Below are 72,089 nucleotides of genomic sequence, written 5' to 3'. Positions count from 1 at the left end.
GAATAGTAACCCATGCAACTTATGAAAATTTAAATGAGATTTCAAGGATTTTACATATCTGGCACTTCAATTGTTTTTTATATGGGCTAAATATACTTGCTTATAAAATGTGTGTCTGTGTGTATGTATAATAATTGAGTGTGAGAATTTACAATGAGAAAAATATTAATTGGTTTACATGATATAAATTTAATATCCACATGGTATTCCTAATTCACTCTTATAGCTACTACTATGGTTCACAATATGATCATAAAAGAGCATATGCACACGGAATTAATCATAATTCCTGAAAACATCTAGGAGATGAATTGCTATTATCAAACTTTAAATGACCTAAAGAGGTGGCATTTTCAGGATGAGTTTTTCTGGACTTCCTGTTGTTTAGCCCTGTAGGAATTCCTGCCGGTCACTCAACAGACACTCGGTCAATACCACTGTTGTTACCATGTTGTTACCATGCCAAAGTGTTCTTTGTTATTGATTCAGGAATTTAAAATTTTAACCATAGAGTTTTCAAATATAGAAATTATTTAATCCAAACACCAAATGTAATATGAAAGACAAGAAATCCCAAACAGCAAGGAAAAATATATCGTTTTTAAAAAGAACAATATGTAGGTCAGAAAAATGTGAATATTCCTAGTATAGATAATATATAACTTATTAACAAAAATAGACACAAAAATAAACATGTAAAAATAGGCAAGTCATGAGAAAGGAATGCATATGTTTCATTAACATATGAAGCGGTGTTCAATTTTGGTAGTTTTCAGATAACTGTAAGCTAAAGCAAAAATGACAGACTAGTTTTCATCCATCTGATTGCCAAACATTTAAGCACCATCCAAACCTTACAGAAATGCAACAAAATAGAAACTCTCACTCATTACTAGTTGGAACGTGAGATGCTGAACATAACTTTTTGAAAGCAATCTGGCGTCATAAAAATAAACACTATTTTAAAAAATATTCTCTTGGTTATTCAATTCATATATTCACATAAAAACACAATTATAAAATAGTGAATGCTGAGAAATTCATTTTCACATGTCTATAGTGGCAAAAACCAGAAACAATCTAAATGTTCAGGAACAAGGAAATAGATCACTCATTTCAGTATGTGCATGTCATATGACATTTTGCAGGTATGGAAAACATTGAGTTTAATATGTATCTATTGAGTTGAACTGTTGCCTAGGATATATTTTTAGGAGACAAAGCAAAGTAGAGAATAAACGTTGTTGTACGATCCCACTGTTTTTTTTGAAAGAAACAAATAGAAAAGACTATAAAGCATAAATGATTTCACGTTTGTAGACATTCAAATTAGAATGAAATACGATGGGTGAATGTGCATGTATGAGAAGAATAAACACATTTTCTTTTTAAAAATTGTATATGAGAAATCATCTCAAAGAACAATTGACTCAAGAGAGTAGAGGTTCTACTTCAGTTATGACATGTTATGAGTTGGGTCAAATTATTTTACATCCTCTTCCCACAAAAACCCTGGAAATGCTAGCCAATAGATAATTAGCATAGGGCATAGCTGAGCACCCCAAAAACAAAAGAATGCCACCAAGGAAGAGGGAGATGAAAGGTCAACATGAGATGTGAGCTTACACTCCCCACCACTGACCTGAGTGAGAGGATTGCATATTAATCGCCACATGGGGACCAGAGGAATAATATTGGAATTGAAATCATCACACAAAGCTTTAACCATGAAAGGTGCACATTGGGTGAAAAGTAGGACTGGAAACAAATCTGCCCACCAATACAGGGACGTGTAAAGAACTATGTTTGTCTCGGCCAGGCTCTTCGGGGTATTCATACCACCGTACTGTGCTAATGCAGGTTTGAAATCAGAATCTGAATGATGTGTATTTCCAATCCAGGAAATTAATGCGAAAATAGTTTCCCTAGTAATACCTTTTGTCAACTCAGCTAAAGCCAATGTATATTTGAATTTCCATATCTAAAGACGACGATTCTATTCTTCCTGTTCTTGTTCTGATAATAGCAGAAATTAATTTATCAAAAACCAGGAAATTTTTCAGATGTATTTGGAGGATGAGCAAATTCCTGTTTGAATATTAAGAAATACAAAAATAAGATAAAAAGAAGTAATTAAGGAGCGGAAAATCTATTTCTCATTCTAAATGCCAGGAAAAGGGCAAATTAAAGAAAAAGGATTCAAGAAGAAAGGTTTCAAAGGAGAAGTTAAAATAGATAGTTTTAAAGAAACCCATTTATGTTTAAAATGTATACTGATTTTTATAAAATATTTATGGGAGAACCTCAATTTAAAAAAATTAAAATTAAGTAGATTGGAATAAAAATAATTTCTTTTAAATGTGAAAATAGGACAAAGATGAAGAACAAATGAAGCCATGACTTTTACATTCTATTCAAATTTCCTACAAAATCCCTACCTTTCATTCAGGGCACCTGATTCTTCCATGACTTAATCCGGGCAGAAGAGAACATTGGGCATGAATCCTCTCAATGTTGTCTCCCTCCTCTTGCTGTTGTATTTCCTTAACTCTGACTTCAGAGGAAGAGCTATCCTTTCTCTTGAAGAAGGAGAACCACCTGCACTATTGGCACTTTGCTCTTGATATTTCTACACATTGTGTTCTTTATTACATCTGCCCCCAACAGTTAGCAACATGCACAACTCCGAGCTTGCTCTCAACAAGTTGCTATTGAACTAGGCTTATTCGGTTTTCAGAAATAGAAAGTTATACCAGTGAAGACGATGGCAGATTTAAAGCTAGAGTTTGAAAATTGGAAAGGATAAATCAGCAAAATATTAGTTGGGAGATAAAGAAAATTAAAGGAATTCTCTCCTTGAAGCTGATAAACTTTAGTCATTTAAACATTTAACACAAATATTTAGTCATTTAAAATATCTTGAAGTTGTATGAAATACACTGTGTCAAGGGGAATATATTGCACAAAACACTATTCTGTCATTCATAACTCATAGCAGATTCATGTAATATAATGCACATTAATAGAAGAGAACAAATCAGAGGTAAAACAATAACAAATATATTGGTATAACATTTATATACAACGTCAAAGGAAACTGTTTTTTTGGTTTCATGTTAGAAATGAAACAGTAGTTGCTAACATATAGCAAAATTTTCTGATTTAAAATTGTGTCCAATGTGCCCATGGAGGATCGCCTAATATGCACCTCCCCACTCCCATCACTGACTTTCACCTTCCTCTTCTGCAAATAATATACCTTTGGGTTCAGGCATATGAGTGGTGGGCCTCACCGAAGGTAATAAATCTCCACTCTTAGTTCTCCTGGCCGCCAGTATTTGGGGAGCTGTATGGATAGAGGGGCTCCTGTGATGAATGAACCACACATAGAAATATGGAGTGTGGGTTTCATCCACAATCCAACTGGGCTACACTCCTGAGTCCTCGCTTCTGCTGAAATGCTGTGTTTCTGGAGGATTGTCCTAAGCATGGCATGTATCATTTATTTTCCCAGGTGTGTAAGGCCGGTTATGTTATTCAGGAAAATTTATTTTGAAGACCAGTGATGGTGCAGTTTCTAATACAGCAAATGCAGTTATGAACAAGGAAATAATAGGACGGCAGGTATCATCATGAATTCCATCAGTGATGTTTTACAGGCTCTAGTGATGAAGATTGTCCCACCATTGAAAATGGTGATCTTCTTTTAGGGTTTAAGACAAAAGAAGGGGGCATTTATAATTCTTTTAAATTTTTTTACTGTCAGTTATGTAACCGTGACAATTCCTAAAACAGTAGTTTTAAATAAACCTTTCTTGTTGCTTCTTCTATACATTTGGTGAAACGTGCTTTTGCTGAATGCAGAAACACGGCTTTGGAATACTTTCAAATGTGTACTTTTGCATCAATTATGGTGAAATATTTATCTTGGTTTACTCTATCTACCTGTACAAAAATTACGTCACGTTTATTTGAATACCCTGCTTTCATGCAGTGTAGGAGGCCTATGGAGCAATAGAACTATTATGCAATAGATGCCTATAGTGCAATAGAATTGTTCATAGTGTAATTAAATTTATTCGAATTAATGTTAGAATATAATTTTAATACATTATAAATTATTTATAAAGATATTAATATTCGCTTGTATCTTTAAAAAGTACTGTTTTATACTCTGTCCGCCCATATACCATCAGTCATTAAAATACCATGTTAATTTCTGCCTATGTAGTATTTGTTACAGGTTCAGTAGATTGTCCCTGCACATGACGAACTTATGATTTATTACTGTATTCCCGAGCTTGTTCTGGTATAAATTTCTCCCAATTTTGAAAACATTTTAAAAATATTTTGACAAGTCATTAACATTTTCCATGAGTATTTCTTATAATGTAAAATACGTCTTAAGCGTCTATTACATATGTTATGCTGGCAAATCTTTCATTATGTGAATATCTTCTATAACAACCTCCTTGGCTTTCTTTCTAATTCTTTGAAGACCAAATTAGATAACGTATATAAATGTGGTTGGAAAAATGTAAATTTTCATAAATATTTTATTAGAAAATAAGAAAAAATTATCAAGGATTATTTTTGAAACTAAAGCTCCTCCATCCAGAGAGAAACATTATAAATTCTGAGGAGAGGAAACAGTTGGCAGACTCTGGGTCATAGTGCACAGATTTAATGATACTGATGTGATTTATCAATTTCTATTCACGAGTGCTTAGTTTTTATGTAAATTACAAATTTACAAGCCTAATGACTTTCTCTTGTTTTTTATCACTACATTTTAAAAGTCATCATTTTCCAATATATGTGCTACATCCTTCTCTTGCAGATTGAAAATATCCACAGGCATATTAAAGGCTCTGAGGAATCCTATGAGATGCTTTGTTTGAATGAGAATTTTTCAATATTGTTTTCCTCATTTAAATGTTCCTCAAAATTTTGGAAAAAACATTCTCAGAGTATTGTAACACTAGAAAATAGGCTATGAAACATTAATGAGGTTGTGCTTGGTGTTTGGGTGTAGAAAATTTTAAAAACACAAGAGTCAATATCAGAAAGAAAATGATTCAAATCCTAGTTGCATCACTGACTGACCAGGGTAAATTAATTCAATCTTCAACTTTCACATTCATCAAATAGTGGTAGTAAGTCCTAGCAATAGAAGTGTTCAGAAGATTTAATGGATATCTGTTTAAGGCCCTTAGCACAGAACCTTACGTTATAGTGAATACTTAATACGTGGTAACTATTGTGGATTTTGATGGTGCAGTTTTCCTGTCTAACAGTTATCCCTAATTTCTTAATGACAAATTTATCTGTAAAAATCTGAAAAGCCTAGTATAAAAAGAGGAATCATACGAGAAGCAATCTGGCTATCGAAAGATTTCAAGGGTATTATTACCCATCAGAAATTTGCTGTCATCAAGCATTATAGACTCTGGAACACGACTGTTCCAGAGGAGCAAGAACAGATTCACCTATCAAAGGCAAGGGATGTTGTCCAAGCTCATGAGACCGGCGAATAAAACCAAAAACCCAACTCCAGTCAATTTACAAAAAGAAATATAACTAGAGTGTCATTGGAACATTCATGTTAGAACACATACTTTATTCCTGCCCTTAAATGGGTCTTATGGTAAACCAATGTATAAAAGCATGTTCAACAAATGAGCATAAAATCAGAACAGAAATTCATTGAATTCACTTAACTGATTACATGCCAGGGACTGTGCTAGGTGCTATTTCCATGATTCAAAACGCGGTCACTTTAGACTGGGATGATCTTCTATAGCCATTTCTAACAATGGAAATTTTCCTGCCAATTACTCCAAAATCCTTTTAGCCCATTGAACACAATTACCTCTCTAATTTAGGTGAACATTTCAAATATTTGTCTTTAACAGCCTCATTTTATCTTCCTAAAACTAACTCAATCCTCTCGTGACTGGTACATTCCAGATTTTTGTTTAGGTGTGTAATAGCTTCAGTCTAGTTCTGTACTGCCTTCATATCTCTGTAAGGTTGATATCATATTTTTGCTTTGACTTACCAAATGTTAAGTTCATAGGCCCAAGTTTATGGAAGATCTGACGTCCCTTTCCTAAAATAAGTGAGATTTCTCACTGTAACCTCATTACTGACATTTTCATTGTTGTAAAAAAGTAAAACAACTGAAGTCTTTCAAAAAAACTAGATAATGAAACACCATTTTTCCCTAAAGAAGCTTATATTTTAAAGATGATAGATGATAGATAGATAGATAGATAGATAGATAGATAGATAGATAGATAGAAATAAAGAAAGGAAGGAAGAAAGAAAAGAAAAAAGGAAGGAAGGAAAGAAGGAAGGAAGGAAAGAAAGAAGAAAGGAAGGAAGGAAGGGAAGAAGGGAGGGAGGGAAGAAGGAAGGAAGGAAAGAAGGAAGGAAGGAGAAGGAAGGAAGGAAAGGGAAGGGAGGAAGGAAAAAAATTATTTTTGCTAAATTAGGAAAGAAGATGCATGATGAGGTGATTATCTTAGAATGCACACAATTTATGTAACTTAAGTTCTATACACATAGTGCAAATGTATTTGGGATAGAGTAAACCAAAATGTGTGCAGTGGTGTTTACATATGTGGAGAATTGGGATTTTCTTATTTAGTTACCATTTATTATAGAAAAACTTCAAGTGGGATGTGGAATTCCAAAGGCCTACTATGTTTGATACGCCAACATTTCTAGTCTTATTTGAAACACAAATTATATAATCTCTGTCTTTGTGGTAACAGAAAAGTATATTGCTTATCTTTTAAACAACAATTCTGCTCCAATGTACCCATGTAAAATATACTCGCCTCAGCAAGAGTTCTATATAAAAGTTGTTGCACAGCTGATCACCCATCTCCCTCAGAGTCAATTATTTTTAAATTTCCAGTCTGGGCTTAGGCCTCGTCATTGTGCCAAAGGGATTTTCAATAGGGTTTGTAATGACTTGTTCCTTGTGCCGAGATTTCTCAGGCGACTTTGATTCTGCTTGATCTATTGTTGCATCTGATTGTATAGATCACTAAGGACTGCACAGCCACTTCTACCACCATGTGCAACTTTTGAATTCTAATCTAACATGCCTTTGCCCAACAATTATGTTGGACACATGCATTAAGAGAGCACTTGTTCCTCTTAGGGCTCCAAATGCCAATCCTCTTTAACATACAGAATGAAAACTACCTTGTCTAAATAAATATACTTAGAATGAGTTGGGTTAGTATTGTTTAGAGGATAGAATTACTGCTCTTTGCAGCTATAATCTCCTTGCCAAGTGTTGGACTACTGCCTACACTATGCTTCGTTGGTAAATAAATTGCTGTTGTTTTCATAGTAAAATCCTAGAGGTTGTGTTAGATCACACTTTTATGATGCACCTTAATGCAAAACATCTGTTTCATAATCTATTCTCAATCATCAAAGGTAGAAAGAATATTGTTAAGTTTCTGTTTCTTTCTGACTCATTAGCTTATTGATGAGAGTGGTTATGTATTATTGTAAGAAATGCCTTACAGTGAGAAATATAGTTCTGAAGGCAGTCAAGGTAATAAAAAGAACCAGCAAACAAGAAGCCCTGGTTTCACAATAGCCCTAATGTGTTTTGCTCAGTATCTTCTCTCTTGGCTCACTATTAAATACCTACAGCTCTGGACCGGCTGTCCTTTTCTTCATCTTCTCTTCTGTGTACCCCATGGAGTAGCACAGACATCTATCACTTTTTGCAAGATGATGCCTTTGGTAGTATAGACAAAATTATGGATCTCCTAGGCAAAGATGATGCTACACATTTTCACACTTTAATCCATCTCTATTGATATTTCCTAGCATTTATTTCACGACTTTCTCAGGCTAGAAACTCTCCTTGGTCAATCTAAAGTCAGACTTCAAAGCATGACTTATGAGGTTCCTTATAACCTAGTACCCACCTAATTCTCTAACTCCACCTTCTGTCGCTCCTCATTACTCACTGCCTGTCTGGGAAAACTAAAGCACCTGTAGTTTCAAGAATATAATGTGTTATTGCTCACCTTCATGCTTTTTCTTGGACTTTATCATTAATATGTAAGTCAATTTACAAGACCCTCAGATGAATTCTATAGTACCAGCACATATGGTACTTACTCCATTGAAATGACCAGTATATTTGTCTGTCTCTTCTGCTATACTGAGAACTCTTGAAAACAATGATGTCCTTCTGGTATCTGTAATTCCAACTCCTGGCTTCTAATAGAATGATCAATAAATGGCTGTGTTTTTTTTCCAGTTAAAACTTGCTCTTCTAATCTTGAAAGATGTTCATCTTTCAAGCAAAGTAAACAGATTGATAACTTTGTTTCAAATAAATTACATTTTTTAAATACAAATGTGTGACATTTATCCATCCCTTCATCCATTAATTCAATTTAAATGGTGTTTTAGATGTGGATGAAAAAAACAAAGACAAGATTTTTTGGACATTGAAATAATACTCAGAAGTCAATCACATCATTTACCTACACAGAATCCTGACTCTATCTGAAATTTCAACACCTCCACTTATATTTTGCATTTCATTTTCTCTTGCTTTATCAAGGACATAGCTTCTGAAATCATTCCTTCTTTCTCCAGAAACATTAATTTCTTCTTCTCAACTGAATTCTTCTCATAAATAAACATGTTCTAGTAATTCACATTAATTTTTTTAAAAATCCCTTGATTCTACATACCCTTTCATTTGTTGACTCATTTCTCTGCTCCTCTTCACAGGAAATTTATGCACATTATTTTTTCATTTCCATTAATACCAACTCTTCAAGTCACCACTATCCCTTGGCAAGGATCCTGCAATTACTTCATAATTTACATGTATGCATTCAGTCTTACAATTTCCACTCACCATTCATTGTGAACTTTTAGAAATGGAAACCAGTTCATGTCATTCCTTTGTTCAACACCTTTCAAGGGTTTCTACTGCTCTTTGAACAAGACCTAAATTATTTATCCTTAATTGAAGTTGTACATGATTTGCCTTTCCAATTTCCTCCGGAACACCTCCCACCATAATCAAAGCCGTAGTGTCCCACCCAGGTCCCTTTTCCCAAGTTGGTGCACTTATCCCCCAGCTGAGATGAGTGTTGATGGCTAAGGATTTACAGATCCACGCTCCTCCATACAATTACCCTCAGGTGACAGGAGCCATTTTGGCAAGAAAGTTAGGGCCTCCTGATTGATGTTTCCCCCAAACAATGACTAATTGACATTGGGCATAATTGACCAGCCCCATTGCTTCAAGAGGTGTGAGACTGCACCGTGAGTTCACCCGTCAGAACCCACAACCTTGCTCAGCTTTTCCCCCTTCCTTATCCTGCGTTACCTTCTCCCTTACAGGCTTTTTCCCCTGTAGAGTACTTCCTCAAAAAATCATGCGAAAAACTTCTTCCAGGAACCCAACTTAAGACAGTCTCCCTCGCTGCACTTCATCATGTGCCTTCTTTCTCCCTGATCCTTGTGGGTCATCGTCCTGTCTAACGACATTTGTACCAGCTGTGCTTTCAGCTGGATATGCTCTTTACTCACTGTTCTGCACAACATCACAATTTTGTATCTAAGTCACAGTTTGGGTTGTTACCTTTTATTTTGGGATGTTTTCTGTAAATGTGATTTTTTATTTATTGACAATCTTCCCTCATGAAACATAAGCTGCGTAAGAGCAGGGCTCTTTGTCTTTTTTTTTTTTGCCAGTTTATCCACAAAACTTAAACGTGTGCCTGGCACAATAAATGTTCAATCAATATTTGTTGTACCAATGGGTGCCTCTAAAGCAAGGACAGTGTATCCACAGACTCAATAGACGCAGCTGGTTGCCCTGACGTTTAGGACCTTCCCCACCGGCTTGGTGATATCACGCTCATGGTTCTCCCCTAACTCCTTGGTTACTGTTTTAAGACTCATTTAAGTAGTCAAATAAACCTAGGGCCATGGTGAAGAATTCATGTAACTGTTCCACACATTGCCTTTACTATTTTTCTCGTAACTCACTTCCCTACTTTTCCATCCCATTTCAGTTTGAAAAGATTTTGGGAGAGAGGTAACACGAGCCATACACGACGTATCTGATGGAAGAGACCTGCACACTGATTTTTCCCCTTGAAAACTTTTAAGAAAGGTGAACATTCTCCAACACCTCTTCCTGACAGAAGGGAGTCCATACTGATATTGCTGTTGTATACGGTATTAGACAGGTTCTCAGAGAAACAGAACCAACAGGATATATATACACATATACATCCAGAGAGAGAGATTGATTATAAGGAAATGAGTCACAAGATTATGGAGGCTGAGAATTCCCAAGATCCACAGTTGAGAAACTGGACACCAGGAGGGCCAATGATGTACTTCCAATCCGAATGCCAGCAGGCTTGATACCCAAGGAAAACCAATGATTCAATTTGAATCCAAAGGCAGGAAGAAGTTGATGTCCCAGTTCGAATGATCAGGTAGGAGGAATTCCCTTTCTCAGGAGAGGATGGGACGGTCAGCTTTTTTATTATATTCAGGCCTTCAACTGATTAGATGAGGGCCACCGCATTTTTAGAGATGGCAATCTGCTTTACTCAGTCTAGTGGTTCAACTGTTAATCTCAAGCAAAAACATCCTCAAAAACACACCCAGAATAACATTTGACCAAATATCTCTGTACCCTGTGGCCCAGTCAAGTTGACACATAAAATTAACCGTCTTATATACAAACACATTTTTCTTCATGAAGAAATTTTTGTTCTCATGTTTTCCAGATGACATTGATTTAAATATAGGCATGCAATTTTTATAATTATAAAGTAAACAAAATTATAGAGATGCATGTATATGTATATACACTTATGTTTATTTATTTATACACACACACACACACACACACACACACCCTGTTTCTTATACTTGTTCTATCTTCTGGATAGAACAAGAAGAATATCAACATTTGAATGATTTTTAAAACAAAGCTAAATAAGCAAAATTTGACTACAAAAGGCCTCTCTGTGTAAAAAATTTATGTATATTAGGATATGAATTGTGTGTTTATAGTATGTTAATTTTCCATCATTATTGAATTTTTATTCTATTTGTTGATTATTTTTGAAAGACTCTAAAGTTTGAGTGATATGTGTCTTTCATTCTGTCTAAATAGCAAAACGGTAGCCTAAAATCTGATGAGAATTTGAAATAACAAATATCATGTTGACTTGTTAATTTTAAAATAAATGAATCTTTCTTTTAATTTTCTGTAGGACTTATATGTCTTGTTCAGAGATATAAGGCAAATTGTTTATGGCATATTATAAATTTTTATGCATTTAGTATATTCTTACCATAATTTTATTGTACTCTTTTCCATAGAAAAGGCATTGACACTACAACTTATTTCTTACTGGAAGAAAGATGTTTTGATTTCAGTGTGATGCTATACATTCCATCAGCACAAACTTCAAGATACAAAACATGTTTACATTCTACATTCAAACACAATTTCACATAGAAAGTCACAGCACTGTTCTGCCCACACTATTGAAACATTATAACACAACATGCTATTTTTATACATCTAAAATTAGCATGCTATGAAGCATTTACATGAAAATGTAAAGTATAGATACCCACAAAATTATTCATATACAAAAGTACTTTATCACCTAATCATCACACTACTTTACTTTTCTTTTCTTGATGATCTGGGAAACTGAAGTGACATTCTCTTAAGTAGCTCTAATTTTCTGTCAAACTCATACCTTACACAAGCTAAAACACTCTCTTACATTTTCTGTGGAAATATTACCATTTCTACCTGATCTTTACTGAGACAATAAATCTTCTGAAGTTACAGAGCTAAGAGCAGTATGGAAATAGGCTTGCTGAAATAATGCCACACACCAACATGAAAAATTCTACTTTATGCGAAATACAACAATTTTTTCCTCAAAAGCAGACATATTTTAAATTACAGCTACCTATATTGATGAATATCTTGTGAAGTTTTGGGTGATTATACCAATTTAATGTTTCAAGTATTAATGAATTAATACCAATATATTAAATGGCATGATCGAGATAATTTGAATCATTAGTATTACTACTCACAGAGCGCTCTCTTGATACGAGATCATCAGTTTTATTCCAATTGTCTGACAAGTATGAATGATTTCCAGGCCAGAGTGACTAAAATGACTTTAATCCATTTTAAAATTAATGACTTCTATTCTATTATATTGGTACAAGAGATTTACACTCGGAACAGAACTAATGTAAGATGAAAAGATTTTATTAACATAAACCTAAGTAGCAGGAAAATCAAAAGAAAGACAAGGTCCACAGTCAGAAGATGACATCTCTGGCAGGGCCCAAAGAAGAACTCTAATTGCAGAATAATTATAATAATCATTATTTGGAAAAAGCTGGAAATATATTTTTAGTTGCCTGGATAAGCCAAGTGTTGGCTTGCAGTTGTCCCCATGTCCCCACTATGCTTTGAGTTGGAGCCATGTGAAAACTTAGAAGTTCTATCATTCAATAAACCCAGGAAGAGCATCACCTGGGAAACAAGGGGACCACATTCTATCCCTGACTGCTCTGGAGCCCTGGGCCGGTCACGTGACCTCTCTGGACCACATTAGTTTACACGTGGGCCAAAAGGAATGAGCTAACAAATTATGGTTACAGTATGGAGAAAACTCCAAGAAATGCTGGTAACGATGCAGTACATTCTTAGGATCCTTAAGGTTTGGGAAATGTTGGTTATTTTCACTCTCTTCTTTCAGTCAGGCTCTGCTAGTGTTTATCAACCCTTCAAGTCAGGAAAATTCTTATAATGACCCTTTGTGCTGCCTAAGCTTGAAGATGGAGAAAGCAGTGATGCCTTAAAAAGTAACAGTCTGACTCTACCAATAGCCAGAATCACAAGACTGACTTATACTTGAGCCAACATCACTTTGCCGCACAGAAAACTGTGCCATAAAAGCTCTGCAAAATGATTTGGCTATACACTGCAAAAAAAATATCACCTTATTTAATCATCCCAAAAAAAGGAAAAAAAGGTGAAAATGTGTCTATTCTAAAGCATTTCTTAACTAATCAATAATATTTTACAAACAACAAAAAGAAATCCCTTCAACTACCTGAAGAAAAGAGGGATTGTTAGTGAACTAATAGAGGGATTTTCTTGAGAACCCGTGGACACCCTGTATAGCAAGGCTGCCAAGACACTAAAGACCAGGACACTGAAACCAAGAAAGCAAGGAAATGGCGCAGAAACCTGGTGGTTTCTTACAAAGATAAACATACTCTTAGCCTACGATCCTGTGATCGCACTCCTTGGTATTTACCCAAAGGAGTTAAAACTTACATTCACACACAAACCTACACACTGATGTTTATAGCAGTGTTATTTATAATCGCCAAAACTTGGAAGCAACCAAGATTCCCTTCAGTAGGTGAATGAATAAATAAACTGTGGCACATCCAGACAATGGAATATTATTCAGTGCTAAACAGAAAGGAACTATAGAACCATGGAAAGAAATGGAGGAAACTTAAATGCTTATTGCTAAGTGAAAGAAGTCAATCTGAACAGTCCACATACTGTATGATTCCGACTGTATGATGTTCCGGAAAACGCAAAACTATGGAGACGGTAAAAATATCAGTGGTTGCCAGGGGATTGGTGGGGAGGGAGGGATGAATAGGCAGAACACAGAGGATTCTTAGGGGAGTGAAAACACTCTGTACATTTACTTACTATAATGAGGATGCAGACCTTATAAGGTTTAGGTTTTTCTAAGTTTTACGTACATCTGCAATTTATTTTGGTTTGAAGTGAACTCAAATTCTACTTTCTTTTTTCAAAATGGCTTCAATATCCAAGCAACTATTATTGAGTAATTTTTTCGTCCACTAATTTGTGACCCAGAATCACTAGGGGTTTAAAAATTGTCTTCAATGATTTGCCAAAGGCAATTTTGTTTTGCTTCCATATATACTATTTGTGGTTATTTTTATTATTAATAGTTATATATGTATGTACTCATACAAACATCCAGACACAGAAACGTTGCAATTGTGTGTGTTTCCATGTGCAGATCTTTGTTTGACCTTTAATTACACCTAATATTCACCTACATTATTTTCTTTCAAACCAAATCAGATTCCTGACTGGTACTCTCTTTCCAGATGGCCTCGTGCTTGGCAGATTTGATGTGCCATGTCACATAAAAAGCACATGAAACTGAAGTGGCATTGGCCCCATCAAATGCTTCTATTATTAGTGTACACACAGCACATGGCACAAAGCCTCTGCCAACAACTTACCACCTCATATTTCTACCATCCCAGTTCCGTTCAACAATTGAACTCTGCAATCCTCCATAATTTATGCTGCTGCTTTGACTCCACGTAGTTCATTTTACTGTATTAAAAAAAAGTACAAAAACAAAACAAAAAAAAGATTCACACAATTGATGTACAAATAAGCATCTAATAGGTACACATATGAGTTAGTATCTTAAACAAAATTAATGTACTTATTTTAAAAGTTACTAATTAGAAAAAACATATGTGGGATTTTAAAGGAGGTGAAATGTAGCTAACACACTTTGGCTGCTTATTTTAAAAGCTTTGGGGACATTTGTAAGATAGCTGCATTTTAGTAACCCATATCTTTTGTGAGATTACATCTGTCTGCTGGGAATATTCCTGCCTGGATAGAATAAAGAGTACTTGGTGAGGAACAAGCTATCTTTATTAAAGTATTTATCATTTTTACAGCTGGAATTGGTATTAATATTTCAACAAACAATACCAGTAAGCCTTATCTCCTCTTTGTTGACTTGAGTTAAGCACTGTCAGCAGTGGGCTGTTTAGAACAGCTTGGCCTGTTCAAGTAGAATAATGCATCTTAGGATTTTTTTGAAAAATAAGCTTACTTTTAATATGCAGTCGGAGCACGCCAAAGCAGAAACACAAACTAATTCTGAAGGACGTAAAACTCAAGAAATTTGATTGACAGTATTCTTTCCCAGTTTTGTGAAAGCATTCAAAACTGAGGAAGGAATATTAAACCTCTTGACACATTTTAAACAAACATAGCGACTGAACATACAGATTTCCTCTCAATCATCATGTAGGCCATTAAGAATGAATAAACCAGAATTTATATGCTAATATCTTCTTGAACATAATATAAGAGGAAAGAGATTAAAGAAACAGAGAGATCAATTCTTGGAATTCAGTAAATGCTACAGTTTCTCTTGATTTTTACCTAAATGCCATATGGACAAACCTAGAGGCCAAACTCCGTAGTTGAAAAATTCGAGTGATTCTAAGATAAAACGGATTTAAATGAACTATTCTATTTTAATTCCCGCATGTTAAGGCCTATTATAGAGCTGGATGAGTCATAATTAAAAATGTTTTGCTATATGTCTGATAGATTAGTTTATAGAGTTGAATGGATCATTCAGGTCAAAGTCATATCAAAGAAACAATGTTAAAATATTAATAAAGATCTAAAAATTACACTCAGTTCACTATTGACAGTGGAGACGGAAGATGAAAGAACGTCAGAATATTTTGTTTAACTAAACTCTGAAAGTACTAATTATTGCATATTTATGCAAATCAAGAAATGTTCTTATACTTCAAAAGACTCTGCATTGTTATTTTCTAATGAAAAGTGAACATTGTATAAAATGGTATGCTATTAGGATCTACAGCTTTCGGTAATTTTTCTAATGTTCTTTATGCTGCTTCAGTGTTTTGAGGATAATTCTTTAGTAGCATGGACACTAACTAATCCTACAAGATGTTCACAAGGGCAAAGCCCAGAGAACATCTGTTTTTTGGGTTGGTCCCATTCACTTCCATGATCTTGGGTCAATCACATGTCCTAAGTCACAGATCAGGGGTGAAGGCAAAAGATATTCCTTTTACTAAATGCAGGCTTAGATTAAGTGACTCTCAGAACTTTAAATACGTTTTTAAATTGATGTATGTATGACATGCTCACAGAAAAATTCACAATAATAACTGTATAACTCTGACTCCCCAAAAAGTGAATACATCAATGAAAATCACCAACGTTAAGAAATAGAATAGTGCCAACATCCCAGGGATCCCCCCTGTGCCCCTTAGTAATCACCCCTCCTGCCCTATTATAATCATTATCCTTATTTCTAATAACATCGCTGCTTTTTAACTTTATATAAAAGAAGATATACAGTATGCATTAATTTGTGTCTGGCTCATATTTATGAGAGCCATCCAATTTTTTTCCATGAGCAGTAATTTTTCACTTGAATTATTGTATAGCTTTCAAATTAATAGGCATGTGAACGTTTTTCCCTTGTTTCTGTCTAATATAAATTTTTTGTTTCTTTCAACACTTTAGGTATTTCATTGCACTCTCTTGCTTGCATGAGCTCTGATGAGTAGACTAATGTAGTTTTTATCCTTGTTCCTCTATGGATAAAGCATTTTTCTTTTTCTGTGGCTGATATCAAGATTTTCTCTTCATCCTTGGAATCGTGCGGTGTGAATATGATATGCTTACATGTAGATTTTTGCTTTTGTTTTTGTATTTTACCTGCTTGATGTTCTTTGAATTTTCCAGGTCTGAGATTTAGTGTCTGTGAATTTTGAAGACGTCTTGACCATTGTTACTTCAGATATTTCTGTACTCTCTCTCTTTCTTCTTCTGATATTCCAATAATGGAAATGTCACACTTTTTGAAATTGTCGCACAATTTTTTGGCATTCTGTTTTGTTAAATTCTTCTTCTCTTTGAATTTCAATTTGTGAAATTTCTATTGATAAATTCAAGCTCACTGATCCTTTGACACGTCCAGTCTATTAGTGAGTCCATCAGGGGCATTCTTCAATTCTATTACAAAGTTTTTGATTTATAGAATTTTCTTTTCATTTTCTCTTAGGGTTTTTTTTTTTTTTTACTTTCATTACTCCTCTTTTATTGCATATTGTCTAATTTTTCCAATAGCACTCTTAACATACTATTCAAAGTTTATTCAAATTCCTGGTCCTATAATTCTGAAAGCTCTGCCTTATCTGAGTCTGGTTTTGACCGTCGCTTGGTCTCCTCAAGCTGTGTTTTTACCTGCCCTTTAGCATGTCTTGCAATTTGTTTTTTTGAAAGGTGGATATGATGTATCAGCTTATAAGAACTGAGGTAAATAGGCTTTTAGTATGAGTTTTACTTTAATCTGGCTAGGAATTGATCTGTCTTTAGTGTTTGCTGTAACTGCAGGTGTCAGAGGCCTTCGATTTCTTTCAGTTTTTTTTTCCTCTGTCTTTTTGTCTGAATTTCTCTAAAAACCCCACCTTAAATAGAGTCTGAGCCTTAAAGTTTTTCAGCTATAATACATTGTTATCCTACTGGTGCCCTGTTGATGTGGGAGCTATTCTATAATCCTATGATTCAGTCTCAGTCCCTTATTGGGGCTGTGTCCTTCAGCTGTGACATTCACAAGTGTTTCTCAGCCTTTTTTCCTCCTTATTGAGACAGGAAAGGTAGAGTGTATGGAGTGGGACTATTTCCCTTTCCCACTGTAGGATAAGGATCTGGTAAACTCTTTCTCTTAGGAGGCCTCTGTGATGGAGAACACTCTGGACGTATTTCAAAATGATCACCTCTCCCCTCCCTGTGCTGGAAACATAAGGTTTCTCTGACTGGTGAGAAACTTGTGGGGTTCCTGAAGTCAAAACCCAGAGGAGTGTGGGAGCCCCCTATTACTGTGGCCGCCGAGGTTCACGCTCTCACAACTAATCTACATTTCGCCTCCAGCAGTCGACCAGTGTTCTCCATCACTTACACCAGGTTATGGCTCCAGCAGCTCCTTCTCCAGGTAATCTCTGCTGTGATTCTCTATCGTCACCTGTTTCTCTAGATTTCAGGGTGGCAGCATGCCTTGTGACTTCAATTCTCTGAAAAGTGCTAGAAAAGTTATTGATTTTCGGTTCTTTCAGCTTTTTCTTTATTCTAAGAACAGGAATGATGACTTCCAATTTCTTTATGTAGCAGAGGCAAAACCAGAAGTGACTAAAACCTCTTTTTAAAATTGGGTTGTTTTTCATTAAATTGTAGGTGTTTCTAAAATATTCAGAAAATAAGTTCCTTGTCAAGTACTTGCTTTTTGCAAATATTTTCTCTCATTCTGTGGCTTTCTTGCCTTTTCAAAAGATTTCTTTTTTGGGTCTTTTGAGAGAAGTTTTTAATTTTGATAAAGTTCAAGTTATCATTTTCATTACTTTTGTAGTTATTGATTTTGCCCTTTCAAATATTTCAAAGATATTTTCTTATGTTTCATTCTTTGAGATTCGTATTTTTAGATTTTACATTAGGTCTGTAATCAATCTCAACTTAATATCGTTATATGGTTTGATGTGTCGTTTCCTTACTTTTGCAAATAGTTCTCCAGTTTCTAGCACCATTTGTTGAAAACACATGAGTTTTCCCCATTGGATTGAATTGGCACACTTTAAATAATCATTTGTTTGGAAAGGAGAGGGTCTATTTCTGGATTCTGTTTTGTTCCACTGAATTATCTATTTTTAAAACAACAATGTATTTTCTTAATTATTAGAGGTTTGTAGTAATTTTTAAAATCATATAATGAAAGACCTCTAAGTTTGATCTTCTTTTTTAAGACTATTTTAGCTATTCTAGGTACTTTATATTTCTATATAAATTTTAAGATTAGCTTGACTATTTCTAAAAGTAAAGAAAAAAAACAAAAACCTTCTAGAATTTCATTGAAATTACAGTCTCTATAGAACAATGTGAGGAAAATTGACATTTTACAAAATTTAATCTGGCAACATGTGAGTATGGCATATTATATCATTTATTTATAAGAGGTATCTTCATATCTTTCATTTAATTTTTTTCAGCAATATTTTGTTGTTTTCAATATAGCAATCCATATCTTTTATTAAACTGATCCCTATGTATCACTTGCTATTGTAAATGGTGCTATGTCCTCACTTTATTTTTCAATATTTTGTTATTAGATAAATAAAATTGCTTTATGTACATTGATCTTTTTTCCTGAGTACTCACTTAATTTAAATATTATATCAGATAGTTTTGTTGTATATTAATTATGATTTTCTAAGCAAATAATTGTTTCATTTGCAAATAGTAACACCTTATTCTTTTTTCCTCAGTGTTTATACTTTCCATTCTTTCTATTGGCATTTTATATTTTCCAGGATATCCAGTGATAGTGAACATACATGCAGTTTTCTCTGATACTCGGGGGAAAGCATATGTCTTCCACCATTCAGTATGATGTTAACCATAGGTTACTGTGGATGACCTCTGACTAAGGAAGTTCTTTTCCAGGCCTTATTTGCTGAGCTGTTTTTTTTTTAACCATGAACAGGTGCTGAGTTTGGTTAAATACTTTTTCTGCCTTTATTAGGATTTATGATTTTCTCAGTTATTTTCTGTAAATATAGTACATAGATGTTTTGTTTCAATTTTGAACTAACCTTTCATTTATTGGGTGGATCGCACTTAGCTTGAGGTGTTATGCTTTTAAGGCATCGTTTAATTTGATTTGCTAATATTTTGTTAAGAATTTTTATATGTATACATTTTTCTTGAAATGCCTTTGTCAGGTTAATAGGACTAGGATTATGAAGACAACATAAAACAAAATAAAAAGTATTTCCCCTTATTTTGTTTTTCTGAATGACCTTGTGTAATATATTATCTGTTCCCTAGACGGCTGATGCAATTTACCAGTAAAAGCTTCTGAGCCGTGAGGTATTTGTTTTCTTGCTTGTCTGTTTTGAAGACTTAATTTCAAGTGCAATTACTTTAACAGTTATGGGGCGATACAGGTTGTCTATTTCTTAAAGAATTTGACTATTTCATCTTAGATGTTGGCATAAAGTTGTTCACAATGCTCCCTTATTATCTCTTTAATCTCTGTAGAACTATTGATGATATCTACTTTTTCCTTCTTGATATTGATGATTTGTAATTTCTCCATATTTTGTTTGTTTGTTTGTTTAATAATCTTGCTAAGTGTTCATCAATTTTATTAGTCTTTTCAAAGAACCAACATTTTGCTTTGTTTAATTGTTTGCTAAGTCATTGATTTTTCTCTCTTAATAATTTCCTTCTGTTTATCCACTTTGGATTTTCTTTCCTCTCCTTTAACCTCTAAAGCTAGAGTCTTTATTCTGGGTCTGAGGAGCCTACTCCTGTGTAATATACTCTAGACAAGAAACAGCAAAGAGCTGCTGCCACTCCTCTGCCGCAGACAGCACATTTATGCCTCTGTGTTATAAAACACATGCCAGCCCTAGCAGGCTCACAAAGACCAAACAAAGTGCTGCAGTTACACCTGGGAATGTGTCTTCCAGGGCTGGCTCATTTCAGATTTTCCTATTATTCTAATGTAAATACTTAAACTTATGAATTTCCCTCTTAGAACTACTTTAGCTATGTCTTCTTACAATTTTGACTTATTATGTTTTCATCATCATTCAGTTAAAAGTATTTTTAATGCCCCTTGTGATTTTTTCTTTGACTCACACATTGTTTAGAAGTGTTTTGCATATTTTCTATAATATCTAAGTCAAGATGATTAGCAATGTTTTCCTATATTTTGTTTGCTTACTGAATTTTTGTCTATTTATTTCCATCAATATCTAGGAGAGGAATGATAAAATCTTCATATGTAATATAATATAAATTGAGGTATGCTACTGTATTCTTTTGCTTGATTCGATCCCTGTTCCTATGCCCCTGAGGATGTAAGCTCTTTTCTGTTTCTGGTGATTAAATTGAGGAGGTAATCATTTAGATGTCACCATTTATTGAGGAGATTTGGGGCTGAGAAGTTGCTATAAGTAAATTGAGACCATCAGTGGTCTGTCCAACTGCAGAACTCGCAAACCAACAACATTGCCAAATGGCTGTGTTCTCCTGTGTCTGAGTTTGGAGCTTGGAGGAGGCTTGACCACAATATCTCTTGGGATTCAGGGGTTCCAGGCACCACAGAAGGAAGAATGGACAATGTCTTCCTGCTTTCCACTGACATCTTCCATGCCCTTTCCTTAGGAAATTGTAGGGGGGAAGGGACGGGAGAGATGCTGTGCCAGCAGATTTAGTATTGCAGTCTGTGGTTTTCTCAGACTTAACTACAACCTTGCTCTCCCTCACAGCATGAATAGCTTCGATGATTTTTCTTTAAGCTAGGAAAGTATCTGAATTTGGGGTTATCCTTTGCCTTCCTCTGCTCATATCCAGATCCATCACTTTTCTAGCAAAGAAATGCCATATTTTTGAAGGATTCTTCTGTCACAAATCAGTTTATGAAGCTTCCTTGTGCTTCTTCCCTTGGATAGTCCTATAAATATGTATAGTAATTTGAAAGTAGAAAGATAATACCTGTATTCATTAACTTCTTTTAGGTTTTTAGGAGAAATTCTTCCATGTGATCTAAAGAAGAGTGGGTATATTATGAGATGAAGCAATAGTTCCAGTGGTTGGTGAGAGACCAACAGACTCATTGCCCCTGCTCTAATGGCAGCCTCTCTGTGTTCTTTGCTTCTTCCTGTGCCTGGATATCCCTAATTCCCTGAGAACAGAGAGTTTGAATTTAAGAAAACTGAAAATATTTGAAAACACCATTTACGCTTATTTAATTTACCAAATTTAAAATAAAAATGATATTTAAATAATACTCACTGCTTGCTAGCATCCAGTAAATGATCATTACTGTCAGCATCTGCTTCTTTTCTTATTTAAAACCTAAATAGTATAGCTCCATTATTTATTGTTGAATGAGAGAAAGTGAAAACCTCTGAATGGTGACAGATCATGATGCTCTTTAAAGTAAAGCAGGTAGGCTGATGTAGCTGCACCAATCTTTGTCAACACTGTTAAGAAACAGATGTGGGGTACAGGTTTTAGGGTAGATTTATTTCAATAAAGAGGCTTTAACAGACACGTTCCCCTGTTGTTTAAGCATATAATACACTGGAAAAATAAACATGGTATTTGGATGAATGGTGTCTCTGAAGAATGGATAAAAACACATAAACTAAAATGAGAAAATTAAATGTGTAAATCCATACCTTGAGAACACAGAAAAAATGACAGTGTTAGATATTTTGTGTCAAATACTATGTGTAGGCAGATATGTATTCCTATTTAATCTCCAAATAACTCATAAGAATTTTCATTTTTTTTACTGGTGTGGAAACTACGATTCAAAGGGATATAATGAACTACTCTAGTTCTCTTGCCCCCAGCCTGGTGTTACGAAAGAGATTGAAACATGCAAATAAAGTTTTCAGATTTCTCTTATAACGCGTGTGATTTTTTTTTATACCATCAAATAGAGTTTCCTGAAAGTGAACTATTAAGTAATTTGGAAACTAAATACTTACCAGAATAATAATTTCCATAAATGTTGTCAATCAATAGTCTTTCTTTCGAGTTTGCCCCTTTCTTTAATACTAATCTGTAAATTGAATTACAAACATGAATCATTTAAAATTTATTTAATTTGCAAATTATACAAGACTTTGTTGATTTCTAAATTATTCATTACACTGAAATTTAATGGCATATGCATGTGTAAGATTATAGAATCTTGAACTCTAATGAAACAGAAATAATATAGTTCAACACCTTCATTTTACTAATGAAGAAAATAAATACTAAAAAAGTTATTTGCCCTATAGACCAAAGATCCAGTGTGCAGATTTGAGTACACACACACACACACACACACCAATTTTTTTCTATCTCAATATCTGAATAAAAAATAAAAATAATAACGAAGTTGAACTTACTGTTTAGGGAGAGCTAGGATGATCAGGTAATTATCGCCAAGAAGAAGAGACTGCTGATATAGTGTGGGGATTTTGAGAAGAGTGAAAGCTGGCAGACTTTCAAAGACGTAAAAGGTTTGACATCATCTGGAAATGTATGGTTACCTGTATAACACTGTTGCTGATTGAATAACACTCAGAAGCATGTGTACTGGGATGGTATGTTCTTGATTGGCTGAGGTTCAGAAATGAAGAGCTGAGATTGACTGCTTTGCTTGCAAGACATTTTTACTGGGACAATTTTTTCTTGATTAATTCTATGAATTTAAAAGCTGTCTGGTGGTACTTGTTACCATGGCTACAAAATAATCCATTTTTTCTTTAAGAGCATGAGATTTATTATTTTATTCTTATTCCTTTTTTTTTGTTTTTCCTTCAACAAACACCACAAGAGATATCATTAAAGATTGTCCAGATCTTCATCACCATCATTAACTCTTCTTTAACATGAGATTTTATGCGCAAGGATTCATTTTTTTGTTTGAGTGTGCATCAGAATTATTCCATTCTATTTTTGCCTTTTAATAATTTTTCACTGCCAGGATGTGACTATGCAGAAGCCTTTAAAATTCTGATTCACAGACATTGAACAACTGAGACCAAAAAATATTCTGAGAAGTATAACAAGAAGGGACTAGCCAATACTCTGGAATCATAGCCAAGATTTCCCAGGCTTGGATAAGTAGAGAGGTCCCAAAGGCTCCCTGAGTTCATTTACACAGACAGGTTGCTCATTCTTTGAGCCTGGATATAGACTATCACATTATAACTGTAGCATTGAATCAGGTACAGCATGAAGTGCTAACAATGATGCAAAGCTGTTCCTCCTCAGTTTGCCAAAAGAAAATTTAAGGGTAATCTATTGTCCATGACTACTTGGGCTAAGGAATTTATTGTGTTCCCAGGGCTGAGGATATCTAATGCATTATGACAGCTAATGTGAGGGATAGATTTTTGATGCCAACCAAATTTCTCCAACTCACGTTGATGGTATCAATATCCATAGCAGCCAGCTCTACCGGTTAGTATGTATACCCCTGGGAAGAGTGTTATACCTTCATATACTTTGAAAGAGAAATTATCTACTGGGGGTATTTTATATGTTTTGAATGGCTTAATGTACCCACAGAACAATTAGGCTTGATTAGACGTAGGAGAATCTGATTCCTACATAGGAAAACAAAACAAAACCATAGGAGATGTGATCAAGCAAACCTAGTGGAGCTGTGTATTGTCTCTAGGAGTTGGAATAATAAATAGACACTAGTATATCCCAAATACGTGTATTTTTTCAATTGGAAAAATAAATCATATTAAATATTTCATCTTTTTTATTTTTGATATTTGATTTGAATTATTACTAAAAGAAACCACATGTGCAAATGATACATGGGAAGTATGATAGCAGGATGGACCAATGAATATGATGATGGTCATTAATTGTTACATAAGTGTAGCTGTATCAACCCTGTCCTAAATGTTCACTAATGAATACCATTCTGATATCACGTAAGACTATTTATTTATTCATTAGAATATCCACAATCAAAACTCACTTTAGTAGCATTAATTTCAGGTACAGTTATCATTGGCATTTGCCCAGAATTTGACAAGGTATGACATATTCAACAGACATTCAAAATGATTGCAGCATTAATAACTGGTAGAACTCAACTAAATAGGTAGGGAGATGATTGTCTCCGGGAAGTCTTGAATTAACTAAAACTTTATTATTGGTAAATGAACATTACAGACTAAGTCAAATGTATGTAAGCTGAAACCAGTAAATATAAAAAGTCCAGCCAAAAAGATAACAAACAGCAGTTATGTAAAAGAGTTTGTAACATATGAAATAATCAGGTTCCAGGCTTCTTGAGTAGAAGCTGTCCACTTTGTATGGCTGTCTGTTTGTTTGAAGGATCCAGGTAAGCAGTGAAGCTCCATGGACCATCTGAAGGATGTCCATTGGAACCCAAGTCAAAGATCTTTAGCTTTCCAAATTTTTCCAATTCTTATTGGATAGGTGATGTCACTTTAATTGTGAAACATGGACCCAAGTATTAATTTCTAATTTAAATGTGGTAATGGCAGTTAAGAATACCTGACAAGGTACCTTCTAGCAAAGTTCAAAATACATATTTATATTTATTCTATTGGTTCTCTTTCTCTGAAGAACCCTAACTAATACAGATTTTGGTCCCAAGAATGGTTCTAGAGAAACAAAATCTTAAGGATGAATTTTCTAAATTGGTTTTGGGGTTTCTGAAATTGATTCTCTAGTCTGATTAGACTTAAAGGCACTAATGATTCTATTTCTAGTAGTAAACAGGGTACTTATAGTTCATGGTATAGTGTAGCAATAGGGATATGCAAAAAACCACTAATAGCTACTCCTAATCAAATGCTCGTGAGTCAAGGTTCTCCAGGGAGCTGTATATGCTCTGAATCAGCATCCGATATCTGGATTCACGAGTCCAGGAATCAAAGGGTGGAAATGGGAGTAGCCCATCTCACCAATCACTATTACCCCTAGTGATTTTTCTAGTGATCCACTAGAAAAATTTTCCTCCTGTCCCCACAAACTTATGCTCTGCTGATCTAGAGATCTCAGTTCCAAAGTGAGGAATATTTCCACCAAGAGACACAACAATGATCCCATTGAATTGCAAGTTAAGACTGCTACCCAGCCACTTTGGGTATTCCCCTGAATCAACAGGCAAAGAAGGGAGTTATGTGCTGGCTAGGGTGGTTGATCCTGATTACCAAGGTGAAATTGGACCATTATTCCACAACAGAGGTAAGGAAGAGTAGGTTTGGAATACAGGAGATCCCTTAGGGTATCTCTTATTCTACCATACCAGGAGAAGAAAGTCAATGGAAAATGACAACAACCCAATTGAGGAAAGACTACTGATGGCCCAGACCCTTCAGGAATGAAGGTTTGGGTCATCCCAAAAGGTAAAGAACCATAACTAGCTGAGGTACTTGCTAAGGGCAAAATAAATACAGAATGGGTAGTGGAAAAAGATAGTTATAAATACCAGCTATGACCACTTGTAAAGTACAGAAAGAAGTTATTGTTATGAGTATTTCTTTCTTATTTTGTTATCAATATGTGTGTGTATATCAAAAATCTTTGTTTTCTTCTCTCCCTTATCCCCTTATCATATAACATTAAATAAATTGACTTCATATAATAATGTTAAGTATTATTGACTTTACATCATGGTGTTTAAATTACAAGATAACAAGGAGAAGAGTGAACATCATCCAAGACTTTCCATCTTCTAGAAAAAGGGTTAATGTGTTTTCAGTTGAATACAGGATAGGCTCACCATGTTAGGTAGAATTATTATCTTGTTACTATCTTTATTTAAAGTATAGTTTAAGGCGATGTGTATGGGTGCCAAAATGACAAGGGGTGGATTTGTGGCGGTTAATTTTATGTGTCAACTTGGCTAGGCTGTGGTGCCCAGAAGTTTGATCAAACACTAGTTAGGATGTTGCTGTGAAGGCATTTTGTTAGATGTGATTAGCATTTAAATCAGTAGACTTTGAGTAAAGCAGATTATCCTCCATGATGTAGGTGGGTTTCATCCAATCAATTGAATGCCTTAAGAAAAAAAGACTGAGATTCCCCTAGGAAAAAGGAATTCTTCCTCCAGATAACCTTTGGACTACAACACCAAGTCTTCCCTAGGTCTCTAGTCTACCTGTGAGCCGTGTAGCTTTCACACTTGCCAGGCTCCATAATCGCATAATCATGTGAGTCAATTCTTTAAAATAAATCTCTCTCTCTCTCTCCACATACACACACACAGACATCCTGTTGGTTCTCTCCAAATATCTATGAAATAAAATGCTTGGCCTCTTTTTTCCCTCACAAATAGATTAGAAGTGGGTCACGCTGCCTTTTTTTTTTTTTTTTAAAGAAATATAATGTAACAGTTGAGTTCTGGGATCCAAACAATTGTATTTATTTCCACTTGAGCACACGTATGATTTATTGTTAACTAATGATCTATTTTACACAATCTACAAATAAGTAACATGCTAAAACTAAAGTGAAATGAAATAAATCATGAAGGTCTCTGCCTACGCAATGTGTTTTCACTTTAGATAATATAATTTACTCAATTTTCTGATTCTTGCTCAAATATTTAAATTATAGAACAGAATGGAAAGGATGTGAACAAAAGGGAACCCTCACATACTGCTGGTGGGAATGCAAACTAGTACAGCCACTATGAAAAACAGTCTGAGGATCCCTCAAAAAATTAAGAATAGAACTACTATATGATCCAGCTATTCCACTTCTGGGTGTTTACCCAAAGAACATGAAAACACTAATTTGAAAAGACATATGCACCCCTATGTTCACTGCAGCATTATTCACAATATCCAAGACTTGGAAACAACCCAAGTGCCCATCAACAGATGAATTGATAAAGAAGATGTGGTATGATTTCACTCATATGTGGAAGATAAAACAACAGCAAACAAACACATAGATGCAGAGAACAGATTGGAAGTTACCAGAGGGGAAGGGGAGAGTGGGGAGGCAAAAGAGGTGACTGGGCACATGTGTATGGTTACAGATGGCAACTAGACTTTGGGCGGTGAACACAATGTAGTCTACGCAGAAATCAAAATATAATGATGTACACCTGAAATTTATGTAATGTTATAAACCAATGTGACCTCAATAAAAAAATAAAAGAGATGATAGTGGTGAAATAGGCAAAAGAAAAAAAAAAAGAGAAGAGTGAATGTTGAGGAGAAAAAGCTACAAATGTGAAGAAGATAATGAGAAACTAAGAAGAGGAGATAAGGAAATGAGAAAGGTAAAATAATTAAAAGAAGAAAGCAGTAAAAGAGACGATTGGAAAGGGAGAAGGGAACATTCTCCACAATGTTTGCACCTGTTCTCAGGTTCCCAATTTTCTCACTCCTTAAGTTTGGATTTGTGTGACTCTAATTCAATTCATTACATTCTTTCCCAACTCTCTGTTATCAGTGTTCGTTATACCTGGCTTTGGGGTGGAATGGAAACAGGCACCAATCACTGCAAAGCTGCTTTACAATGTTATCCAACTGGGAAGAAGTCAAAATTATAGAAATCTGCAATATTTAAAATAATGCTGCCTGGATTGCTTTCCTAGATGGACACACCCACACACAGACAGACAGACACATACACACACACACACATGCCTTCTCCTATGTGAACCCTAGCCCTCTTGAATTCAATAGCTTAAAACGTCCTCAACCTTGGAAGACCAGAGTACACAGTCAGCTGAGCTGGTTGTGTCCTCTGCCATGTGTGTCACTGCTCATAAGAGTGTTTTCTCTTGTGTTGTCATGAATGAGAGACATCAGCTCCCCAGTCCACTTCCTTCTTTCTTGTATTCCCATATGCATCCCTACCAAACTGAGAGTGCCAAGGATGTCATGGAAGATATAGTGCTGAGAAAGTGAATAAGGACAATGACGCTCAATCAAATGCATGTGACACAGAGATGCTATTCTTTGTATCTTGCTTTTAAACATAACATTTTTGCTGATAACAATAGAGATGACTTAGAAAGGGAGGAAGGAGGAAGAATAGGAGATTATAAAATATAATGTTTATTGAGTGCTTCCTATATCTTAGACAGGATGCTAACTGCTTTACATATATCATCTCACTTAGTACTTGCATAAGGTCAAAACTATTTTTACCTGTAATTTACAATGAAGAAGCTGAAAATTAGAGTAATATCTTATTGAATACAACATAAAAGCTGCAATCTAAATCAACTACTTTTCATCAATCCAGATATTAAACTTTCAAATATCTATGTAGATATGAGAGCTAAATTGTCAGAAACCTATCCCTGTAGTCCACTTGTGTTCCACGTTTCTACATCTTTGAAGAGATTGATTGAAGCTCCTCTTACTGTGACATGAGGTCAAGTTTGGTCAAATAATGTGTTTAAAGGTGGAGTAAATATGAGCCAAACTGAGTTGAAAGAATATAATTTTATACTTAGTCATATCATCAATGATATTAAACATACTTCACAAAAAGAGCCAGGTAAAGATTATTGACAAAGTACAAGTTCTTTAGTGAAAGACACTATTTGAAGTGCTCAGGAGCTCAGGTGATGGTTACAATACTAGGTCTTGGTAGAGAGCAGATAGGCTTGTTCTCCCTATCACTGGCAAAATGGTCACAATCAAACCCAAACTCACATTCTATCTGTTCCCAACCTCAGTATAAAGACATCCTGTTTCTGTGAAGTCCAACAGTCAAGTTCTATGGAAGACACTCATGGCTTAGTTTGAGTCATGGGCCCATCTCTGGGCCAATTACTTTAGCCAGGAAGATAAAGGAAAGTGGCTGGCCTGTCTTGGCTTGTTTATTCACTGTTCTGATAAAGCATCATGCTGATAACAACACAATTTCAAGCCTTTCCTTATTGAGAAAATGAGTTCTCAATTAGAAAAAGTAGCTCTATTATGAGAATAAGAAAGAAGGACAGCTGTTGGACGGACAAAAATCAACAGATATCCATCATGCTAGGGTTGCAAAGCCTGTGTCTCCTCTAGGCTGTACGTGAGGCAGCTTATTCACCAACATGGGCTTATCCACCAACATAGGATTCATGTTACCTCAAGTTTAGTCCTCTACTCCATTACCTTTTTCCTCATCTGATTGGGTGTCCCTGGGTGTGTCTGTGGTGTATAGAGCTAGGAGTGGATGATGTCACTTGTTGGCACAGAAATAGATTCCGGCTCGTGAGTGGTGGGCAGGGGTGAGGGCAGTGGTGGCAGATGCCTGTGACCTTCATTTACCATCTGCGTAGTGTGTGTAACAACTTACAGAGCAAGACTAGACACCAGTCTAGTTGGAAGGTATGTTAGACACATCACATTTATATTTATCTGGAAACAAGAGATATCATAGTGAGTTATTTTGTTTTTAATTAAAATCACACTTTTTTAACATAGTGTTTCGCTTAGACACTAAATGTCATAGTATGCCAGTTCCCATTACCTGTTCAAATTTTTCTTCCCCCTTCCTCTAAGCAGGATATGTGGAAAGGTCAAAGACACCAGATGATCAGCATTACTCAGGGCCAATTTAATTCCTCTCTCAGTCAAATGAAGTTAGAAGGAGATGGTATTTAAATCTTATCTCCATTTGTAATTCAACCATCTAAGAGGCAAGCAGATTTATATCCAGTAAAAAATAGGTTTAACTACAGCTTTTAAAATGCATTATTTCTAATAATGATAATTGCATTGGCAAAAAAATCAAACAAATAAAAATAGACATCCCTCCTTATATTAAAACTCATCTTTTATTGCATAATGAAAATAGAGGAGATAAATAATTTATTTGCTTGATAAATCACAGAATGTTAATTTTTAAATGATTAAAAAATAACTATTTCTCTACTTTTCCCAATGTCTTCAGAAAGAAATATTTTACAACTAAATTATTTCAACTTGAAAGCTTTTATTCCATAAGGCACACGGTTCTAGAATATTTTAAAAATCTGCTTTCTTTTCCAATGAGCATGCCAGTCATTTTTAATTTAAACACAGAGAAATAATATATACTCTTAAACATGTATACTGTACTAGAGTATATATTCCATAAAGGAACAGAGGCAGACTTGTTGTTTATGCAGGACTGACCAGATCAGATTCTTGTCCAAACCTCCTTTGGCAAAGAGCAGAGGTATACACGAAGACAACAGTAACCCCCACTGCCGTCTCTCATGTGCTCTTTTCCTAGTTCTAGAAGCAAGAGAAGACTGATCTCTTGTTGTTGACCCCGGGTACTGTCTTGTTTCCATCCAGGGCATCTCAGGATTTTTCCCAGGTAAGGAGTTTAGGACATGACAGAAAGTTCCAATTAACCTAAGGCCCCAAAAGTTACTCGTTGGAGAACAATTTGTTTCCTAACTAGGGCATAAATCTAACTCAGGAGTAAGACGTGATGAGTATCCTAAGGCACTCGCAGGCACTCATTGTGCTTGTGCTCTCCCTGAGAGATATGGACCAACTGAGAAGTTCACTCGAAAAAAAAGATTGAAAATAAATCTCTACTCTAAGGAAAAGTCAGAATTTGACAAGAAATCACTTCAGACGGTAGGAAATAAAATTAGTACATCGCCTGCTATAATACTCTTTAATTTAGATTTTAAAAGCTAATATAATGTGGGATGGTATTGGTGAGAACTTTAAATTATTTGGTTTGATTATAAATAAATAATTTATACTTTTAGGTAATCACCAGCTTTTCTGGAATAGTATCATGTGAAAACACCTCAGTAGCTTGTTGCATGGAAAATAGGTCACCAAAGAGCTGTCTTTATTAAAAATATGTTTAAAAATAAATTTTGTCACTTAATGTGCATGCATATTTTATATTAAAATCCAGAACTTCATCTTACAGTAACAAGGTTGGTCCCAGTTGTTGCCACCTCGCCTCTCTCTGCCCAAGTCTCTGCTTGACTTTCGCGGATTCCATAGCAGACAAGGAAACTCTTGATGGGACCAGCTTCCAGCTTATTCACCCCAGGTGTTCATCACTATTACTCTGCCCAAGTGCTTTTCATTTCTGCTCAGGGATTCCAAATTCAACAGACCTGTCAATCTTCAATATCCCTGTCAATCTTCAATATCCCTATAAAGCTCCCTGAACTACTCCAGAAAGATCTCAAAGCTTTCAGACAGTTAAAAGGGATGAGGAGTGGACAGTTCCTCTGTATAAAAGCATTGAGACCTTGCCTGGCAGAATCGTAATGACCCTAAAGTTGAAACAGACTTGTAGTTTGGGCTGTAATGCTTTGGGATATTTTTAATTTGGGTTATAAAGCTGCATGTCTTATATTTATATTAGTGGGATACCCTAAAGTTTGTAAACAGGTATAGGAGTTAGGATGGTATTTATTCAGGAGACCCAAAAATACCCCAAATCTGGAATGGCACAACCAACCTGAATTCAATCTTGGTTATGTCTCCAAGGGATGGATGGAGAGATAGATAGATAAATAAATGATGATGATGATAGATAGATAGAACAAATTTAAAAGAACAATGTTCAACTCATTCAGCTGCTCTTTGAAGTCAAATTTCAGAACTTCCAAATAGAACTCTACTTATCTGGGCTACTTGGAGTAAATGGCATATGTCTTTAACTAGATTAGGGGCCATCTAACTCCCAGAGCTAAACCAAGCAAGTATCTGCTATTTTTCCTAAACCAACTTCCTAATCTGAAAGCTCGTTACATCAACTATATGAAAAGTCAAGCCCACTAGTCCCAAGGGAGTAGAGACAAGAAAGGCAGTGTGCTAATAACAGTGCTCCTTATAGTTTTTATGAATTGAGCCAGCCTTGTTTCATTTAAGATGCCCTCTTCTCTAGGATACCTCACAAACAGAGTCATAATCTAGAAATGCATATTATTTATTACATTACAAGAAATCTTGAAAAATTTGACTCCAGTGTTGGATCACTGTTTTAATTATATCATCAAAGACCAAATGTCTTCCCTCTTTCTTTAATGTTTCGGTCATATTTACCCTAAGGGTACTTGCAGTGTGAAGCATCACATCCTCATAAAATAGTTTCCTAAGCAGCAAGAAAGATGGTGGATGCCAAAAAAACTCTCTTTCTGTGCTTTTTTTATTAGAGAAAGAAAAATTCCCCATACCTGCCTCCCCCAGCAGACTTCCTTTACATTTCATTGGTTGGATCTGGGTGCTGTCATAGATGGGAATAAAGCAATAGGATTTCCCCAGTTGAGTTAAACCAATCCATCTTCAGCGGCTGGGCATGTTATTTATGCCTCACCTCTACCCCTTTAACTTCCAATCACAGATTTGTTACTGGGAAAAAAAAAAAAGTACTGTTGGGCACATAATTCATCAAAGGAATGTTGTCATGAAGTAGTGAGTCGGAAAGGGGACCTGAGGAGCTAGAGCCCGATGGAGCTTATGGCTCTGACTCTCCAGCCACAGAGAAGCAAAGGGAACAGAGAAATTCAATGTACAAGAATGAGGATGATTAAACTTTAAAATGAGTACACGTAGAAAGAATGGTTCATACAACTTTTTTTCAAAACTCTGATAATAACTCTCTTCCTAGGGAGGGGTTTTCTTTGCTCTCAGTTCTAATTCAGTTTTACACCAGGAAGAAAGAAGAAAAAATCTTGGAATCCTCTTAGAATTTGACAAACGGCACAATACAAAGGTGCAGCAAAAATATATTTTAAGCCACCTGTGCGTTAGTTTATAATGGGACACAGGAAGGAACTATGGAGTAAAAGACTTTTAAGAAATGAAAAATAGTTTGCCCTCCAAAAGCCCAAATCTTTCTGAATGCTGCAGTATAGAAAAATAAATAGACTTGCAGGCATTAAAAAGCAGCTGTAGCACACATACCCACAGAATCAGGAAATAATTTAGCTTTAATAAACATTTTTTTATAAAAAGAGGTAAAAAATTGAGCTAAAACAATATTCTCTCAAGATGTACTATTTTTCCAAAAATAAGAGTGACATTTACCCCAGCTACAATTATTCTGTGAAATAATAGACAGAAGTTGCTTGAAGCTGAGAGGAAGTAACATGGTCCAGCAGGCTCAGGATGCATTTGAATAGAAGATAAATATTTATTCACACACACATGAAACACTGTCCTGGCTCTTTTCTCTTTTCTGTTCCTTGAGTATCTCTGTTTCTTTGATATCTTGGAAATCTGGAATGTATGTTTGTCTTAACTTTGTCATAATATTTTATTCTATTTTAGCTACAAGAGTTGCTGCACTGACTCTGAACTACGAACTCAGGAGAATTCACCTATTTGCTTGATATTCAATATTCAGCCACTGAATGTACCAAAGTCAGGGAAGCTAGAAAAATGTCTTCTGTTTTCAGAGTTAAGAGCCTAGTAGAAGAATGCCGATTAAGGAGACTCTATCCTTGACCTGTGTAGGCAATCCTGTAGACTGATAGCTAATGCTACTAAACATGCCTATCATTTTGGAAGCAGCTGTGTAATTCAAATTTTAGAGAAAGTATAATAATAAAGTGGTCATGGATTAGGTTGTATGTCACGGGATTTGAGAAAGGAACCATCAGGTTGTATTATCTGAGCCTTGACGGGAGGAGACAGCTTTGCAGGTCAGGGAGGAGGATAGTATTTTGGTTAGGTAAATGCCTATTCCTCTATTGCCATTATTTTAGGTCATGAAATGACGTTGCCCTTGAGTTAAGGTAGGACTCAAACCCCAACCTTCACCATCTGTGGTGCAAGGACCCAGCAGAGCAAGAATTCTAAGGTATGAGAAAACCTGGAACAATTCTCCTAATTCTAACTCACTCATCAGCTTTGACAGCAACACGACTATTGGAAAATGAAGAGATAATCCATATTTTGGAACATTGGCAGATCTCTGTTGGCAGCTCTGATCAACACTGGAGGTATTGCTGCCTTAGCCATAGCAACAGAAAAGTAAGAGAACAGAAGTTTGAGCAAGATCCAGAGGGACGTCAGCAAACGCACAGCTGGGGCACTGAGCTGAGGAATCCAAGAAACCCTTGGTGAATGTGAGGAGGTGATAACTTCTGAAAAGTAGATCAGCGGGTGCTCACATAGGAAGAATCTATGTCACTGTACTTTGTGGTAGCAGATTGTATTGGTCAAAGATACAGGAACTAAATCATAAGCATCACATAATACTACTTACAATCCCTTTTGTTTTTAATTTTTCTCCTTAATAGGTATCAATCATGGTACACATTTTAATAATTTGTTTTATTTATTGTATGGCTCCAGTTAGCATGTAAGCTGTGTGGGGGCTAGAGTTTTTCTCTTTATTCACTGTGATAGTCTTAGTATCTACGACAGTGCCCGGAACCAGGTAAGGACTCAACAAATATTTACTGTAAATGAATAACAAGGATTTAAAGGGCTAGAGTTTTCTATTGGAATCTGCATCAAAGTCAGAATATATCTTTGATGTTTTTCAGCCAGAGCCCTAGTAGGAAAATAATTTAAAGCAAGAAAACGGGTGTGCTACAAATAGTTTATCTTACTTTTGAAAGGAAAAGGAAGCACACTGGCATTCTCCTATCCGCTTAATAATTGCAATGTTATCTCAAGGAAATTAAAAAGTAGGCCCTAAATTTACGTGGAGAATAAGAGTGTAAGAGATGTTACCAGGTGATTCTGGTTCTGGGTATAGGGTGGAGCATGATGTTCTAGAGAAACCACTCTTCAGATAACAATTATAAACTTTAGATATAATTAAAACATACACACATTCACGTATATATGCACATACATCCACATAACTATTTCAAGACACTGAAAATGACAGGAAGAAATTGCAAGAAATTATACCCTTAAACTAAGTTTTATATCTAGCTTTTCCCATGAGGGTGCTCCTCAGCCCACTTAGCATAGAGTGGCTGGGACTTGCCGAAGTGTAGTCCTATTGCCTGGGAGGTAGAGGACGGCATCTGGGACTGCCTGGTTGATCATAAATTTTATAGGAGATGGGGGCTGGCCCCGTGGCTTAGCAGTTAAGTGCGCATGCTCTGCTACTGGTGGTCCGGGTTCGGATCCTGGGCGCGTACTGATGCACTGCTTGTCTGGCCATGCTGACGCGGTGTCCCACATACAGCAACTAGAAGGATGTGCAACTATGACATACAACTATCTACTGGGGCTTTGGGGAGAAAAAGGGAAATAAAAAGGAGGAGGATTGGCAATAGATGTGAGCTCAGGGCCGGTCTTTCTCAGCAAAGAGAGGAGGATTGTCATGGATGTTAGCTCAGGGGTGATCTTCCTCACACACACACACAAAAAATTTATAGGAGATGGAATCCTGGAAAGAAGACAGTCACAGAGGAGGAATCCCCCAAATATATTTATAAATGTCCCTTAAATCTTTGGCTTACCCCTGAACTGAACATACACTGGTGAAATTCCAAACAAGTCAGGTGGAAATCTATGGGTAGCAGAGATTTTAGTATGGCCCCCAACAGTGAAGACAGAGTTTAGAGTCTGATGCCTGCCAAGTATACAAAATGAACTTTACGCTGAAACCCCAGAAAATGCATACCTTAGGAATAAAACAAATAACCATTGTCTGAAAGATTCTCCCTAGGACTATAAGAAAAGCCAAAATATATTCAGTAAAATAAAGTTGTTTTTTTCTTTTTAAAGTCTCAAGATTCGAGGTGATCCATCACTAATTTAACTATTTATATAAAGCAAAGAAAGTCTTCAGAGGAAGATACAGAATGTAGATAAACAGTACAATGTAATCTATAGTCAAGAGAAAATTAAGTGAATAAGTAAAAATACATAGTTAAATCAGGTATTAAAATTAGTAGATAGGAAGTTTAAAGTAACTATGATAAATAAGCCAAAGACTTTAGACAGATATGGTATAATGGGAGAAGAATTTGAGAAATTTAGGGGAATTTTAAAAACTTAATAAAAGAATCTATGCAATCTATAAAATTAAAAATTTATTAGATGTTATCAATGGCAAATTATACCCAAAAGAATAAAGGATTAGTGAAATTGAATAGAAGTACATGAAAAACACCTAAGGTGAATTTCAGATTGAAAAGAAAAATGACCTGTGGAATAATTTCAAGAAATATACATCAATTGGAATCTACAAAAGAGAAGAGAGAACGGGGCAGAATAAACATATAAAGAACATTTGTATGCTAAGTGAGATATGTCAGACAGAGAAAAACAAATGCTGTGTGATATCACTTATACACAGAACTGAAAGAAGCTGAACTTGCAGCAACAGAGAGTAGAATGGTGGCTACCAGGGCCTGGGTGGTAAAGGAATGGGGAGACATTGGTCAGAGGGTACAGTCTTGCAATTAGAAGATGAATACGTTCTGGAGATCTAATGCACAGCATTGTGACTATAGTTAACAATACTGTATTATATACTTGAAAGTTGTTAAGAGGCTAGATCTTAGATGTTCTCACCACAAGAAAGAAATAATAATTATGTGATGTGATGGTGGTATCAGCTAACACTATGGTGGCGATCATATTGCAACATATAAACATATCAAATCAACACACCGTACAACTTAAACTTATACACTGTTGTATATCAATTATATCCCAATTTTAAAAATGTAATGAAGAATTATAGAAAAAAGAGACATTTCTACTAAGATTTTCAAATTTGAACAAAAACAATAAACCAAATATATAAGGAATTTAGTAAACTCCAAAAAATAAATACAAAAAAAACCCACATCTAGGCACATTAATGAAAAACAAAAATTTAAAAAACTTTAAGAGCAAAGGCAAAGTTAACAAAGGCAGCTGATCTTTCATTAGAAAAAAATTGGAATTCAAAAGGCAATGACTAACATCACCAAAGTGCTAAAAGAAAAAAGTCCACTTAGAATTTGATATCTGGCAAAAAATATGTTTCAAAAATGAAAGATAATGGTGATGGGTTGTAATTAGTATTTGGGTGGTGAACATGATGTAATCTATGCAGAAATAGAAGTATAAAGATGTACACCTGAAATTCATACAATGTTATAAACCAATGTTACTGCAATAAACAAAAATTTAAAAAAAAAAGAAAGATAAAGTCATTTTTAAATAAATGAAAGCTGAGAGAATTTGGTGCCAACAAAATCTCACATAAAAGATGCTAAGAGAAGTTCTTCAAGCTAAAGGGAATTGGGACAAGATGGAATTTAAGATTGACAGGAAGAAAGGAAGGAAAGAGCAACTGGTACACATACGGGTTAATATAAAATACGGTACCTGTTCTCTTCTTAACTCCATTAAAGGTCAATTGCCAGTTCAAATTAAAAGTAGTAAATATACATTTAGGGTTTATAACATTTGTTGAAGCAAAATATATAACAGCAACAGCACAGCAGATGGGAGAGGTATAAAGGGAATTATACTGTTTTAAAATTCTTACATTATGTATGAAATAGTATTATATTAATTCAAGGTAAGATGTGGCGATAGCAACTAATAAAATAAATAAAATAATATAGCTAATAATCAATAAAAAGCAAAAATGCAATATAAAAAATGCTCATTAACCTATAACAAAACAGGAAATGAAGCTTAGGAGCAACAAACCCAGGAGAAAGTTGGAAACAGACAGCACGTCAACACTTATATTAAATTAAAATGGACTAAATGCTTTAATTAAAAGGCAAAGTTTGTCAGATGAATACAACAGCAGGATCCGAATTGGTGTGTTTTATAAGAGAGAGATTTTGCATATAAATATATAGACAAGATGAAAGAAAAATACGGAGTAAACAGTATATCAACCAATACCTAAACATAACAAAGCTGATATGGTCATGTTAATATCATAGTAGACTTTAAAAAAAAAGGTATTACTAGGATAAAAAAGAGCATTTCCTAATGACAAAAGTGTTGATTCAACATGAATTAAATGTGTGTGCACTTCATAACAGTGATTCAAAATACAAGAAGCAAATATTGACATAACCAACAGCAGAAATAGGCAAAGCCGCAATCATATTTGGAAATTTTAGTGCCCCTCTCTTTGCGATTGAAACACCAGTCAAATATCAGCAAGACTATAACATAAATGAACAGTAACATCAACCAACTTGATCTATTTTTTTTATGGAACACTACGGCCAATAACCACAAAATGCACATTCGTTTCAAGGGCACACGGACATTCAAAAAGACAGACCGTACTCTACGTCATAAATAAGTCTCATAAATTCCAAAATATTAAAACCATACAAAGTATTTTATCTAACCCCAACAGTGCCAAACTGGAAATTAGTTTTAAAAATAACTAGGAAATCCCCAAACATTTGAAAATTAAGTAGCACACTTCTAAATAACCCAGGAACAAAGAAGAAGTCACCAGGGAAATTAGAAAATATTTCAAACTGAATGATAATGAAAACACAACATATTAAAATTTGTGGAATGCTGCCAAAGTAGTCTTGGAGAGAAATTTATGGCTTGAAATGGTTATACTAGAAAAGAAGAAAATTGTAAAATAAATGACTTGGACTTACATCGTAAGAAACCAGTATCACAGTGAATTCAACTGACAAAGACTCTTTTCTTGACCAAACTTCAGTCAGGCTCCTCTACAATATCTTCTCCAGTAGGCTTCTATCTTGGGCTTCAGCATCCATCATTTTTGGGCCTCCATCACCCAGTTTTGGCAGGAATCTTGCTAAGTCGTTTTAAAGAGAACCTCCCACTCTCAATATCTGCTCACCCCAAGATCTGATCAAATTCTTCTTCCTCCACCATCCCCCAGGGGATGTCTGATCACCCTGGCCTGCCTTCAGCAAGGATCCTGTCAAGTCGGTTTCGCCAGGATCCCCCCTTATCCGAGATGTCGCCTCTTAGTAATTTTCCATCCACTGGCCCCCACCCTCCTCCTTGACTGTAAATCCCCACTTGTCCATGCTGTTTTTGGAGTTGAGCCCAATTCTATAGTGAGGTCTCTTTTCCTCTGTTGTAATAGTTCCTGAGTAAAATCTACTTTTACCACGTTAGCTACTGTCCAGCTCTGGATTTTCTTAAACACAATCTAAAATAAATAGAAGAAAGGAAATAACAAAGGCAAGAGACAAAATCAATAAAATAGAATATAGCCAAACACAGAAAACATCAATAAAGCCAATAGTTCAATTTTTTTTTTGATAAAATCTTTGACCAATTGAGAGAGAGAATGAGAGCAAGCTCTATGGAAAGGCATGCACTGCTGATATGCTGAACCATGTGGATGGATCTTAAAACCATAATGAGCAAAAGAAGCCAGATGCAAAAGGGTGCATGGGCTGTGATTCTACTTGTGTGAATTCTAGAACAAGCAAACAAGATCTTCGGTTATAGAACCCAGAACAGTAGTTGTCTCTCAGGGGAACAGTTTACATGGAAGAGGCATAACTTACTGGAGTGCTGGAAATGTTCAATACATTAATTCATGTGCAGGTTTGTGTAGGTGATATTTTCCAAACACTCTACAAACTGTACCCTTACTACCTATTCGTTTTATATTATTAAATTTTACCTTAATTAAAAATAAAAGATGTGACCAGTGAAATTGCTGAACTGATTCAGTTCTAGTCACTTAAGGGTATGGTTCCTAGAGTCTCCTAGCCATGCCACCAGATATAAGTGACAGTCATCTCTAAATGGACCCTTTCCATGGACCTGAGCCTCCCTGAGGAGAAGAGGCAGACTTCTGCAGAGCTGCTAGACCCTGCTTGTGAAAGTTTACCCCTTTGATGTTGGCAACTGCCCAAACCAAGCCCCCATTTACTATATCCCTTTGAACACAGAGACTGGAATTTCCAGCTGCCCATAGGAAGCAAGTGCAGTCTAGTCAGTTTGGGCGACATTCATATGCATTGCATCCAATTTCATCCCCCCTCCACATTTAAATTGTTTAGACAATTTAGATTCCACTGAGGGAAGAGGGATGGGCTGGTTAACAGGCCCATGGCAAATTGGAAGGGACGTAGCAACCTAAATGAACAATCCCTACTCAGCTCAGCTAACTCTTCCTGTATAAAGGTGTGAGGATTCCCAGATATTTTATTCAAAAGAGGTATGAAATTAAGATTTTTAGGTGGTATTTAAATTGTCTAAACACCTCTCATTTCTAAGTCTATTTACTTTAAACTGCTGTGTGTTTAAGATATTTTCTAAAAATTCAGATTAGTTACAAATCATAATAAACAGGACCAGTAAGGTATTAGTCATATCAAAATTATCCCAAACTCAGGGGACTCGCAGCGCTTCACAGTCCTAGAGCCTAAATAACACTTATTAAGTGAATGTATTAACCTACTTCCTAGTGAGTCCAGCCAAGTGATAAATTGCACTTTCCCAGTCATATTTTACACACTTTAAAGTGAAAACAGCTTCTTATGAAGAAGGTAAAACAAACAGTTCCAGGCTGAAAATAGAATTGACGATATGGGAACAATATAATATTTGTTGATCAGTAGTAGATGTTTGTCATGATTCATAAATCATTCTTGTAAATAATAAGAGTATTTCTCAGTGGCAGTTTGAACCCTTCAGATCCCATTCTCCATTATCTCGTTTGGCCTCATAAGGGCTCTAAGACACCAGATGTCAGCTATCACCCTCGTTGTTCCGTTGAGTGAACAGAAGCAAAGAGCCTTGAAGTTATCACACAGCATTACACAGCAGGCCAGAGGAGCTCAGACGAGGTTCTGAGCCTTCAATTCCTAATCCAGGAAGTGCTCTTTCCTTCACACCAGGAGCACAAACCCGACACCCTTAGGTTTTATCTGGCCTGTGGGCATATTTCTGGCTAACACAGTTTTAGTACACACTCTTATTAAATTATGTGACAAAATTACGACTTCAGAGTTTTGACATCAAAATCTTAACCTCATACCTCTCTGTTTGTTTGCAACCTCAGGAGTTCCCTCAGGTGAAATCTGAAACTGACCCCCATAGGGAAGGCCAAGGAGAGACCCAAGAAAGAGGCAGGCCACCCCAGATGGGTAGGTGACAGGTGTAATAAGCAAGGGAACTTATATAAGACGCTTGTCTTGGGCTCTACAAGACAAGCAGATCCACACCCATCTGCCAGAATCTTAAAGGTTTATATGGAGGCCTTAACAGGGTTCAGTCACGTGAACCATCCAGATGGTATCCACAACACTGCACTCTCTCAAGGCTGCATCCTTGAAATGGCTCTCACTGTGGGAACCGTGGGCAGAAGGTACATTCCAAGGACAAGGGATGGGGTGAAGAGTCTCAGACTGCCCGGGTCCTACTCACCCGTCAACCAGCTCAGGTCCTCTCAATGACCTCCTCCAACACTCTTGAATAATTAAAATATCCGAGAATACTCGCCCTTATATAATAAGCCTTAGTCGAGCTGACTAGGGATTGTTCATTTAGGTAGCTACATGCTTTCCAGTTAGCCATGGGCCCATTAGCCAGCCCATCCTTCTTCCCACAGATGCATTGGGATCTCCCCAGGTGCTGTGGGCATGCACAGTTTGGGGTCTTGCATTAGACTGCGTTACCCTTCAGAGACCCAACCTCATGCCTCAGCTTTGTCTCTTTCCTTATCATACTCTATCTTTAAGATTCTACCGACTTTTAGGAAATAGCCAGAGAGAATCACCCTTAAAATCTCAAGGTCATTTGGCTCTTCCTACTCTGCTCACTGTGATGGCTGCGCAGAATAGCCTTTTCCATATAGCTTCTATGGTCATTCCAGTCTAAAATGATCACACCCGTCTCAAGCCTAAAACAGTCACTTCACAATTTACTCATGTTTATATCTTTTCTAATTGCCTTTTAAAATGTATTTATATACTTGGGCTGCTTTGGTATATAAACATCACTGCAATGAAAGCTTTATGACAGCAACACCAGGGTCTTATTCACCTTTGTGACCCCAGTTCCTCAAGCAACCTCTGCACACTATGGACACTCAACTGAAAAACGCTGAAGGAACAGTCTTTCTCCATAGCTAAGTCTCTGTCTTCTCCATAACTTGGCTCTTGTCAACCTGGGTTCAGAAATTTTCTCAAGAAGATGGCATGTTTTAGTGGAAAATACATAGGGTTTGGAGACAACAATCCAGTCTCCACAATCTAGCACCTTTTGACTTTTGACAACTTGATACCTTTGTGACTTTTAATGTCATATAATATAAGCTTAATTTTCCCTGTTATAAAAAGGAAATGGTACCACTTACTTCACAAGATTTAGTTAGGATAGACTGATAATTTAGAAAGCACTTTTTGAGTAAAGAACTGTTGAGGTATGTGTTATGATATTTGCATATTGTATATCCCCCACTGAACTCTCCCTAGTATTCTGAGCAGAGTTTGATTGCTATATATGAAAATGCACTTTGCATTTCACTAATGATTTATTATTATTATTTTTGTGTGTGTGTGAGGAGGACTAGCCCTGAGCTAACATCCGATGCCAATCCTCCCCTTTTATCTTGAGGAAGATTCGCCCTGGGCTAACATCTGTGCCCATCTTCCCCTACTTTGTATGGGATGATGCCACAGCGTGGCTCTACAAGCCTTGCGTTGGTGCGTGCCCAGGATCGGAAACTTCGCACCCCAGGCTGCTGAAGCGGAGCACACGCACTTAACAGCTGAGCCACCGGGCCAGCTCCAATGATTTATTTTTTTAAATATTTATTTTTAATTTTTTTTAAATAACTTTAAGGGGGGCCGACCCGATGGCGCAAGCGGTTAAGTGCACGTGCTCCGCTGCTGCAGCCCCGGATTCACCGGTTCGGACCCCAGGTGCGCACCCTCGCACCACTTGTAGAGCCATGCTGTGGTGGCGTCCCATATAAAGTAGAGGAAGATGGGCACGGATATTAGCTCAGGGTCGATCTTTCTCACAAAATAAATAAACAAACAAATAAATAACTCAAATGAAAACTCTTTGAACTAGATATTTACATCCACAATGGCATTTTATTTGGAGATTGTAATTTGTATAACACAAAAATAAAGTCCCTGAGGCCCCAGGAAACTCACTATGAAGAAGTGCCTCTACTCCGTTTTCTTCTTTTCTGTGGCCAAGACTGGTGTTCACGGGAAACACCTGACCAGAGGGGACCAGGAATAAAGAGGAGCAGATTCTTTCCAGTTATGAAAAATCACACACCTTCACTCCTGGATCACAAACTGGTAGAGAATCTGCTAGAATTTTCACTGAGAAAATCCCTGAATCACAAACAGAATATGGCCTTGGGCAGCAAATTTAACTTCTTCTAAGCAGTGAATTAGCCAGTTGGGAGCAGATCCACTTTCCTTGCATTCCGTCTATTCTTAGATAGATAGACTTCTAAGGTAGTTAGAATTTTGAATAGAAATGGCAAAGAGCTTATAAGTTAGATGCCCCAGGAGACAAAGCGTAATGACTTATCTTTATTCACTCTGGTCCTTCTCTCTTGCTCTCCCTGCTTCTTATATCTCTTATGTTCTATTCCTGGTTAATCGTGATGAAGCATATTATCTAGGTATGTAACTTTTTTCCTATCGAGTTCCATATCTCTGTCTGGTGAGTTAGCAAGTAGGTCACTTCTCCCAATTCTGATTCAGTTGAAAGCCCCGAGGCTCACATTCAGCCTCAGAAGACGATAAAGCCCAGCTCTCTAAGAGAGCACACTGCTGTACCTCTAAAATTTTAGAGACCAACCATACCCTCTTCCCCTGAGAATCTTCCCCAGAGCCCTCACATACCCACTTCTTTGCCTCCTCATGACCCCTGTGTCTCGACCCGTCTCTTTTTCCCCAGTTCATCAGCCCCTCCTTCCGGGTTCTCTTCCTTTCCTGTTCAGTATAGATTCCAAGGTCAGTGGCTTCGATCCCACTCCCTTGAACAATGTTAGCTTCTCAGCCTTTTAACACACTGACCTTCGAACTCCTGCCTCTGTCTCCGTTCAGCTGTAGATCTTCTCACCTCCTGGGCTACTGAGCACATTGGGAGGAAAAAGACATGTGACTTTGTGGATTCATGCAAACACAGATCTATGGTTTCCAGATTATGATGAATTGTCTTTGGCACTCCGAAGATTTTCCTTTGTTCATTTTTTTTTTCTCGTCATTCCTCTCCAATTCTGCTGAGTACCTACAGCAAACCTATATCCCTCTCCTCAAGCTTATTCTCTATCTTCTACACTGTCTGCTTCCCTGAACTACAGAAGCCATCATCTCTTAGTTTCCAGAGCAAACTAGAGGATCTGGCTGATTGCCCTTAACTCCAACACTTCCTAAGAACACATCTAAATCCACTTGTTTGCTCCCTGATTTTATTTCTTTTAAATATATATGTATGTGCATGCGTAATATCTGTTTTTCAGGATTTATCAGAATATTAGAGATTATACACGAAGGATCTGTTGCTCATTATAAGTTATGCTTATAATTTTTAGAACTAACTCCAGAATCATTTTTATTTGGACATGAGTCTACATAAGCAGTGAACACAAAAGTTTTGTGTACATTTTGATTCTGTGTGAAATGTTTATGCCTCCTCACTCTTTCTCAGAGCAAATATTAACTTACAGTGACCCTTCAAAATCTAGCTCAACTTGTTTATTACTGTGCTTTCTACTATATTTTATTACCCAGACTTGGATTCAAAGGCATTTAGGAGATATGTTGAAGGAGTCCATGGAGTCTATGCAGCCCCTGAATCTGAACATACTATTTTGGGGTATGTGATATTTTTTTGAATAAAATTTATTCAGGTTTAATTTATTTGCATTCAAATGAAGTTTCACACACAGCAAATATACCAGTATAATTACCACTACAATTGATATGTAGAACATTTTCATCATTCCAGAGAGTTTTCTTTACTTTTTTGCAGTCATCTCAATGCTTGGCCCCAGGTAACTGATCTATTTTCTGTCATTTTAGCTCAGTTTTGCCTCTTGCTTAAATATAGAACCATACACTGTGTATCCTTTCACATCTAGTTTCTTTTACTCAGCATGATGTTTTTGAGATTCATTTGTATTGTTGTATCAATAATTCCTTCCCCTTTGTTGTTGAGTAGTATTCTCTTGTATGAATATATGCGTTTGTGACTTTTTTAGAGACTGTGATTATGGCTTTTTCATTAGTTTTTGGAACAGAATGTTATCCAAAAGAAATATAAGAATCACTGCTCTAGATAAACCTCATAGACACCTCCCCTATTCCATTCCAAGGGGAAGACCTCTGCTATGGATTAGCTCTGTGAAATGCAGTTAGCCCACTTTCTTAGGTACTGGAATTTTAATCGGCAAAAACAGTTTGTAAAAACAACCGGACAGGGTAACATATTTGTCTCATTTTGCTTTTTCTCTTGTTCAGTTATACACTAGTTCAATTATCCCCATATTTCTTATTGCACTCTGAAATTGACATATTTGTTGATTAAAATTTCTATTTTCTACTCTAAATTGGGTAATCTAGAGTTGAAGGTGAAATGGAGCTCTCATTACCCAGTGCCAGCAGCTACCAGAGACAGGGTTGTACAAAGCATAAAACATGAAGTGCTTAGATCTTTCCTGAATAGCCTTGTCAGGATGATGAACTGATGTTGTGCAACTTCTAAAACATCAAGCTGTGAATGTTATTGGGTATCAGAAATACAGTGTCTTGTACAGTTTCACTGGTTGTTAAATGCCAGTGTTCTCCTGTCCTTAAAAGAGCATATTACATTCCAGCATACAAAAGATATTCTAATTGGAATCATTGTTTCAGAGTTTTAAGGATATTATATTTCTTAAACATCACTAAGAAAGGTAATGATATTAATATCAAATATTTGAATAATGTGTATGGACACTTCTTTTAATAACATTATTTGGTGAAGAACTGTATTAATATTAAATATTGAGCACAAATATTCAAAGTGAGTTATCTACTGAAATTCAGAAATCTCTTTCCTGTTTTTCTTTTTTATTTTAGCTCATAAAACATTTTTCTTCAGACAAATAAATTGAAATTAAATATGTCCCTGAATAGTCAGGTGATCTGTCAATAATAAATCCATTAATTTTGCCTCCAAACAGGCATCCTTTATCCGATTCACCTCTATGCCATTCTTTTTTTAAGTCACAAGTTCCTGTACATTATACTTTTTTAATAACTCATACTTTATTACCTTCACCATTTCCTGATTTATATAGTTATGAAATGATCCTTAGATATATAATGGGATGTTAAATAAACTTTTTCTGTTGTCTCAATTTGAATGAGAATGCGAATTTGGGAACAAGAGGGGACAAGTTTGCCCCAAGGGGAACAGAAATTTAACTCTTTCCCACTCCAGGTGACACACTGGGGAAAGAAGGAGGCAAATCTGAGGAGAGGAGTGTTAGACAGAGAATTATTGAAGGGAGTTGTGTGTGTGCTGTGCTTCCTCTGTTCATCTCACTCACTGCCATTTCAGGTCAACAGACTGCCAGAGACCCACTCAGTTGTTATATGGCCTTGGTCTTTCAACAGCACAGCGACTCGTGTCTGACACTCTTCGGTGAACATCTAAAAGGAAGAAGATGGTGCATCTGTCTCTGAAGTTAGAACTCTGATCAACTTGCACTTCTAGACTTTGGCTGGGTCATATGTGCACATGTTAAGGAGCTGGGTTGTAGAGTCATCTTGAAGGCAGTCTGCCCCCGAACTCTGCCATCCTGAGTGAAGTGACTCCAATGGCAAAAGTCTATGCAGATGTCCCACTGGATTCAGGCTTTGAAGGGGGTGTCCTAAGCCATGAACCACCACCCATTTGGGGAAGAGTGCAATGTTGAAAGTCATTTATCTACAAAGTACCAACCAAAGCACCTTGTGTGCTTTGAGGCAGTATATGAAACTCTGCCAGAGGGAGGTTCCAGAAGGTAGAATAAGGTATCACCAGCTACATAAAATTTTGCCATGTTTTTAAAATTCCCATTCCACTCCCCACACTGTCATCTGCCAAGGGTGGGTTAGACCTGAGGTGGTGTGGGGAGGAAATAAGCATTAAATTGAATGAAAATTATAGTAGTTGAAATTATATAAAAATAAAATAATTTTTAATACCTAGAAGTGAGAAAAAAAACCTCTGAGATTTGTATGCAATAAGGCCCAAGTGTAGGACAGAAAGATCTGATTGAGCACCTTTGAAAACCATCGATAAAAAGAAATAAAACTATTCTCTGCGTTATAAGCTGTTGAATGCAATCCGTTCAATAACTTGCCCATGAGTAGAAGACGAGTAGAAACGTTCTGATGCAGCTGCTTTAAATAATAATCGGCCCAACTCTAACAGCGCCCCACCCATGTAGAATATGCTGTCATTCAAATTACTCAAGCCTAATGGCCTAGGGAGGAATTCTAAACACAGCAGGTTAAAATTGTATGTATCCAGATGTGGGTGGCAGCATAGTCTGTGCAGCTAATGAGAGTCATGGAAGGAAGGTATAAGAATATAAATGTTTTAATATCGTGGAGTCAATTTTTAAACTGGACTAGAGGAGCCTCTGAAGTAGGAATAAGAACATTTGCTCATCCTCATTGCCTTTGACACCTCCATCTATGTAGACAAAGCCCTGTGCAGGGTGGTATTAAGAGGCTTTCACATTATTTTTGAGGTGGGACTGGAGAGCCCCATGAAAAAGAGAGAGTGGAAAATCCCATCAGCCCGTAATCACATGGGGTCTATGCTCATCTTCATTCTAAAACTGAGGACAGTACAATTGGACCAGGATTGCAGTAGCTGGGAGTCGTACAGTTGATTTCATAAGGCTTCTTTTAGATTTAGAAATCATCTGTCACTGTACTTTTAGTTATTTCTACTACACAAAAGAAACTTTAATAATGCTTTTTTAAAATATTTTTTTCCCATTTATTGTCTTTCTCTGTATGTTCCTGTTTTAACAGAAAGTAAAAATGTTCACAACGTACCCTCCTTCAGTTCACCCCATTGTACCCCCATCTCATCACTTATCAGAGCTGCTATCTTCTAACTACCAGGCTCCATTTCCTCAGTAGCATTAGGTCTTAGAATTGCTGCACGAACTTTCGAGTAGTTACTCATGGCTTCTCTACATTTCTTTCAAATAACATATATCATGGTCAACCAAAATACAGATGTCATTTTTCTTTGGCATATCTGTTGGATTTTTTATGTGTATATAGTCCTCTGTAAAAGTTCCCCTCTGTTTTTTTCAAGGGCACAAAGTTGGCACATCTACGTGGTGTCATTAATAGCCATCACATGAGTTATCTATTATCTTATTAGGAGAGACTACAAGAAAAAGAAAATCCACAACAATACGCCCATGAATCATGTATGGTTCACATGCACACACACACGAAGAATAAGCATGTATATTTAAATTCATAAACATATCAATATAGATGAATTTTATGATCATGCTAACATATTAGTGCTATTTTTCAATGTTGTTTTAATTTCACTTTAATTTATTATGAGTGTTCTTGAAGTGGAATAAGAAAGAAAGATGAAAATGAAATGAGAATATTTGAATTGTGGGTTTATGGCTTCCCTTGGCTGCTGTAATTTATATTCCTGCTTCCTCTAGACTTTCCAGCCACTCGTTTTCTATTTCCTTCTAAAAGTCGTAGTTACAAAAAGTTGGGATTCTTCTAGCTCAGTCCTAGCCCCTGTTTTTTCACTTTATATTCTCTTCATATATAATCTCATTCACAAGCAGGCCTTCAATAACCAACCGTGCTCAGATAATTAGCATTCATATCTTTAGCACAGATGTCTCCTCTGAACGCTGACCCATATATCTAACCACTTGTCTCAGAGGAATTTCAAGCTCATTTTAATATATTCTGCTACAACACGTGATTCTTCAGTGGGAACTGACTCATATAAAATTGTCATACGGGGGGGTGATATGAGTTTAATGTGAAAGTCATGTTGGTTCGTATGTAATGTTCCCCAGCATGACACATATGAAATAATCAGTAGCAAGCTACTTCACAGTAAAAAGGAAGCCTTAGTAACACATGAAGATCTTAAGGAAAAGATGAAAATTCTGCCAAAGTCCAATTAATGGCTAGCTTGATGGTTTTAAGAATTTCTAAACTTTCCACAGCATTAAGCTGACAATAGAGCTGGGAGTTGGGATCAAAAATATTCAAAGGCATTTTCCTCTGTATTAAAAAAAAATGTGGAAACCTACACTCTAGATCAGATTTTTAATTAAAAAAAAATTGTCTTCACTAATCCCCTGAAGTAAGAAGCACAAGCCCTCATATTTAAGACTACAGGGGACCTACTGACTGAGACGCTGAGTGGAAATAACAGTGGAACTTGAACCGTGTTGGTAATTGTATTAGATTTCTAACTGAGGTTTTATTTTTGTTTTTGTTTTTTATGCTTTGCTTACATATTTCATAGATGATGTGTGGTCTCCCTTAACTTTATTTTTTCTATCAGCACTATTATTTCCACTACGTGATTTTTTAGAATGCAGGATATTTTAGCAATGCATTTGTGGCATTATAACAGAAACATCTCTATGTCACACAAAAAAACATGATCTGAACCACCCCTCCCTAATCTCATTCTCTTCCAGAGTTCTTGATTTCAGTGAATAGCACCTAAACAACTTCTGTGCATCCTTTAGAAACGACCACTAGCATCTGTTCAAGAAGTAATCTTTCTCTCCTTCCTCACTCTGTCCACCTCCTAGGTCTTCATCCTCCTAGGTATATTCACTGATTCTCTGTGTGCATCTTCTTCTCAGCGCTTGACCTGGTAAATATTGTCTGTGTTGATGTGAATATGTATGTGTCTAGGAGGAGGGGTTTAAGTGTGTTTATTTGACTAAAGTCTATTTTGAAAGACTATAAGTTCCATTAGGTTAGGAGCAGTGGTTTTTTTTTGGTTAGTTTTTTACTATTTGTCTCCAAGGTACCTCATGCACTGCAGACGCTCACTCAGTATTTGTTGAAAATATGTTGGCTGAATACATACGGTGGAGAAGAGGCAGTGGGGGGAGAAGATTGCATGATTTCGTGACATTGACATGCTGAATTCTGGGTCAAAAATAATAAGACCACATAAATGATATTATGACTTAAAAAGGCAAAGTATTTTGAGGTCAATTAATCAATCAATCCTAACATGTTAATTTTCTCAGTGGTATTTGCTCTGCACTTTTCTAGTCACTGTGAATTAGGTGGAAAATTAAGTAATTATGATATTTTCAGATATCAGAGACAACACTAAAACACATATAGTAGAAAGTTATTATATCTTAGAGGTTGAAAGAACCTTTTTAAAAAAATCTAGATTGTGATATAATGAGGAAAAGTTATCAGAATTAGAAGATCCAGATTTTAAAACCATTTTATTATAAGCATAATTACTCTCAAGTTCAGTTTCGTCTGCTATAAAATGAGCAGCCCCGAACCATGATTGTTAAGGCTTTATAGCTTCAAAATCCTCCAAGGTCACAGAGTCCTGAGAAAGGACAAAGGAAGTAGGGCAGATTTTGCCCAACTCCTTCCCTGAGCCCTTTGAAACAAACCAGGAAACTGTATTGGACAAAACAAGACAGGAGGTAACTTTACTAAATCAGTGAGGACAAAATTAATTGCTGAAATGTTTTAAAACAGAAGGACATCAAAATGTCTCGGGCTGTAGTAAGGAGGTGAGTTGGAACATTAAAGGGAGGTAATATTTAGAAAAGTGATAGCCCAGAGTAAAAAGCAAAAGTAAGATGTGACGGACAAGACCAGGTGGTTAGTTAATAAAAACACAATTGCACAGTTAAAAATATGACCTGATTTTGAAGGTTTCTAGAGAGTGTCATAGACATTTGTGCTTGGTATTAGAAGAGAGAGAAAGAAATTTGCACCCTGAAATGTGAGTTAAATTGTAGCAGTCACCATACGATACTCTTACACCATAAGCTTGTTTGTGTCTTAACCCAAAACTTATTTTGTTTTGTCCAGTTTTCCGTAAGCTTTAGATAACCAGTTTCAATACTGAATGAACAATATCAGCTAAAACTATGTTCATTTCTAAGGAGTCCTTAACGCCGTGCTAGGTGTTTTATCAAATAAACTAATGGATCTTTTCCCTCTGGTGTCCTTCTCTCTGTCACCCAAGTTAATTTGTCAGAGTGATGGGCATTTGGGAGATAAGCAGAAAATGTTTGTTGATGAATGAATGAATGAATGCTTTAGGAAAACCACAGAAATGGTAGGGAAAGGACCATTAACCCCCAATTCAGGAGCATCTGCTTGTCCCTTTGTTTCCAGTAAAAAACAGTCTAGGTTGGGTTTGGATGTTTTACAAACCTGAGGACCATAGAACCCAACATACTAGCAAGACCTCTAACTTTTTCTACAAAACTATTTTAGAAATGGTACATACTTATTGACATAGGTGGGTTTATAGCACAGTGGAATGATTCATAAAAAGAAAAATGGAGGGCCGCCCCGTGGCTTAGCAGTTAAGTGCGTGCGCTCCACTGCTACTGGCCGCCCGGGTTCGGATCCCAGGCATGCACCAACACACCGCTTCTCTGCCCATGCTGAGGTCGCGTCCCACATACAGCAACTGGAAGGATGTGCAACTATGACATACAACTATCTACTGGGGTTTTGGGGAAAAAAAAGGAGGAGGATTGGCAATAGTTGTTAGCTCAGAGCGGGTCTTCCTCAGCAATAAATAAATAAATAAACACTAAAAAAAAAAAAAAAATGGAGATCACAGTCCTGCACTTGTTCTCAAATATTTTTGTCCCCGCCACACTGTAGCTATGTTATTTCTTCCCTCTACATTTCTTTCCACAACAACTGTTAGGATCTGTTAGGGTAAATTTATTCCCTTGCCTCTTACACTCATTTGGTCACTAGACTACATTTTGTAACAATATTCCTCGTTGTAATGTCAGGACGTAATTGTGTCACTATGATCGATACATTTCTATGATGACATAGAATTGAGACCTCTTCCCCAAATTTTAGAGGCAGTGAATTAATAACAGTCTGTTCTGGACCTAAAGACTCCACAAGCGCTCAGATGCTCTCAACTTTATTGGTGATAGAGTAAAAGCTTTAGGGAAAAGGAATGTACAGCAGCACAGAAGTCATTGGGTAACACAATTAACTTGTTTCTTCTTATGTTAATAATCTAATTTTCTTGATATATTCATGAAATGTGTTCATTTTCACCACTCTAAAACACATACAAGAAAGTTAACTGTTTTTATTTAAAGCAGGAAGTAAAGTAAAACTTCATATATTTTAGTTTTACATCTAAACACGAATTATGTTTATCTCTTAAAAAGGGTTACAACAAAAATTACCTAGGAATAATTTTGAAGAGAAATTTGAATGAACTACATTTAGAAAACTTCAACACATCACCAAGACTTCTAAGGAAAAATTGAAAAACACAGAGATATTAAAAAATACAGGAAAAATGAATACTGAATCCATCCTGAATATTATAGAAATACTATACAAATTAACACATCATTATTTCCATATGGGCATCTAATAATGATGCTGAATACATCAGAAAAATTAATGGGCAAGAAGTGATAAATATATTTTTTTGAAAAATAGTGAGAAAAATTTGTATGAACTGCAAATTTGCATCAATAAAGCCTACGGCCACGAATGAATGGATGAATGAATTTATCAATGAATGAATGATTGAATGCAGGAATCCTTTAACTGGCACTAGAATGCTTTTCTGAAAGATCTGCTGATAACCTGCATTCGGATCCCCTGGGGTGCTCACCAATATTGTCAAATCCTGGGCTCCACTTCAGAGCAACTAAACAAAAGTTCTGGAAGAGCAAATAGAGACTCTGGAAGGGTCTGTCCAAGGGATAGGTCATGACAGAAGACTTGCAAATCCCTTTTCCTGTGGTGTGGGCTCATCTGTTACTACTGTCTCTGTGGCCCTGGTGTTTACCAACTAGTAAAATAGAAATCAAATTATAAGATAATGCATAAAAGTAAACAATAATAATAATAAAGAAAAATAATAAAAGATTTATTGAAATTACAAAAAAAGGTAAAAAATGTTGAAGGAATGTGAGAAAATTTCAAAGTAAGAGAATAAATCATCAACAAGTGAGATTTAAAATATTAGTATGGAAACTGACAAAACACAAAAATAATTAAGTTAAAAGTATTAAAACTGTATTGACTCATCGTAGGTGTCTCTCTAATCGATCCTCTGGGATCCAACTGTGTTTCAGACATAGGGCCCTTGCAGCTGTCACCGCGGGAACCTGACACTTGCAAGCCAGGATGATCCAACATTTGAGGCCGGTAACTATGCTCCTGGAGGTCATGGCCCCTCACCTCATTCCAGAGACAATTATCTGCAAGAAATGTAGATCCTTCACGAAGTCGGGAGAGATCTGGAGTCCTCGAGATGGAGGTCCCAACCTTAGTTACTTTGAGATGAGGAATGGTAGAAACATAATATAAAATATAAGGGTGATGATAATAATACACAGGCTGGTAAATGATAGCCAATATTTAGAGTACCACCAAGTCCATTTTCTAAGAATGTGACTCATATTAACTCATTTAAAGCTTACCACAACCTTATAAAGTGGCTACTGTTGTTAACCTCATTTTAAAGATGGGGGAAGGAAGGCCCAGAGAGGTCAAGCTTCTTATCCAAGTTTGATTATGATCAGATAAGAAAGTAAAAGTAATAATCCTGCACTGGGTGGCCCCAACCTAACCATAGAATTGGTTTAATTCTTAGTGTTTATAAACTGCCTGGTAAGATACAGTGATTGAGCCAATACTTATCTGGCCTCCAATTTTATAAGCAAGTCGTATGACTAATTAACCCAATGTAATAACCTTTCTGACTTACCACCCTGGGAGAGATGAACCATATTGGATGAGCAAGCCCCTCCTGTTGATGAGAAGATGCTGATATGGGGGTAGGAAATCACAAGACTACTGATCCCTAGATATAGAAGTATGGCAGGGCTCATCTCATTTACCTGCACCTATGGGCGAGCAGCTGAAGATGGGCATAGAGTAAATTTTGCCATGGTCCAAGAGGAGCTGCTGCAATGGCATCCATTGACAACCTGTCCCAGACTAAGGGAGGTCATCTGGTCCTTGAGAAAGACCCACCCTGGAAACAAGGGATAGAGTGCTGTTGAGGGCAGAGTGTTGCCATTGCTTCATTCTCTGGCCTTTGAATCAAAATAAATACGTCTCTTCTCTTTTCCCCTCCTTTCCACCTTCCCTCTCTCCATTCCGCTTACCTGAGGGTAAATAAACTTGGAGAAATCAACATATATGTGTGGATTAGTGAAGACCGGCATAAATTACTTAGTTAACTTATGAACAATTGGCTAAATTACCTAGAAACATGAAGTGTGTATGTGGAATAGACCTTAATTAACAAGTATAATTTTAGCTACTAATTTTCAGGCTTCACATTGAGAGACTCAAGCATTTTTGCCACTGGGTTATTGAGACCAGAAAACAGAGGGGAATACTAAGGGACTCTCTCTCTCTTCTTTAAATATCTGTTTGTTTGTAACATTCCTTTCTCTGTTACTCGGCACAAAGTCCTTTTATGGGAAAATGTTAATATATTTGCAGTCTTAGATTCTTAGAGAAAATTGTCACTTAGAAATCTCTCTTACTAAAGGCTCAAACATTCCCATTGATTTCTTACAGAAAACCCCAGGCATGTGCTTATTTTTATGCACTGTTCTAAGCCTCATATTAAGACCTACAAGTAATTGCCATACTGGGTCACTCACAGAATATCTGCAAACCACCCAGGCAGTTGCATGAATTTTAAATTTCCAATTATCTCTTTTACTTTCAATCTTGCCTTCATCATATTGCCTACCTGGTGCTCAAATGTGTTCTTAATATAGCTTTATTCCTTTTATATTTACCAGTCTTTTTTTCTAGACCATCAAATATACCTCCAACCATATTCTTTTATTCCATTTTTCTTTCATCTTTGCATTTGTTTCCTTGAAATCCATGAATAAAACATCAAATAATTCATTTTTTTGGTGCTTTAGCTAATAAAATGTTCGTAGGTGATGGAAATAAGTGAACAACACATAAAATGTAGCCTTACAGTTCCAGGCTTACCATCTTCAGCTAGATTTTTCTCAAAAATAGGAACCAGGCCTGGTATCCCCTGTAGTGACCAGTATATTTCTTGACACACAGATTAGAAGTTTAATAAATAGATCTGGTGGTTGTAACTAACTTTCCTTCTTCAATTTTTATTTGACTATTTTTATGATTGTTTTTGGTCCTTAAAGTTATTTTAAAAATTCAGAAAAGAACAAAACACTATATTGAAGGGTCAAAAGGAAAAAACTGTAGAATAATAAAGGGGAAAAATGGGATGAAGAAAGTATTTCATCAAAATCATTTAGAACAAGACAGATGGCAAATCTGCCATTGACCTAGTTTTCCCACTTCTATTTTTTCCTCAATTGAGTCTATCATCATCCTGTCTCCCAGAGAACAATCTTGGCGCCTTAATTAGCTTGATCTTAGTTATCGTCTTAAAAATCTCAACAGCTTTTGCTATCAGTCCATCTAGCCATATTTTTATTCCTCATTGCTATTTAAGTTGTTTCTATATATTGAATTGACAAATAGGATAGCCTACATTTAATTGTAACTCTTGAATAATATTTAAGCACTTCATAAACGAAATACTAAATAGGTACTAAACAAACAGTTGGGATTCTTACCTTCCTGGAATACATACATTTTTCTGGCCCAAACAAACAAGCTCAGACAAATTCTATATTAAGTTATATCTTTCTTAACCTTCATGGTGAGTACTGGATTGCTTCCAATTTGTGTGAATAATTTATTCATAGGAGTCTTGTAATCAACACATAGTTATTCAATGAAAATGGTATATCTGCACTCTTCTCACTATTGCTTTTAAGAGCAAGTCACTTTAGCAAATGTCCAGTATATAACACAGTATTATCGACTATAGTCATCATGCTGAGTAGATTTCAGGTTCACCACACACACAAAAAGCAACTATGTGAGGAGATGGATATGTTAATTAGTTTGACTATCATAATCATTTCACTGTATATTGATATCAAAACCTCATGTTGTGTGCCTTGAAGATATACAATTTTTATTTAAAAAATTACATTGTCTTTACATTATATAATTATGAAAAATATATTAAGAAAAATAAAATACCAAGCATTATGGAAGAAATTAAATGTTGAATTTGATGAAAATTTTTAAAAAGACTAAGTAATTTTAATTTGATATTTTGTTCATAAGTTTTACAGCTACGTGTTTTAAATATATTCTAGAATCTGTAGGACTATTCTATATGACATTTATAGTTTAAATATTATTGTTTATGAACATTAAAGTCTCTATTTATGCACACACATGTGCCATATTTTTATTACCATTAATTTGGCTAATTCTTTTTTGTTTTATCAAGATCTTTCAAAATGACTTTGATATAATGATAAATGAAACAAGATTAAAAGATCAAATAAAGAACAATTGCTAAGGGAATAATTATGTGGAAATATGATGATTTGGAACTTACTACATAGTTCTTTTGGGGAAAAAGGTTGAAAAGGCTATAGGGGCTCCTGAGCTGGAATAGATCATCTCTGTTCCATATGGTCTCTCATCCTCTAGTCGGCTACTCGGTACTGTTGGAAGGGCCCCCAAAAGAGGAGAGAGCAAACTCTAGTGAAGAAGTATTACTTCAAGCCTCTGCTTTTGTCACTTGGCTACTGTCCCACTTGTCAAAGCAAGTCACATAGCCAAGCCCTGGATGGTGTGGGAGGGCACTATCACAGGGCATAGACACAGGGAGGGCATCAGATGGGCAATTAGAAGCAAAACAAAAACTACCACATTGTGCATGTAAACTTCTAATATGAGAATAATCAAGCGAAATTAGACCATCGCCTGATTTATTTAGACAGTTTTTCCAGTTCTTTATTTAACTGCAAAACAAGTTTCCCAGGGAAATTCAACTACTTAAAAATCTACTAATTTTCCCATGAGGTGAGGGTTTGAGGGCAGTGGAAGGGAAGACGTGCTTCCACATGGTTGAAAACAGAAGACCTGAAAAACTTCATTGGTACTTATGTTCTGTATATCCATTACATAGATACGTTTATTTTGGACTGCATCGAACTCTTTAATTAAAACTCCCCTTCTTGAAGTAAGCTCAAGATTCTGATAATTGAAGGAAAGATAATAGGCGACTACATTTTTAGTGGTGGTGGGGTGAATTCTGGACAATGGAAGCTGTGTGGTTTCACAGAGGCCTATAAGGACACGCGGAGGAAACTGCTTCTCACAGGCACACATCTAAGAAGGCCAGCTCAAGGTGAGGACCTGTGTCCTCATCGTAGAGCCCGAAAAGATAGCTGGATAAATGACTGAAAGGGGAAGAAGGGCAGAAATCCAGTTGATTGATACCTTGGTGTATCAGTCATATTTATCCCTAGCACACAGTAGAGACGTACTCACTGAAGAAACGGAGCATACACTGGGATAGGCTATGGATCCCGGAAGATGAGGTGTATGTCCTAATAAGCCCAAACTTTTAAGTGCCCCAAAGAAAAGTCTGCCAAGGATTTTATTCAGCTCTATACTTTTGCAATACTCTATGTGTGGGCAAGCAACAGTGTACCCAAGTAATAAGATGGAAGGAAGGAGAGAAAGAAAGAGGGAGGGAGGAAGGGAGAGTGAGACAAACAGAACAAAGAGAGTAGGAGTAAGATGAGGAGAAAAATAGGAAAAAGAAGAGGATAAGAATGGCAAAGAAATTATACTTAATTAATTTACTTTTCAATGTTTGTAAGGAATTAGTCCACAGCATGATTCCTATGAAATGTTATCTTTTATTAACCCAGATAAAAAATCCAAGTTTTGTCTTAGTGGATACTCATGATAAACTCGAGTAAAAGGATTCATAGGAATTTCATCTGAATTACTTGAGAACCAAAGTGAGAGGACGTAAGGCTCACTGGAAGACATGCCTTTCCCTGAGAACCGTCCACAATGGATCTCCGCCTTCCTGGGGGAAAGAAACATCCAAGGCATTCATTTACCAGCTTCTCTTCTCTGATCCCTTAGACGTGCATGTGAATGCCAGCTTATAGAATTCAGTGAGCTAGATCCTAAAAGATGCGAAAACCTCAAAATATCAAAAATTAACCCTTCATGTTTCCTATTGCTAGTATTTAGTATAATACATTATCAATTGAAGGGCTTTTTCCTTTTTTCTCTCTTTCTTAAGAATGATATTACAAAAGAAAACTCACAGGTGTATTTATTTAGATTCGCAGCAGTGAATACTTTCCAATCTCACTTTCTAACACCAGGAGGTATGCAGCCTCCAAGAGCAGCATTTATGTTATGTTCGGTTAAAACACCTGAGGTCATTTCCAAATAGTTTTTAACACAGGAAACATTTTTAAAAGCACACGCCTGAAACTCCAGTAACTTGAAGGGCTGATATGACTGCATTGTCCAAAGTCTTAAAACTTTTACAGCTTGTCTGTTCATGCTAACGTTTAGAGCTTCTTCCCTATAAAATAGAGAAGGCAATAACAAAATGTTAAACCTGAGAATGAAATTCAGGGTGAAATCAACTTGGAAATTCGCACTCAATTGTCAATGGCACCAATATTTTTTAATTAGCAAAATTTTAAGAAAATATAATTTATATGCTACTAAAATCATTTAGCATGATTCAGGCTATCATAATTCTCTCCCCTATATCATCCTATTTCTGTTACTGCCTGTCATTTATTCTCAGGCCCTTGATTAAAATTTAGATCCATATCCAATATTTCTGATTATCTTTCATTATTATCCACATTTTGTGGCTTCCAAACCGTTTTCTTCTATATGTCTTTCATTCTTTATGGCTGGCATACTAATAAATTAGATCACAATCTTCTACTTGACTAATAAACTTCTCAAGTCACTTGGGTTCAGGTTTACTTTTCTACTATGGGTCCAACTATTCCTCAAATAAAAGGAGAGGGATTATCCATTTTTGCAGTGGTGAGTCATAGCTTAAGGTTGCTGATGGGTCTGGAATCTAAATGCTAGAAGATAACCAAAGAAAGGAATTCAGAAATTTCCTGACTCTAGAAACCCTGGAGATTTCTTTGGTAGATCAGATCTACTGTTTTTGGTTTTTATTGTTGTTATTTGTTTTTTGTTTTCTTTGATTCATTTTTCTTTGCATGCTGAAGTTAGTCACTCAAATTCATCCTCCTCTCTGGTCACTATTTGCTGATCGATTAAAATTTGTGGTGCCAACTCTCCTCCAGTAGCTAGAAAACAAAGAAAGACCTATGAAGTATGCTATTGCCTGGGAGTCTGAAGTTGTCTTTCACTAATCACATCAGTTTACCTCACAGGTGAATATAGGAATAAAGATTTATAGTACCAAACAACAGAAGGTGTTTTAGGAGGGAAATAAAGTGACACTTTTTCTGTTCTTTACCATCTGGCAAGATGTTTCTTCAGTAGGGCATTAGACTGAGGCCTCAGGCCATTGTCCTAACAAGAAAGACTCCAGGCAAGTTAACCCAGGCATTCAAAACGGTACTGAGGTCTTCTATATACAGTCGTGCTAAGCATTAGAAACAGAACTCTTGTATTACTATAATTTTGCTTTATTTATTTTTGTTGTCTCTGCACTTACTGTTCTATCTGTGTGAAATTCTCTTCCCACTAAAAACTGAAACCATCTGCATCCAATACCATGTAACTATTATGACAGAAACTTCCACCACTAAATGTAAACATCTTAACTCTTCATTCTAGAAAGAATTTTCCCAGAAAGATAAGACTATACTTTACCCTTCAGAGTTTGATTCAGGGCATTCCTGAAACCCAATTTATTTGTATGATATGTTAATCATCTGAGCAAACAGTCTACTTCTTAAGACAATAGGTTTCCTACTGGGGAAAATCTCACTCATCAAACTGTTGACTTATCAATTTGCTTCAAGACTCTCACCTTGCTGTGGCCACCAACCTTAAACTACTAAATTACAAATTTTCCTTGATCACAATTAGACCCTTGCATTGCAAGATATGCCTTAACCTACTTGAGCCTACACCTGAAAACCATATAGAAAGAAAGAAAGATAGATAGATAGATAGATAGATAGATTAGATAGATCGACCCATCTGCTCCATCTTGTTAACTGACGTATAATTGATATCTAATATACATTTGTTGAATAACTTCCAGCTAATTAATGAAATTTCACATATCCTAGTCAAACTGCCATCTTATGTACTGGATTTTTCCTTTATTTAGCAATATTTGTAATACCTGACAATTTTTTTTGAAGCATTCAGATACCTGTGACCATTCTGCTTCAAATTATTATCTTGTGAAAAACATATTTCCAGAAACTATCAGAATTTTCATATGCTATAAATTGTATTATAAATTGTATATTTTACTCAGTGGAACTCCATGTTAAAATATTCGTTCATTTTTCCAATTATTTAGCAACCAGAATGTGTAAAGTATGATGGTGGACATTGTAGTTAAAACAAGGTATAAGGAAAAAATGATCTTAACTTTAAAATTTATTATAAAACTTATTAAACTTTTTCTTATTAAGAGAAATGTAGCTAGGAATTCTGGAAAACTAAAATCAATCAAAATGATTTTTTTACAGGAGCAAGATATTTGACCTAAATTATCAATATTATTGACTTTATTCAGAGTTTTGCTTTTCTCCTCTAGACAGTTTGTATATACAATGCGAAGTATTTGATCTCATTTCACATAAAGGGATTTTATATAAAATCCATTTATTGGCAACATCAATGGGCACTGCACTACAGAATACATAAACAAAAACAAACCATAAAAGTTTTTCTATATCATGTATAAAGTTCAGGCTCTGACTGTTAGTATATATAAATTTACCTGTGTAAATAAGCAAAATTAAATATATATTTTGGAAAATCTTTCAAATAAAACAAACTTCTAGAAGAAACTGCATGGGTTTAATGTTCTTTTTCTCATATGAACTTCCTGGTTATGTTCATAAAAATTACCTAATAATCTTGCTCTGGTTAAAAATGTCTAAAGCTGTGTATATCTACACAATTTATCACTTTTTTTTAATATAAAGTAAAACTGATGTATGAGTGTATATACATTATAAAAACACATATTTTATAGCTAAAATTCAATTCCTTATTTTTTCCCTGTCCATATCCCCTTGAATCCACAGTTTTAAAGAAGGTTTGAAAAAAAAAAAAGACTATGAATTCCATCAGATAAAGAAAGTGGATCTAGATTTTTCTTGAAACTTTAAAACAAGTAGGCAGGTACAATTTACAAATTACCTGAGAACAGAGGTACAGTGTATGTTCATGACAGCATGGTAAAAGTCCATAAACTGTCCTTACCTGCCAATAGGTAAGGATCTTACCCTGTTTACAGTGCTTGTAAGAAATAGCCCTATGCTACCTAAGGACCCAGATCTAAGATTCTCTTTTAAAATTTTTAATGAAAAGATATGGAAAATGTGGGATTTTGATAAAGAAAGCTGAGCTGAGAGCTAAGAGTTATGACTGGGTGTATTTCATTAGTCATCAGTAGAGTCAAGTCTGTAGAGAGAAGTTGGAACACAGTTAAGAAGTTAACTAAAAAGAGAGGCCTAAGGACAGAGAAAGGAAGAAAAGATTCCTTGGCATCTTCTCATTCCCACGAGACCCAGATGGTCTTGATGCTGGTGAGTCTGCAGCATCTCTAATGGAACGCCATCCATTGAGGTAGCTTGAATATGTTTTGTTCTTTGAAGCTGGAAGAGACATGAAAAAAAGATGTTTACCAAAGGTCTCCTGAACTACTTCTCTTCACATACTTTGGGACCCTAGACACCACTTTTGTAGCAACAGCAGTGAAACAATTGAGTGTTTGTTGAGAAAATGTCAGTTCATGAATGGATAAAAATTTTACGAAAAGAGTTTAGGAAAGCTAATGGAAATAGTAAATATGCCAAATGTTGCTATTACAGCCTTCCTATCTCTATCGTATTTTCACTTCTCTCCTCAGTTTATGCTATCCAAATGCAATCTCAGATGTTAATTTGAAGTCAGAAGCATCATAATGTTTCTAGGAGTATTAACTTGGTTGTAACATGGCACACTATAATTCAGTATCTATTCTCACCTCTCTCTGTGGAGTTGGCTCATAGACATCTAGTTAGAAAACATATTTTCTGTGCATCTAGGGATGGACTTGGGTCTCATTTCCAACGAGGAGAATGTGATCTGAAGGAACGTGTACAAACTCTGGGCCATATGCTTTAACAGGGAAATTGCTTGTGCTTCACTCAGAACAGGAATGCGGTAGCAAGGAGCCAGCTTCAAGCATGTAGGTGAGGACAGTAGGTAGAGGACCGTGGGAGTGACATGAGAGAAGGAACCAGAATGCCGGGATGTCTTGTGGATGACTTACGCTGAACCTCTCACCTCTGAATCACTGGATAAAAAAGAAATAAGCTTCATCTTACTTGAGCCACTATATTTTGGGCTATCTCCGTTAAAATCAGACAACTTAGTTATTTACCCCTTTGCTTCAATTATTTTCTCACTCAGTACTGAATTTTAACTGGAATAATTTATATCACCAAGTATTTTCTGCTTTTGGACAGACTTAATCTCCTACCTAGAAATATGTTATGGAAGCTGCACACTGTCCATAGTTTAAGGATATGTTTAAGTTCATAATCCAATCAACTTCGATAAGTATAGAGGATGTAAGTAAGAGTTCACAGCATGATATAAAAGAAAACATGAATGAGCGATAGTATAATTTAGTCAAGCTTTACAATAGCAATAGCAATAATTGAAAGCACTGATACAGCACTTATATAATCCTCATGACCAACCAGTGGGGATTTACTGATACCAACCATGTTTTACAGATGAAAGAACTGAAGAAAGGTGGTAAGAGGTAGTGCCAGGATTTGAGTCCAGCTGCCTGACTCCAGAGGAGGCGTTCTTCAGTGACACCCTCCTCCCTCTCACTGGGTCAGGCTGCTGCTCACCAGGCTGGTCTCTCTGTCCTACCAGTACCCTGTGAACTAGGCTCAGAAAATGTAGTAACATAGCCAGGTCACACAGCGTTATCAGTCACACTGTCAGGATTCCCGAATTGTTGCTGCTTTTCCTACGTTCCAGTCTGCCAGGGGATCTGAGTTCCTAAATGAAAAATACAGACAGTAAGTGTAATTAGAGTCAGAGAAGAAAAACACCCCGAATAAGTGGTCGTATAAGGTTTGAGGACAAAGAAAAACATTTATAGGAATGCCTAAGCAGCCATCTAAGACACTCACTTTTTTTTCTTTTCAAACAGTAAATCTCCATGTATGAATAATTTTAGTGCTCAAATATGTGAAGGTTCACAAACGTTGATAGGATATGGACAGGCTGGGTCAGACTTTGTCCTATTTGGTTCACTCTCTTATTCTTTCTGCTTCATACTTGCATATTTTCATCTTTAAACCAGGGATAATAATCTTGCCTTGACATTGATGCCCACTTCAGATTATGAAATAATCCAAATATAAAATATAATATAAATATTAAACATATACAAAAAAAGATCTCTCTCATATATATATAGCATAATATATATTAATATATACATTATGTATATAACTTTTGCCAGTCCATATCTGCATTTAACATAATACTCTCATATTTTATCAGTAAGGACTCTACCCCTTCCTTGCAAATATGGCTAAGAAAAATTATATATCTACACACAAATATAAGTATAATTTGGTCTGCTTGGATGATTCCAAGCATAGCATATTATTATGAACTTTCAGGGTTTTCATAGAATTAAAATAACAAAATTATAATTTATGAAACTGAAACTAATAGGAAATTGTGTTGATGAGCACATAATAATATTCCATGGATATCTGGGAAGGAAATGCAAGGATATTAAGAAGGCTTGCTTTCATTCCATGAATTATCACCTTACTATCTCAGATTAATTATTAACACGGGAGCTTAAATCAGGGAAAGACCGTTTTTCTTATTATTTAAATAAAACAGTAATTGATTTTATTTTTCCCAAACACGTGCATGTCAAATCATGATTAAAATTCACTAAGATTTTCTTTGATCTATTATAGGCTTAACTTATACTACAGTTAGAAAGTTATATGACAATACAAAATTGTATAAAAGAGAAATACTAATAATCTTACTTGAAAAGGCATCTACATATTTTTGTGTTTGTAATTGACTTGTATGAATATTATTATTCTCTTAAAAATGAAATATTAAATGAGTGGATTAAGATATATAATTTTGCCTCCAGAGATATCTAGAAAATCCAAGTAATTTATCTTAACTTTAAATAAAGCATTTGATTAATGGGTATAATAGATGACAGTATAGCAAAATAAAAATCCCATGGTCAAAATATGGTCTTCGGAAATGTGTCTGCTGAGTCTTATCTTTCAGGAGAGGTAATGCAGCTAATATAGCTATTGTCACACCATTGAATCATCAATTCTACACTTGACTTATGTGCATTCTGATAGGTTGCTTTAAATGATTAATATAATTTTAACCCATATAATAATATGGTAAAATATTGATATCAATGTTTGTACCTTACAACAGAGTGCATACAAATCTTAAAAATTAAGATGACTACCCTGAATTCAGCAATAGTCAAGCGTTTGCTGAAAAAGAAAAGTGACGTTAGGGCCAGCCCCGTGGCTTAGCGGTTAAGTGCGTGCGCTCCGCTACTCATGGCCCGGTTCGGATCCCCGGCACACACCGACGCACCACTTCTCCGGCCATGCTGAGGCTGTGTCCCACATACAGCAACTAGAAGGATGTGCAACTATGACATACAACTATCTACTGGGGATTTGGGGGAAAAAAAAAGGAGGAGGATTGGCAATAGATGTTAGCTCAGAGCTGGTCTTCCTCAGCAAAAAGAGGAGGATTAGCATGGATGTTAGCTCAGGGCTGTTCTTCCTCACAAAAAAAAAAAAAAAAAAGAAAAGTGATGTGGATCAACGCTAGCACCTAACATATAACAAATCAGATCAAGGTAGTTTATAAACTCACATTTGCATGCGACCATCATGAAATACATTTATTTCATCCACTAAATCTATGTATTATGTGATCTGAATAAACCTAGGCACTCTTGTCGTGAGTTCATGTTATAGGGTGCTTAAAATAATGTCTGGAACAAACCAAGATGAAAATAAGCAAACAGATACACATTTATTTTCTCAGGAGTTTGTTTTGTATTTTATTCAAAACTCAAAATAAGAATTATGTTATCCTATTCAACAATGTTATTTAAAATTCAAGTAGGAGAAGCAGTAGGAAAGCACACATTTACATGAGGAAAAGAAAATCATAAAAGGTAGTTAAAGAGAATAAAAACTATGTGCAAATCATGATTAAGATTTTCCTAAGAACTTAGAAAGAAGAATAATTTAACAAATCATAAACTGGAATATTGAACTACAGTCACTAAAACAGCTAAAAGGAAAAATTTTAACTCTGTTAGATTCCTTGCAATGTCATTCTCCTACAATTGTATGTCTCAACTTAAAAACAAAACTGCTTTACGGAGTGGACATGTCTGTAGTTCACTTCATGATGCCTCTTGAATAGGCATAAAATAGAAACATCCTATGCAGACAGTGCTACCATGCTGCAATTTTAGTAAGGCTAAACTTTTAGAAAAGCTACAATCAAAAGGAAAGAATATAGAATATCTGGAAAAATGAAAGTGCCTTCTGAAATGATTTTATTTGAGCTATCAAATTATTCTGCATTTGCAGAAACTATAATTAAAAGAAAAATTTGTAAATTCATATGAGAATCAATCTAAAGAATGCTTCTCTCTCTCAGTCTCTCTTTTCTTCTCTGTCTCTGTGTATATAAACACACATATAAGAACACATTTATATACACACATACACATACATTCATACAAAGCAAGGTGTAGATATTCCTTCTCGATAATTTGTATATTCCCTAATATGTGCTAGAAATTCTATATGTTACCTTATTTAATCTTTAAGCCATTTAATCTAAATAAAATTATTATTCACAAATAAGAATAGAAGACCTCAAGTAAGATATAAAGTTACATGAAGTTACACACTTGTAAATGTCAATGAAAAATATAATCTCCATCTCCAAAGCTCTATCTTTGGGCCATATTTTTCTTAAGTGCAAAATGAAGATAAAAAGACCTAACTTGCATGATTATTATGAGGATTAGAATCAGCGCATCCTAATTGCTTATCACGTGATATTATCCCAACAAACAGCTAATGCCATTATCATTTGTATTATTATATAATTATTACCGTAACCAGTATGTGTTATGGGTAACTGTCTTACATGAAGTAACACACACTCACATACAAGCAAACACATCTCTTTTCTTTAGAACAAGAAATTATCATTTTAAATTACGTACTAATTTGGTCTATTTGAATGTTAATTTTTATACCAAGTCTAGTAAATCCTTTCAGGTTAATCTATTGGACACAGCTCTTTCTAAAGGGTTTTATCTTGAATTCGAAGTTGTGTAATTTGTTTAACCTTGGCATTCATAGTAAAATTATAACAAAACAATCGCTTGAAAAAACAATTGACACGAGTAAATTGACTTTAAAATTTTCCCCTCTTTTTGTTAAGTTGAACTCATCTTTGATGCTATTTTGTAATAAGAAATAGGGTTGTTCAGAGATAAAAGAAACATGTTTAAGATTAGGTAGCTCATTTAGTATTGACAGCAATGTCAAGATTTCCAAGAAGATCAGGGTAACTTCAATCTAATAAAATAAATATGACCAGAACACTCATTATAAATGCCTGCATAAATAAATATATACTATTCATAGCTGCAATATTTATTTTGATATGAATTTGTGATATTCCTTAAGGTGTTCATTTCTAATGTGAGAGACATAGAATTCTTTTTTTTTAATTTTTTGTTTATTGCAGTAACATTGGTTTATAACATTGTATAAATTTCAGGTGTACATCATTATACTTCTATTTCTACATAGATTACGTCATGTTCACCACCCAAATACCAATTACAACCCATCACCACACACATGTGCCTAACTAACCCCTTCTCCCTCCTCCCTCCCCCATTCCCCTCTGGTAATCACCAATAGAATATCTGTCTCTATGTGTTTGTTTATTGTTGTTATTATCTACTACTTAATGCAGGAAATCATACGGTATTTGACCTTCTCCCTCTGACTTATTTCACTTTGCGTAATACCCCCAATGTCCATCCATGTTGTCACAAATGGCTGGATTTCATCGTTTCTTATGGCTGAGTAGTATTCCAATGTGTATATATACCACATCTTCTTTATCCATTCGTCCCTTGATGGGCACTGAGGTTGCTTCCAAGTCTTGGCTATTGTGAATAACGCTGCAATGAACACAGGGGTACATGTATCTTTACACATTGGTGTTTTCAAGTTCTTTGGATAAATACCCAGCAGTAGAATAGCTGGATCATATGGTAGTTCTATCTTTGGTTTTTTGAGGAATCTCCATACTGTTTTCCATAGTGGCTGCACCAGTTTGCACTCCCACCAGCAGTGTATGAGCGTTCCCTTCTCTCCACATCCTCTCCAGCACATGTTGTTTCCTGTCTTGTTAATTATAGCCATTCTGACGCACGTGATGTGATATCTCATTGTAGTTGTGATTTGCATTTCCCTGATAGTTAGTGATTTTGAACATCTTTTCATTCTGATCAGAGTATTTGAAGTAATTCTCCTGTGTCATCTGATACAGTTTTAAAGACAGAGATGGCAAAGCTTGATTCAGAAAACTTGTTATTATATGAACAGTTACAACTGTGCTAGGTCCAGGTATCTCCGTAGATTATAATTAGAAATAAATATGATTATGTAAACTGAATGCAAATGAGAAGATTAAAGACTGTGAGTCTCCATTCAATCCAAAGACATGGGGTCAAAATTCAGTTGCCAATCTTCATGTCTTCATGAACCTTCAGAATATCTAATTGATTTCATTTCCCACATAAATAAAAGTAGTCTGCATTCATGTAGGAGTTTTGTATGTACTTTCTAAAATCGGACACAATATTCTTAACTCGTTTTCAAAAGGACATTATTATAACAACTATAGAAATGGTGTACATATGAATCAAATATTTTGGTTATGATCAATGTCAAACAAGTATAGAGGGATGTTGCACTAAAAGACAGTGGTTTCACTCTACTGAGAATTCATGTTTTCAAATTCTGGGTTTGCACGCCAAAAAGATGTGTCAATTTTGCATTTAATTAGTATAGTCCATGTAATAAATAGATGTAAATATTCTAAAAATCAAAACAAAAACAATTTTCACATAGCTTTCTTTTATAAAAGTCACTTTTTCTTCTTTGACAGAAGAGTAGATGAGAAAAATGACTCTCTTGTGGACACTTTCTCGATTCTCCTGTGAGACACAGAATCTAATCATGCTGTAGTATGCCTGCTGGCAGAGCTGCTCTGTGTGCCATCATCATGATACCGCGTCCTCAAACCACCGGTTAGATAACAGGATTTGCCTCACTAATGTTTGTCCATTTACGTTAATTTGCGATAAACGTGAGGGTGATGGTGTATTTCAGAGGGAATTCATTAGGACAATGTCTGGTAGTAGCTTGTAAAAATTTAAAAGGAGTTTAGATGAATCCTCATTTAATGAATTCATGACTTTTTTAACATTTGTGGTAACTATTTTATTTTGCACACACATCTACGTACAGAAAGTCTTCAGATGCTGACTGCTGTGGAATCAATTCTCTTTTACTTTTTTAATTTTACTTTTCTCATTACTATATTACTTTGGTTATCCTAAAGATTGCTTAATGTTGCTTGATTTCTAGATGCTTAAACTTTACTAGAATAGAGTAAAATGGAAAGTAAAGAAAGTAGAAAGACAAGTATTTGAATTTTCTATTTACCAACAACGCTACTTAAATGATCAACAACAACCACAAAAAGATGTAAAAATGTCTGAGGGAGAAGACATAGACTTACTTTTTCAAAAACAATTTAAATTTTCCTTCATTTATGTCATAGTCATATATATTTTAAGCTGATATTTTTAAAAGGCTGAATCTCATTCTTTCTAAAAGAAAAATAAATAGTAAATAGTATACTATTTATGAATTTTAACAGAAGTGATTTTCAAAATAAAGAATATTAGTAACATTCCATGTATAAAATAACAAGATCGTACACTAAACAAAACTCTCGTAAGAGAAGGGTGTTTTCTCTGCTCTTATCTTTGCTGAATCCTCTAAGCCATTGAACCAGTATCCAGAATGTATTATAGTTGCTAATTAATAAATGTATCTGTGGCAAAAGCATTGTGAAGTGGATCCATAAAGTAGCTATGTAAACAGTAGTTTGTGTCCCGATTCCATGATGCAGTATTTCCACTAAAGCTCCCACTAATCAGACTGTATCTTTTACACTGGATAGCATGTTAAAGGGCATTCTCAAGCTTAGGGCATCTAGAGAAAGTGGTAATGAGCAGCATTGGCACTATTCAAATGAAGAATACTTAACTTTGAGAATGTTTGGGGGAAGCTGAGAATCAGAGTTCAAAACGTGATTTAAAAAAAGTAAACTTATTCTATGAAGTTGTATTTTAAGAGTTGGACAGACACATGAAAGATACAGAAACAGATTACATATCATGACTGAGCATCCTAGGCCTGAAGGTTGTAAGAAAACCTATAATATTTCACCTACTTCTCTTAGAACAGCAATGTCCCTTATTGTGCAACAACTTTACTATTCCGTAAATGAACCAGTTTATAGTGCGGGCCTCATAATATGTTGGGCTTTAAACTTTGTGAAGTGGAACGTCCCCATGGGCTTATATTTTGCTATTCATTAAAAGTTCTCATTCTTATTAGAGGAAAAAGAATTTTAAAATATAGAATGATGACCCAAAATACCCTCCTTAAATTACAAAAATGAGTATTTTAATCAATTACAGTAAATACCAAGGGGCTAATTCTTGACTACCAGGATGCCCTTTAGGCTTGCTTCACAGGACGGCATATGAATGATGAATCATGCATTTTTAAAGGCCAACAGTGAAATAAAGATTCCATTGCTTTAAAAAATGTTTCTAGGGTCTATTTAAAATGGGATAGATTATTCCTCAGATTTTACTTTTCTCAGTAGAGGATGAAATCTCCACTGATTTTAGAGGAGAGCAACGTTCTAGTGGCAGGAGTCCTAGAGTAGATATCACAGCTCACAGTTTACTCACAGCCCTATCAACCGTTCATTATATGCTTTGGGAAGTCTTTTAAAAATCTGTCATATTCGATGCTATATTTGTAAATTTGAATAATACATTTTCCAATGCAATAAAAACACCTTTTCAATGTAAAGAAAATCTTTGTTTAATAGATTTATAATAATTTTATTTCATTCTTTCTTTGATTTTCCCCTTTCGAATGCATTAGAATATTTTCATTTAAAAAGTTCTTGAAATATGTCATACATATTAAAATAGGTATAGGTACCTTTTTTCAAAATTATGTTTTATCCTGGGGATGCTAGACACTTCTGTGGTAGGAATAACATTTACCATCCTCTCCTCTTCATTTACTAGATTTATTTCTCTCTTGCTTTAATGCAGCTCTCCTTGAGAGGCGGCATGGTGCAGTGGTTAAGGCACAAACTCTGGAACCAACTGTTGTGTGGAGTCTCTTGACTTCACAGATGATGGGTAATGTGACCTGCTATCTCTATCTTCTATATCTGTATCTACTCTCATCTTTGTACCTTAATTTCCTAATGAGTAACAGGAATAATAATGGAATAAAATAACAATAATAATATCTCTTATGACTATCTTAAGAATTAAATGCTTAAATATTTGGGAATCATTTTGAAAAGTACGTGGTATATGGAGAACACTCAGTGCGAGCTAAGACAATTAAAAGAAAGGCTCATTAATCCATTTTTTTCCTCTTCCATCAAAGTGTGCATACCATTCTATATATTATCACATCAAACATATCTCTAAATTAAATGCTGCTACAAAGTACACAAGTCTTTATTTTTCTCTTTTTGACCTTTAGCTCAGGCTCCAAGGAGTGCAGTTCCAGATCATCCCTCTTGCTGTCTTCGCTTGAACAGCAACTATTGAAAGGAAAAACAGTCCTCGTCATTCTCGGAAGTAACTAGGATTCAGAGTATATCAGATATAGGACCCACATCCAATTTGTCTATGGATGCGATGACCAAGAGACAATAACAGGCCTCTGAAGTATTGTCTATAACTACTTTAAAAACTTCAATTTCGCAGGAGGAGTCATTATTTATCTTTTATCATGGGAAGCTTTAGAGTTGAATTGAAATTACTTAAATGCCTTTAGAAAAACAGAGATGTTTTCTCTTTGTTTCCTGGCCTAGTCTGATTTGTCTATCAAAACTTTCCATTACACTGAAAGTGACTGGCTTGATGCAGACAAATATTAT

Source organism: Diceros bicornis, chromosome 14 (genome assembly GCF_020826845.1).
Source record: "Diceros bicornis minor isolate mBicDic1 chromosome 14, mDicBic1.mat.cur, whole genome shotgun sequence".
NCBI lineage: Eukaryota > Metazoa > Chordata > Mammalia > Perissodactyla > Rhinocerotidae > Diceros > Diceros bicornis.
Note: the sequence above shows the minus strand (reverse complement) of the source record.